Genomic DNA, 71,721 nt, shown 5'->3' with positions numbered 1-71,721 from the left:
GTTGAGGAGTTTCCACGTCCTGTCAGCCGCTGCTTTCAGTCTGCAGCTTCAGATAAAAAGGAGAAACTCCAGGTCCCGACCAGGTTAGGTTCACGGAGTGTGTTGCCATAGTAACTGACTCTGAGCTTCAGTTACCTCTCTTTGTTAAACAGGCTGGAGTTACTCCTCTTTACCTGGTTTGAGTTACCTCCCTTTCTGAAACAGAAAACCACTATACTATCCACTATACCTGCTTTGTGAAACGGACCCCAGGTAAACGGGTTTGGAGGTGCATCTTCCCATTCTGTTCAGCGTGTAGAGAGTAATTTGTGGCCGGGAGAAGTGTGGAAAGAGAAAAGTTTGAACATGCAAAGATGCTACTACCATAATACTGTCAAGAACTGGTTGAACTTCCACCACCCAGAACAACACGTTCTCACCCCCAGTGCATCAACAGCCTGACGAACGGTCACTGTCCCTCATCGTCACATGCCTGACTCATTAGGTGCCCGTTTTTCGTCAGGTTTTGACGCGCTCGGCTTTCAGTTGATTCCAATGCAGTTCCCTTCGCGGCGATATGTGACGCTCAGAGCAAGTGATCCAGCCGACCCGGCGTGCGGCACTGAAAGACGCTGTGAGCAATTAGTTTTGTTCAACAGTCTGGCATGGGCATTGGGTTTCTCCAGATGTTTATACAAAGTGTTAAGAATAAAAATCTTAGCATCCTCAACGCCCTTTCCAGCTTGATAAGTGAATTGTAAGGGGTCAAGTTTGCCCTTAATAGCGACAGGAATCTCATCCTTAATTATTTTCTCCAGGATTTTCATTATCAGTGGAGTGACGGCAATTGGTCTAAAATCATTGGGGGTAACACTTTACAATAAGGTACACAAAATTAGAGTAGTTAATGAGGAACTAATGAAGAGTTAGTGAGGAACTAATGAGTAGTTAGTGAGGAATTGAGGTACACAAAATTACAGTAGTTACTGAGGAACTAAGGTACACAACATTACAGTAGTTACTGAGGAACTACTGATTAATTAACTATTAGTTAGTGGTCAGTTCTTCAGGAACCCCTGATCAAATTTCAGAGGAGTAGTTAATGAGGAACTAATGATTAACTATTAATGATCAGTTCTTCATTAACTCATGATCAAATTTCATAGAAAGTTAATCACAACTTCATGATTAGTGAACTAGTTACTTCATCAGTACAGAATCATTGCTCAATAACATGTCCAGCAGTCCTAAAGTGATACATAATGAGTGGTTTTTCATTTCTTCATCTTTACAATTAGTTCCTTAAAAAAAATCACAGACAGCAGGATTCTTGAGAAGATTTTATTCATTAATTTCAGACCACATACACATTAATATGACCATCCATGTTGCCTTCGAAATAAATATGATAGTTTGTCACATGTTTGCAGTGTTGTGCTAGTTACTGAAAAATAGTAACTAGTTACAGTTACTCCATTAAAAAAGTAACTCAGTTAGTAACTCAGTTACTTAAACCAAAAAGTAATGCGTTACTAAGAAAGCAACTTTTTTCGTTACTTTAAAACATTTTTTTCCAATGCTCCCATTAAATAAAGGTTGATTGAATTCCCCTCTAACCTCATTTCAGTTCTGTACTGATGCTGATGAAAAAACATCTGTTTTTATCTGTAAAATGTTACCATCATCATCATGCTGCATGATGAGCAAATAGAGCAGCTTTGACCTAACAGAAGTGCAAAAAAATCTTGAGGATACGTCTTGACCGAGTTACATTCAAGAGCCTGTTTTCTGTAACGGAAAGTAAATTCACTCGAGCGGTATTTTTTTCCGATCGATCAGCTGTGTTTACCGTTTCAGATGTCATAATTGGAGTCCGTCTGTCGGACTCTAACCGCTGCTGCTCGGTGGAGTGGCTGCTGGTGTGTCTCGCTGTGACTCTGGAGCTGTGCCCCAGTTCAGGGGCTGCAGCCTGAACTGGGACACAGCTCCGGTCTCGGATGCTGCGTTAGCAAAGTTACCTTCGCTCGCCGTCATGCCGTGCCTAGAGAATCACTCTGACCTGTCCAGTCCTCTTCATGTAGCGGGTTTGATTACGTGTGGGACGCTAGAGGGCACCGAGTGCTTTGTTTTTGCTCTGTCTTTCAATTCAATGAAACTTTATTGATCGCTAAAATGTTATGGGAAGTGTGTGCCGCTGTAAAACCTCGCCAAAAGGAACGGAAAGGAACGGAGTAACAGTGGCGTCCCTAGGCTAAAACATTCGGGGCTAAAGCCCCGGATGTTTTTTAATTAGCCCCGAATATTAATTTTCAAAAAAAAAAAAAAATTTTTTTTTTTTTTTTTTTTTTTTTTTTTTTTAAGTTCACATCCTCAAACTACGGTTTTTGGACAGGTTTGAGTAACAATTAATTATATTTTTAAAAAGCCACTACTTTGGCTTTGGCACACAAGTGGTTAACACCTCCAGGTCGCACTTGACGTCATTCACCCAAAACAGCGGCGCATTTAACTTGACAACAAATACCTGACAGCAGGCAGGTTTGACAACAGCAAGCTGCAGCTGTCTTTTGGTAGCTAGTAGCAGCTAAAGCATACATGGGCATTTTACGGCCCGCGGGCCAGACCCGGCCCGCATGCCGTCTCAATCCGGCCCGCGAGCCGAAGTGCGAGCCGAACTGCTATTATGACCCGATTGCTTTTATTACGTTGATGCACACTAATCAGCTGTTTGAAACAGTGACAGCCCTGTCAGATCAGGAGCCTGCACATCGCAGACAGACAGAAACCTCCTCCAGGTAGAAGACAGACGGCTGCTCAGTCTCTTTCTCTGTCTGACACCGGAGGTCCGACGGAGGAGGGAGAGCAGCCGCTCTGCTGCAGCTTTTCTCCACAGCGGAGTTTCTGACCGCAGCCTAGACCGCGGGACCCGGCCGGTGTTTCACAACCCTCCGTCAGCCGAACCATGTCATAACTTCTGATGGTTATAAAGCCACATCGCGGCACCTAATTATTATTTCCCAAACGCTGAAGTTTAGCAAACTGTGATTAAAAGAGCATTTTATGAGATCGCTGGGTTTTCTGACGTGATCGACCATATGACTGATTGTAGCCACGTGCGTCTGAAGCCTCCATCCACCAATGGCTACGCTTGTAATCAAATCACTATTTTTTTTCATGTTGGTGCTGTTAGGCAGCAGCAAAGGAGTATTGTGTTTCTTCATAAATAAAAGGTTATCTACATACAAATAGAACAGTCTCACTGAATCAGAACTGAAAAGGATCTGAGTGCTTAATTGTAGCCTAATATTCAGTTGTCTGTAAACATTATTAATTGGTGCAGTCATTTATGGTCAGTAAGTTTTGATAAAACAATCTGCCTTGAGTCCATATTTATATCATAATACAGCATGTTTCTTCAGTGATCTGTGATGGATATAAATTGAAAATGTGATTACATGGATTGTGGGCTGTCAGCCTATTTATTGTAATGCAATAATTTCCACCAAATATATGTAGGCTAGTTATATAATATATAATTATATATAATTCAGCAATAAATATTTGATGTTTCAATTTGATTTCGAATCGTGTGGCCCTTCACTCACTTTATCGGAGTCAGTGTGGCCCTCTGGAAAAAATAATTGCCCACCCCTGAGCTAAAGTGTATCAAGATGCCACAAAAAAGATTTCCATGTTTTCCCCCAAAGGTGGTCAGCAATCAAAAAGGTAATGGGAATAGAAATTATGTAAAAATGTATAATTTCGAAAAGAGTGTTGCAGCTGGAACTACAAGAGGGTAGTAGCTAACGTTAGCTAGCTAGCAGCTAGTTGATATTGCTCTGGTTGATATTACATGATAAAAAAAGCAATCTGTAATTATTGGCATCTGTAAATGCAATTGTAGGGTGTGAGAATTGTGTACCTAGAAATAACTAAGTTTGGGCTTCTTCTAGAGGGGAAAGTTGCTGAAGTTAATGTGCTATAACATCGAACCATCTTGTTTATTTTCTTTTTCATGCATGATAGCAGCTAGTTAGCAGACAGGGATCCCGCACAGCCTGCCTCTTTTACTGTAGCTGCTAATGTGTTAAATGGAAACACAATGTGTTGTTACGTAGCTAGCTAATGTCAGTACATAGAACTAAATTCAAAATGGGTCATTCATTTGATGATCTGTGGATTGCATCGTTTTCACCTTTTTCACCAATGATGGAGAATGTCTCTATGCCTAAAAATTTCGGCGCGCGCTCTGCGCGCGCATATATTGCATGTGTCACTCTTCCGGGCTAAGCCCCGGATGTGTCAAAATCCTAGAGACGCCCCTGCGGAGTAACGCAGCGTTTGGTAACGGTAACGGAGTTACTGATTTTAAAAAAACAACGCGTTACGTTATTAGTTACTGAAAAAAGTAACGGCGTTACTAATAACGCGTTACTACCCAACACTGCATGTTTGGTAGGCTAAATGAATGTATCATGGGGCTGTGTGTAAAGTACTGTATACTGATCACACCGTGGTTCACAGTAAAGTTGTTTGAGGTGCACAACATTTAGAGTAGTTATTTACTATGAAACAAATTTGGAGTGAATGAGGAACCCACTATTAGTTAATGGTGAGTTCTTCAGTAACTCTTAATCAAATAACTGAGGAACTAACTGTTACTTAATCATTAGTTACCCTTTTTGTGTACCTTAAGGTAAAGTGAGACATCAAAATGAGTAGGTAATGAGTACTGAATCATTACTTTATCATTAGTTACCCTTTTTGTGTACCTTAAGGTAAAGTGAGACATCAAAATGAGTAAGTAATGAGTACTGAATCATTACTTAATCATTAGTTACCCCTTTTGTGTACCTTAAAGTAAAGTGAGACATCAAAATGAGTAGGTAATAAGTACTGAATCATTACTTAATCATTAGTTACCCTTTTTGTGTAACTTAAGCCGGGCATACACTGTGCGATATTTTAAATCGTTTGATTCAGCCCCATCTCAAACTGCACGACTAGATCGCTGAGTTCAAAAGTTCACGGCCCACGAGTAATGATCTCACACTGTACGACCCGATGCTCTGATGCGACCTGACTGCTCACACTATACGTTCATAATACTCACGTCGGACTTCTGTATACCGGAACTGCAACGTCAAAAAGAAGTAGAAGAAGAGGATGAACCCATCACACACACAGCAGTCAGTCACACGCAGTCACACACACACACACACACGAAATGACAGCAGCAGGGGCTAAAAACAATAGCTCCTTAATTAGCTAGCATTAGCTAATGTTAAGGTCCAGATGAGTCTATAAAAAAAAAAGAGTCTCTGCGCCGCCATGTGCCTCAGTGTTTTGACGTGACATCAGGGATTGTGCATCCTCTCTGCGAGAGGATGAGGCAAATCGGGTCATGGCACTGCTTCTACTGTGCGATACCTTCACGAGGAGCGACCAGGATTTCAAACAAGTTTGATTTTCTTGCGAGCACACGATTTGTGATCGGGAGTTCGTCGTGAGTAGGGATGCACCGATACCGATACTGGCATCGGGTATCGGGTCGATACTGTTGTAATATACTTGTACTCGTACTCGCTAAAGTTTATCGATACCAAGAACCGATACCAGTGCATGCAATTGCTCTGCATGAAGACCGCGATCAGAGGGTGGCTTTGCATCTTTGTTGTATTTTTTTAGATTGGCGGCTAGGGGGAGACGTCGAGCTAATCAGAAACAGCGTGGTTAGGCGAGGAGTGAGACTGGCGGTTGAAAAAAAAAAAAACAGAAAAAAAAAACTGGCGGCTGCGGTTAATTAGCACCATGTCAGCAGTCTGGGCTCATTTCAAAATATGCGAAGATGACAGAAGCAAGGCGGAATGCAAACTGTGTGCTGGTAAGGTCTCCAGGGGAGGAAAGGAGAGTACGTCGTTCAATACGAGCAATTTGATAAAACATCTGAGGACACATCATCACCCTGAGTATACCGAGTTTGCTAAGGCTAATGCGAAACCGCAACAACCAACTTTAACTCAGGTTTTGGAAAAGCGAGAAAAAATGTCAAGAGAAAACCCACGGGCAGTTAAAATTACAGAGGCTCTGACTCATTTTATTGCTCTGGATGACCAGCCACTGTCGGTTGTGGACAATGTAGGATTTCGCCGTCTTCTCAGCACACTCGAGCCACGATATGAGATTCCCAGTCGCCCCTACATCACGGATGTTATGGTGCCAAAACTTTTTGAGGATGTGAAAAAAAAAGTTTGCAACCAGGTGAATAAGGCTTCAGCCTTAAGTTTCACCACTGACATTTGGACAAGCAGTGTGTGCCCGATGTCACTGCTCAGCTTAACGGTGCAGTGGCTAGATGAGGAGTTCATTCGTCATCACGTACATGCAAAGTCATTCCGGGGCTCGCACACCAGCCAGAGCATCGCAGGTGCTTTCGATAGCATGCTCCAGACCTGGAACATTCCGAAGACGTCCGTCCACGCAGTGCTCCGAGACAACGCAAGGAATATGATAAAAGCCATGAGTGATGCTGAGCTGCCCAGCCTACCTTGTACAGCTCACACTCTCCAGCTGGTCGTTCACGAGGGCCTTCTGTCACAGAGAAGTGTTACTGATGCGGTGGCTGTCGGCCGCAAAATTGTTGGCCATTTTAAACATTCTGCTCTGGCCAACTCCCGGCTCGAGGATATTCAATTAGAGATCAACCAGCCTGCTAAGCGGCTCCAGCAGGACGTACAGACCCGCTGGAACAGCACGTTTTACATGATACAGTCCTTGATTGAGCAGAAACGGGCTCTGGGAATATACGTGTCTGAATACGGACTCCCTGATACTCTGACTGCTCACCAGTGGATTCTGCTGGAGAAGGTGCTCTCTGTCCTGGGTCCATTCGAGGAGTTAACTCGGAAAGTTAGCTCTTCAGATGCCATGGCCGCAGACGTCATTCCAGCAGTCACTGTGCTGCACAGATTTCTAACAAGGGAGACTGATGAAGACCATGGGGTCAAAGCGATGAAGGGAACCTTGGCTGCAGCTGTCAGGAAGCGATTCACTGATGTGGAGGCAAACCCACTCTACAGCATCGCAACGCTACTCCATCCCAGGTGAGTGTGACAGTAACTGTGATGTGTGTGACTCTGTGTGTGTAACTGTAACTGTGTGTGACTATGTGTGATTGTAACTGTGACTGTGTATGTAACTGATGTGTGTAACTGTGTGTGACTATGTGTGATTGTAACTGCGACTGTGTGTGTGTTTGTGTGTATGCAACTGGGTGACTGTAACTGTGCTAAAATAGCAAGCATGCTATTTTCAACTTCTTTTTTTTCTTTCTCTGTTTTAGGTACAAAAATCGTTTTTTCTCCAATGCTACCACTGCTGCACATGCCAAAGAGGTGCTGAAACTTGAGCTGCTGAGGTTGCCTGGAGAACTGGACGAGCAGGAGGACCATGACCTGAATGAACCACCTTCAAGAAAACCCCGCACGGACCAGACCACCAGCAGTCTAGACAGCATATTTGATGAAATTGCAGATGAGCAGGCATCAGCATCAGTGGGCACAGCTGCAGTAGGTTCAAGTGTACAAGTAGAGACATATAACCCTAACCCTTGGGCGGCACGGTGGCACAGTGGTTAGCACTGTTGCCTCACAGCAAGAAGGTCCTTTCCAGGCCCAGGTCCTTTCTGTGTGGAGTTTGCATGTTCTCCCCGTGTCTGCGTGGGTTTCCTCCGGGTGCTCCAGTTTCCCCCACCACTAAAAACATGTCGGCTAGGTTAATCCTCCAGTCAGTGCCCCTGACCAAAGGCACTGAATGGTCTATGAAAGAGGGAGACACGGGATGTGTGTGAGAATGAGTGTGTGAGTGTACAACGTGTACAGTGTATCTTAGTAAGCAGCGGCTGTCTGACAGCTGGTTAAAGTTGCTACCTGTATGTTGCTACTCAGCTGATGGTTACACCCCGCCTTTCCGAAGCCCCGCCTTTCCGACTTCCATTCATCGTAATAGCGGGGTTTTCTATTTTTTCTAAAGACCCCGCTATTCCGAAAAGGCTATTGGGGGAAACCCCCAGTGTGCAGTGCGCATTGATCCTTTTTTCCTTCTTGGGGTCAAACGGATCATGTGCATAATTAACTGCAAAACAAGCAAATACTTCATATTAATGACATATAATGTTCATTCTGCTTCTAGCCTGTCTAGCCTCTACCTGGTCTTTTTTACTAAACTTAACCAACTCCTTCCTTCATTGCCTAAGCCCAACCAAAGCATCTCCCTCAGTCAGCTGTCAGCACGAGCGGCGGCTGCAGCCTCGCGCCCCTGTGAGCTCAAGCCGGGTTCAGCCGCGCTCGAGCGGAGCAGGGGGGAGAAAACAAGTGTATTTCTATTACTGTGTGGAGATCTCCAACAACGGAGTCGGGGAGAAAGCAAGTGGGACAGATCTGCCCAGTCCCTGAGCAGCGCACGTTTCACAGACAAGCCACAAAGCAGAATGTAAACAACGTCACACGGTTCAGCACCTTGGACAGCTGCGGGGGGGGGGGGGGGGTTGGAACAGCAGTGTTTCGAAGTGGGGGTATTTCGGAACAGCGGGGTGTCGAAGTGGGGGTGTGTCGGAATGGAGAGCTGTCCCCTCAGCTGATGTGAGAGTCAGTCTGTCTGTGTGCCGCTGTATCCAGTGTTAGTGTCTGTGCTTGCCACAGATTGTTTATAAAAAGGTCCGTGTGCGTATCTGTGCGAGTGCCGGCTGGAGAACTGGTGGTGGTGTCTCCTGTGGCATCAGTGATTGTGTCTGTGAAGCAATAAGGACAGTCTAAGTTACTTATGGTAAAATATTAATATTGCTGTTTGAGCTCTATTTACCTTTGTTATTTTTCTAGTGACACTGAGATTTGGCTTTGCAGTCGCAACATGTTTCCTACCAAATCTTGGTTTGTTGAACTGAATGACAATAAAGCAAAGGACCACATCATCAGGGTGTCATATATATTGTCAAACTAAAAGTAAACAAAATGTCAGTTTGTGAGTGTGAATAACTATCCAAATACCATTGACAGTTTCAGTGGCGACGCCCTCCTTATGTCGCTGCCAACAACTGCTGAAGCTGGCTGCTTCTTTAAGATAGAGTAGACATGACACAAATTAGTTTGTGAAACTTTGATCAACATACGTCATACACTAACAGTTAATACCATTGACAGATTCAGCGACTGAGTGGACCCATGGCACCTGGAGGACCAGTTGCTGCAGTTTGTTGCAGTGGGGGTCCCTGGAGTTTCGCTGCACACACACACACACACACACACACACACATACAGGTACTTGAGTCTCTAATTGACCAACCTTCTCGGTGTGGAATCCACAGCTGCATTTAGTGATGTCCCCAAACAATGATCTTTGTCCTTGAGACATCCTCGGACACTTCTCAATCTGACAATCACAGTACTAATGCATTTGATTGGATTCCAAACATCATAAATGATTGCTTTTCATTTGAGTAATTAGATTTACATTACATCACATGTATTCGTCCTATAAATGAATAATGGGATCCTTGCCTTTAACTGTACTCAGTAAGTCATAATGTAGAGTATAATTTTTATGAATATGACAATACACTTTATTAAGCTATTTATAAATACATACCTTCTGGTACAGGTCAGACCACTTCTTTTGTCGGGGGGCTGGCCTGTTGCCCTCACTTGCAGGCCAGACCCCAGTGCTGGCAAACCTCCGGAGGCGGGACATCCAGTCTGTGTCTGCCATAGCCTTGTGGGTTCTTTTTTTGCTGCTGCCTTTGATGACATAAATACATGGACATTACTGAAATGCATGAAAACAAAATAAGTGCATGAACAGAAGGTAAGGGCCATGCCCTCCTTCATTCATTACTCAGTGTGCACGTGCTTCACCATTTCAAGCTCACATCAGCAGCAGATGAGCAAGAGAGGAGAAGAAGGAGGACCTGAACTATGCTTTTGATTTTTTCTAAACTTCACCCAGTATGTTATGTTAATATGTTAATACATAGCTTGTGGAGGTCAGTGGAGGGGAGGCCTGTTGCAATAGTCCAGTCTGGAGGTTATATAGGCAAGGATGAGTGTTTCAGCAGCAAACGCAAGGCAAGGCAATTTTATTTGTATAGGCCGTTTTTACCAACAGTTTGTCTCAAAGGGCTTTACATCGTAACAACATCCTCTGTCCTTAGACCCTCACATCCACTGAGGAAAAACTCCATGGAAAACCCTTTTAACAGGGAAAACCAGGAGAAACCTCAGGGTGAGCAACAGAGGAGGGATCCCTCACCCAGGACGGACAGACGTGACAGAGATGTTGTTACAGACAAGAAAACAATTTATAACAGAGAATGTGGGAAACATGGAAAGAGGACAGGCTGGGACTAAGACGTGCACTGTTGCAGAGGTGGAAAAAAGATGTTTTGCTGATGTTTTTGGTGTGTGATTTGAAGGAGAGAGCTGGATCCATGATGGCGCCAAGGTTTCTGCACCTGTTTGTGTAAAGTCAGTTAAGAACTTCCTCTGACCTTTCAGAGACAGAGGTCTTTCACTTTCACATTGCAAACTGGGTTTCTGGGAAATGGTCTCATTTCTTGTAAAGACATTCTCCTGATTGGACTCAACATTTTATTTCTCATCTGTATTTGAACAACTTTACAGAGCAGAAACACACAGTGTCATATTCCACTGAGGAAATGTGATGGGTAACTTTTTGTTTTTAATTCTTTTTACAAAGCTACATACAGTAATTTGTCTGTGACTTTTCTCTCATCTTTCAGTCCTGTATATTATAAGGAGCTACAGAGCTTATAATATAATATAATATATAAAATATATATAAGTGAGCAGAACTCTATCTGATCAGATGAAAGTTCCCAAACAGATTGATTCAGTGTTGATGTAATGTGGAAGAATATAGTTGATTCTAAGACGTTATCTTGAAGCCAAGTTTCATTTAGTTTTTGGTTACACAGCCACACCCAGGACCAACTGTTTCCTGTGTGGTCTGATCACAGCAGAGAATGAAGCAGAACTCTTCCTCCCTCCCCATGCTCACTCTCTCTCTCACACACACACACACACACACACACACACACACACACACACACACACACACACACACACACACACACAGGTAACCTAATGTGGTTACAGCTCCTCCATATCAGTGCTTCTAGAAAGATTTCATTTCATTTATTAGTTTATTTCATAGGGACAGTGCACCACTAATCAACAGAGTTAAAAGAAAAACTGTAAGTGGGCCAGAGTTAGCCAACAAGGCTAGTTTCCGTCCGTTGTCCCTGGCCAGATGTGTCATGTGTCTGTCTGATCAGCTCTGTCTTGACATTACAGTAAGATCGTGGGTTTGATTCCCATGTTGACAGAGATGGCAAAACCGGCTGTAGCTCCCGTGGCCCTTTCAAAATTTCCCCAGAGGAAATTTTCTAGTTAGTCTCTATTGTCTCCCAGACACAATTTAGGGCGCACTCACACTAGGCAATTGTACCATGCATGTTTGCCCCCTAAAGTCCGGTTTCTATTGCTAGTGTGAGTGCAAGTGTTCCTTGAGTGCCGGTCCACTTCCCTGGCCCGGCACGGTTGGAAGAGGTGTGCTTGAGCACGGTACGCTTGGCCAGGAATGCGCACAAGCACGTAATGCGCTTCAGGTTCGTTCTCCAACACGTTTCTGCAACCGGATGTAAACAACAGTCACTTAACGATTACGTCGCGCCATGTATGTCAACATCGCTAGCTAACATCCCTTTGAATAAACTTCAAGATAACCATGGCAACCGGTCAAACAGTTAAAAAGCACCGTTCTTTCTGCAGTCAGAGCGCATCCACCGTGTTGGTATATCAACGTGATGATGTGTGTCGGAGGAAACCGTGCTTGAGCACGCTTGGGTTCGAGGTAGTGTGAGTGTGGGCCAGCGGGGGACAGAGGAGGGGGGGCATGTGTGCTTCAGCACGGTACAGAACAACTGGCCCTAGTGTGAGTGCGCCCTTACACTCTATAGGGTACACATGATTTTTTCCAAATTTGTAGACAAACTTGTTCTGTCTCTCACCATGTGCTCAATATATCTGAGTGATTTACAGAATTTGAATTGTCAGCCTCTGAGTGTGGCCACGTCTCTGCTCCTCATTGACTCCAATACAAAGATTTTCAGAGAGAAGCAGAACAGGACGATGTTTTAAAATTGCACGTTTCTGCAAAATACAATGTGATTTGAAGGAGAGAGCTGGATCCATGATGGTGCCAAGGTTTCTGACCGGAGGGGAGGGGGTGACCATGTGACCAACAATAGTGAGTGAGAAGTTCTTGGAAGAGGGGAGGAGGGATTTAAGGCCAATGACGATAATTTCTGATTCATTGCAACTGACTCTGAGGAAGTTGTTGCTCTTTTACGAGAGTAGAATTGTGCGGTTTTATCTGTTCTGTCTTCTCAGGTACCGCATTTCCTGCACCAACTGATGGGGCGCACCTGTTTGTGTAAAGTCAGTTAAGAACTTCCTCTGACCTTTCAGAGACAGAGGTCTTTCACTTTCACATTGCAAACTGGGTTTCTGGGAAATGGTCTCATTTCTTGTAAAGACATTCTCCTGATTGGACTCAACATTTTATTTCTCATCTGTATTTGAACAACTTTACAGAGCAGAAACACACAGTGTCATATTCCACTGAGGAAATGTGATGGGTAACTTTTTGTTTTTAATTCTTTTTACAAAGCTACATACAGTAATTTGTCTGTGACTTTTCTCTCATCTTTCAGTCCTGTATATTATAAGGAGCTACACAGCTTATAATATAATATAATATATAAAATATATATAAGTGAGCAGAACTCTATCTGATCAGATGAAAGTTCCCAAACAGATTGATTCAGTGTTGATGTAATGTGGAAGAATATAGTTGATTCTAAGACGTTATCTTGAAGCCAAGTTTCATTTAGTTTTTGGTTACACAGCCACACCCAGGACCAACTGTTTCCTGTGTGGTCTGATCACAGCAGAGAATGAAGCAGAACTCTTCCTCCCTCCCCATGCTCACTCTCTCTCTCACACACACACACACACACACACACACACACACACACACACACACACACACACACACACACACACACACTCCTCTGTGATGATCATTACAGTAATTACAGCTCCACATCAGTCCTGACCATGTTTGTCCGCACCCTGGTGGTTGCCCTGACAACAGGAGCTGTGTGTGTGTGTGTGTGTGTGTGTGTGTGTGTGTGTGTGTGTGTGGCCTTCCTGCACACACCGCTGCTCCAGGGAGGTCAGTGTGTGTCTGTCTGTGTGTGTGCTCCCCCTGGTGGTGACACTGGGTGTGTGTTGATGTCACTGTACAGTCATCAGGCATCAAGTCCATCATCATGACTCCCTCCGCTTTTGTGGAATTTAACAGGTTATGTTGCCACCTAGAGGTGGAGACCAAAAAGAAGGGAAGCCTTCTGGATTTTTACCTTACAGCCATTGTCACCAAAGGGACTTAATGATGAATTGTTGCTGAACATAATGTTGTAAATGTTGGTTATGGTCTGTCCTGACTGTAGTCTCCACTGCCTGCAGGAAGAGCATCTGTAGGGAGCGTCTTTTTTGCAGTCTTTCCTCCTGCCTCTGTTGGTGCATCCAGGGGCTGCTGGAGATACTTTTTTTTTTTTTTTTTTAAATACGCTCTTTTGCTTCAGCTCTGGATTTCCCTCCCTCCTTTTTTAGTATATAGAATGCTGGCTATTTACTCATGATATCGTAGCCCCTAGAACTGTTGTTGATAGATGAAAAAACTAATAAATAACATGTTTTACTGTAATAATTGGCATAGTTGCCCCTATTTATTTACTTATAATCTTTGTTGTTTGAGATTAAAGTTCTCCTTAAAAAATGTCTTTATAAAAATATATTTTTACATTTTTTTTCTCATATCATGTAAGACTTTATGAAGTGTTTATGTATAATTGAGTGTTGTTGCCCCCCGACAGGTGATGCTCATCAAAAGTTGAGCCCCCCAGTCTCCTGATTGGCCAGTTGTTCATACTGGGAATATACAGTACAGTATATGTATCATTGTTGAGATTTCTCTTTATGCCTTTTAAATTTATGCAATTAAAAGGCATAAAGAGCAGCATTAGAACAAACAAGACATCACACAACATAAAAACATTCACAAAGTGCTTCCGTTAAAAAAAAAAATTCTAGCAGCTGTCAATTTCAAAAGTGCTCTGTACATCATGTTAAAGTGCTATGTGCATTCATGCATTCATGTGCATTCATGTTTCGATATGCCTGATCAAGGTCACATGATTGACCGAAACATTGCTTTAATAAAACTATAACTGAGAGTGAGACAGTGTGCAGGAGCTTCTTCTGATTTTCTCATTTTGGGTTATGCCCTCCTCCTTGCATTTACACTTTGGGCTTTTACAGTGAAGGGAGCTTCTATTCTGATGCCATCATCCAAGACAAAGTTCAAACATATGACCAGAGCTCTGTGAGCACCCAAATTATTGTGTCACCTCAGGTCTGAATCTTCTCCAAGACACACTGGACACATTTTAGAGATGCAACTCAATCATTTCTGAAAATCGTCTGCATATGAACTGAACAAATGATTAACTCTAATGTAGGTTCAACTTCTGCTTCAACCATGACCAAACTACAGCTCATCACAGACAGTGGTGAGACAATTATGATGTGCAGCTACAGTTCCTGAGTCAAATATACATGTCAAAGTTTAATCCAATGATAGTACAGTTTTACTTGGAAATTTAGAAAGAAAAGCAAAACCATACAAATGATCTTTGATTTTTATTTATGGTCAACACATCATCCATGCAAATTGGTAAGATTAAATTGTTTTTGATATTGTGTCATACTTGTGTGAATATACTGTATGGTTGGTTTAAGGTTGTTAGGACTAAAGTCTTACATACATTTATAACTGTCACTTTATCATTTACTATGGCAATATTTAAGTAAAGTTATTCTGCTGCTACCACTATCACATCAGCTCTTGTTAACATTTCCACGTTTCTCACATTCTCTGTTATAAACTGTTTTCTTTTCTGTAACAACATTTCTGTCCCGTCTGTCCGTCCTGGGTGAGGGATCCCTCCTCTGTTGCTCACCCTGAGCTTTCTCCAATTTTTCCCTGTTAAAGGGTTTTCCATGGAGTTTTTCCTCAGTGGATGTGAAGGTCTAAGGGCAGAGGATGTTGTTATGATGCCACATAAGACAAACTGTTGGTAACAATGGGCTATACAAATAAAATGCCTTGCCTTGCCTTGCCTGTAATATAAAGCTGTAAGAACTCATGCACATGCTCATTGATTATCTGATGGGGTTTTGTTGGCAGATAATTACTAACTCTCATCAAACGTTTTATCAATGTAGTCGTCTCCAAAGTCAATAATCAGCCTCAGAACTCTCAGGATCAGAGAGCCAATGTCATCATCAATGGAGGTTTCTTCACTGTAGTTCTTCACAGGAAGGATGCAGTTCATTGGCATACCCAGTGCTGAGCCGAATTCTTGCATCTAAGATTGAAAGAAATGATAGTTGAGTTTGATCACAAGTTGTACTCATACTCTGAAACAGATTGTAATGCTCAACATATCTGAGCTGAAATTATTAAACATTCATGTAACAGACTTGTGAGCTGACTGACGGGGATTCACCTTTTGCTTGATGTGTTGGCTCTTGTAGACGTTCTTCAGATCCTTTTCAGTTTCACCACAGGCCTCATCAACTTTGGTGACAACAGCCAGTTGGGGAATTCCTGCACATGCACAGATTCACTCCATATTTTCCACATTTGTTAGGCAGCTTGATTTAGTCTTTAGATCCTAACAAACATAAAACATTAACACATCAAGGTGTTCCAGAAAAGGGGCTTCTTTAAAGCAATACAGAACTTTAATTTTTGGTTGAGTTTGGTGGTGCCAGTGGACCACAGCGGTAGTGTTTTGTCTGAAGGAAGACCCCATTTCCCATGAGCACCGGTGCATAGCATCGTAAACATCCTGATCTCATGGTCGCGTTCAACAACTCGGTGCTGACTTGTTGATCTGCCTGTTTAGTGATTTTACAATCAGTATCTCCTCGTTCATGGTGTCAACCTAGTGAAATAGTGTCTGAAAACCTCTGACCTGTTGACTTCAAGCCTCGGCCCATTACAACGTTTTCAAGGTGCAGTGCGGGAAATATGATCCACTGTAAACACTTAAATTAACCGGTATTTTGTACATGATTTCCTGTCACGCACGAGCTGCTCTGTGCTGAATTTATGCGCCGTTCTCCAGCGTCCGGCAGAAGTAGAAGGTCTGCGTGTTGCGGAGGGCTGCCGGATGCTGTAGCCATGACGCAGCGGAGCAGCAGCCGGTGGAAGCTCTGACTAGAATAGATACGCATTGGCTCCGCCGCCATGCTGGAGCAGAGCATGGATGCATTATATCATAGTATATAGTAGTTTCTGTGACTTTCTGTCACCATTCGTTTGAAGGCAATAACCACCAGTGTATTCACAGTGAAGTCCAAAGGCATAATCATATTCATGATCCTTAAGTCTGGAGAGTCTAGAGATCTTTTGCTAATGATGCACAACCATCAAATCAATTACAACTCCTATGATTTGGATACTGAAGCTTGACATATTGTAATTTCAGTTATAACTTGATTATCTGTAGAGTGTACTCTGATCACTGAAACACCCCTGATCTCTGCTCTTACCTAAATCGCTGGCTCCCGCTCTGATCTCCTTCATCTTCTGCAGAGTTGACGTCTCAATTTCTGCTGACTTTGCAGAATGGACACAAACCAGAACATGGGCTTTATCATTTGGAGAGGGTGAAGGGTTGTAGTACGGATGGGGTCATCCCTATGTTCCCACAGCCCTATGTTCCCTCAGCCCTATGTTCCCTCATTTCTAACTTTTGTCGTCACTGAAAATTAGGCACTATGTTCCCTCAGCCCTATGTTCCCTCATTTCTAACTTTTGTTGTCACTGAAAATTAGGCCCTATTCCCACAGCCCTTTGGTCCCAACCATTGGTTGGGTTTAGGCAATGAAGAAAGGAGTTGGTTAAGTTTAGTAAAAAGACCAGGTAGAGGCTAGACAGGCCAGATAGACAGAGTCCAGATAGGTAGAGAGAGTCCAGAGGGAACATAGGGCTGAGGGAACATAGGGCTGAGGGAACATAGGCACGCTCCCGTACGGATCATCACTGGACAATGGTGAGTCCGATTTGAACTGAAAAATATTGTGAAAATCCAGATAATTAATGACACATGAACTTTATACTTTATATAGTCTGTACTGTGAGGAGAGAGAGTTAGAGGGAGTAGGCCTGTTTAAAAAGGTGAGTTTTCAGGTGGGATTTGAAGGTGGAGAATGAGTCAATGTTCCTGATGCTGGGGGGGGGGGGGGTTCCAGAGACGGGGGCAGAGCGGCTGAAGGCTCTGGCCCCCATGGTGGTGAGACGGGCAGGAGGCACGATGAGGCTGATGGATGAGGCAGATCTGAGTGTCCGGAAAGGGGTGTTGATGTGGAGGAGATCGGAGAGGTATGGGCCTTGAAGGTGTGGAGCAGAATTTTGAAGTCGATGCGGAATTTGACCGGAAGCCAGTGAAGCTGTTGCAGAACAGGTGTGATGTGATTGATGGATGGGATCCTGGTGGTGATGCGGGCGGCAGAGTTCTGAACCAGTTGGAGTTTGTGGGTGAACTTGTGGGGGAGACCAAAGAGAAGGGAGTTGCAATAGTCCAGGCGGGATGTGACCAGGGTGTGGACCAGGATGGCAGTGGAGTTGGGAGTAAGGGATGGACGGAGACGGTTGATGTTGCGTAGATGGTAATAGGCTGGGTAATGTTACTGATGTGCAGAGATGGCAAAAGTACCCAGATTCTTTACTTGAGTAGAAGTAAAAGTACCTGTGTAAAAAACGACTTAAGTAAAAGTGAAAGTACTGATCCAAATATCTACTCAAGTAAAAGTAAAAAGTACAGGCTCTGAAATTTACTCAAAAGTATTATTAAAAGTAAAAAGTATTTCCATTGCACAATTCACTGCAAAGCAAATAACCACACGATAATTCATCTTGAATCCATTTCATCAATGTTATTGTTTAAACAAACATTGTTCACATGGCCTAAGTTTACCTGCCGGACACAAGATGTACCCTAATGTACTTCACTATGGTCAATCGTAGGCATTTGTAATGTACACTTCAGGTTTACACATCACACTTATGAACATTAAATTTTGGACCAGGATTATACATTCAAACCCTGACATTATAGCTATGTTGTTATACTTTTTTTGTTTGGCTTTTGATGCCTTTATTATAAAAGGACAGAATGAGAATCAGGGAGTAAGGGTGAAGAGACAGGGATGACCTGCAGGGCTGCAAGTCAGATTCAAACCCCGGCCGCTGCAGTAAGAACTCTACATGGGCTGAGCTCCAGTGGGTGAAGTAACCATAGTTTGGTTTGTAAATCTTAAAAATCTTAGAATATTACAACCTTATAAAAACAGTCTAGAACTACCTTTATATGATAAGATGGCCGCGCCCAAAAAATCTAAATTAAACTTCAGTACGTTTCATATGTTAGTTTGACCATTTTTAAGTCCACTGGAAATCAATTTAATGAACTATGTTAAGTTGTCTGAGTGCTTCATTGCCTCTTTAAACTTTGATTTTCCAGTCAGGACAGATACATGTAGAAGAAATGGACACCAATAACCACAGCACACAACACTGTTCCACACAGTAAAATGTAAGCAGTGTCGCCATGGTAACTTCTGAGGGCAGGCTGCCACGCTGGTGTAATCAATCAGATCATTAGGGAGAGAGGAGTTCTGTGGCGCTTATCAACAGTTTTACTTTCTGCACATGTACACGCAGACAGAGAGACTGTCAGACTCACACACCCAGACACACACACAGGTTTTCAGCTCACATTCATCAGCCTCTCAATGATTTTATACTTTTGATGTAAACATCTGTTTATTTGTTAGCCATTGAAATTTGTCTTGTTGTAATTTGTTATAGGGGTGGAACCTACCTGTATCTATCTATCTATCTATCTATCTATCTATCTATCTATCTATCTATCTATCTATCTATCTATCTATCTATCTATCTATCTATCTATCTATCTATCTATCTATCTATCTATATCCTCTTCTCTCTGTCTTCATCACTCTCTGTTCTATCTATCTATCTATCTATCTATCTATCTATCTATCTATCTATCTATCTATCTATCTATCTATCTATCTATCTATCTATCTATCTATCTATCTATCTATCTATCTATCTTCCATTCTTGGAAATGTTTTTTCTAGTTAGGGTTAGAATGGAAATGGTGTGAATGCTGAAAGCAATGCTGAATGAGCTGAAGAAATTGTTGAAACAATGCTGAATGAGCTGAAGAAATTGTTGAAACAATGCTGAATGAGCTGAAGAAATTGTTGAAACAATGCTGAATGAGCTGAAGAAAGAAAGAAAGAAAGAAAGAAAGAAAGAAAGAAAGAAAGAAAGAAAGAAAGAAAGAAAGAAAGAAAGAAGAAAAGGACAGAAGGAAAGAAAGAAAATGGGAAGGGTAGATGGAGAAAGAAAGAAAGAACAAAAGGACAGAAAGAAAGAAGACACAGAGAGAAGGGTAGATAGAGAAAGAAAAAGGTAAGAAAAACAGAATAATAGAAGATAAAGAGAATAGAGAATGAATGAAAGAGACAGAGGGGTAGTAAGAAAGAAGGAAAGAAATTGGGGTGGATAAATGAAAGAGAGAGATATACAGAGAGCGGTAGAAAGAAAGAAAGAAAGAAAGAAAGAAAGAAAGGGGGTAGAAACAAAGAAAGAGAAAAGGAGTAGAAAGAAAGAGAACAAAAAAAGAAACAAAGAAGTAAAAAGAAATGGGGTAAAAGAAAGAAAGAAAGAAGAAAAAGAGAGAGGGATGATAGATAGAAAGAGGTAGATGGATGGATGGATAGAGAGGGAAAGATAGAAAGAAGTTATGTAAAATACAAATGAAGGAGTAAAAGAAAGAAAGAAAAAGAGAGAAAAAAGAGACAAAGGGTTTGAAAATAGATAGATAGATAGATAGATAGATAGATAGATAGATAGATAGATAGATAGATAGATAGATAGATAGATAGATAGATAGATAGATAGATAGATAGATAGATAGATAGATACAGGTACATAGGTTCCACCCCTATAACAAATTACAACAAGACAAATTTCAATGGCTAACAAATAAACAGATGTTTACATCAAAAGTATAAAATCATTGAGAGGCTGATGAATGTGAGCTGAAAACCTGTGTGTGTGTCTGGGTGTGTGAGTCTGACGGTCTCTCTGTCTGCGTGTACATGTGCAGAAAGTAAAACTGTTGATAAGCGCCACAGAACTCCTCTCTCCCTAATGATCTGATTGATTACACCTGCGTGGCAGCCTGCCCTCAGAAGTTACCATGGCGACACTGCTTACATTTTACTGTGTGGAACAGTGTTGTGGCTGAACAGAAGAACAATAGTGTGAATGCTGGAAGAAAAAATCCACACAATAACAGTAGTGCCCGTGGCCCTAATAAATGTGATGTGATGTGGACCAGAAAGATGCTGGTGAAAATTACGAAAAAAAAGCAAAAAAGAAAGAAGTCAAGCCAACTTTTATGCACTTTATTGTTGGATTTTAACAATATAGCACCGTTTTTTAATTCAATGTTGAAAACAAAAAAGATGTCAAGACCTTTTAGTTGATAAGAAAATAATATAAGCTCAATTTGTTTTATTTTTTCATTTGCTGGTAACAGCAAGCTCAACCAATCAGACACGTCGCTGATAAATATGAGGATTATGAATAATGTAGTGCTTCTCCGTGATATGACATTGGAAACAAAGCGTGTTTTCTTAAAATAAAGTTGGGTAGCACTACATAATACGGCCCGCGACTTACAGCGTACCTACCGCTCTCTTGCCGCGTAGGTTGCCGCTTATTTCACACAAGTACTGAGTAACTGCAGCTCACTTTCCCCCTTGTTTCCCCCGTGCATTTACAGTGTAACTAGGCTGCGTCTTAGCGCGTAATTTACATCCTGCTTCACACCAACTTCCACATAAGTACAGAGTAACTCTCGCTGTTTTACAGTTTAACTAGGCTGCGTCTTGGCACGTAACTCCTGTCATACTTTACACCAAATTACACAGTAACTCTCGCTCACTCCGCCACTAATTACCCCGCATTTTACAGTATAACTAGGTTGTGTCTGAGAGCGTAACTCCCGTACAATTACGTCCTACTTTGCCCGGACTTACAGTGTAACTCCTGCCAGGTACATTAGAAATTAAATAGTCGACTGTACAATATGAGCACAGTTGCAATCCATGTTTTCCAAAAGTGTCAGCAGCGACATTTCACCTCTATTTCAGAGATTTATTATTCATTATTTAATTGTATGGTTTGGAATAGGTGAGAAATGGGTATGGACATTTTCCAATACAGTAACAGGCTGGCTGGTAGTAAACTTACCTCTCTAAAATGCACATCTATGAAAGTCTATTTCTGTCATCCAAGGGCAAAACACAAACTATACAGTAATACATCCACAATAATAAGTCATTCGGAGAGTTAGAAAATGTTTTTATTATTTATTAACCAGAAAACACATGACACATCCACATCCATGATCATTCATAAACTTTAAGTACAGTAAGTACTGTAAGTGAGCACTGTTACCCCTCCTCAGTCTGCACCTACACTGTACTTGTCTTAGAGTTACCCAGTAAGTAGAGGGTAACGGGCTGTATTATAAAGTAATGGCTGTTACTCTCTCCTTAGGCTGCACCTACACAGTAGCTGTCATGCACCTACACTGTACTTGTCTTAGAGTTACCCAGTAACTAGAGGGTAACGGGCTGTATTATAAAGTAATGGCTGTTACTCTCTCCTTAGGCTGCACCTACACAGTAGCTGTCATGCACCTACACTGTACTTGTCTTAGAGTTACCCAGTAACTAGAGGGTAACGGGCTGTATTATAAAGTAATGGCTGTTACTCCCTCCTTAGTCTGCACCTACACTGTACTTGTCTTAGAGTTACCCAGTAAGTAGAGGGTAACAGGCTGTATTATAAAGTAATGGCTGTTACTCCCTCCTTAGTCTGCACCTACACAGTAGCTGTCATGCACCTACACTGTCCTTGTCTTAGAGTTACCCAGTAACTAGAGGGTAACAGGCTGTATTATAAAGTAATGGCTGTTACTCCCTCCTTAGTCTGCACCTACACAGTAGCTGTCATGCACCTACACTGTACTTGTCTTAGAGTTACCCAGTAACTAGAGGGTAACGGGCTGTATTATAAAGTAATGGCTGTAACTCCCTCCTTAGTCTGCACCTACACAGTAGCTGTCATGCACCTACACTGTACTTGTCTTAGAGTTACCCAGTAACTAGAGGGTAACGGGCTGTATTATAAAGTATTCTTTGTTATTCCCTCCTTAGAGTGCAAATACACTGTAATTGTCCTGCAACTACAATGTAGTTGTCCTGGAGTTACCCAGTACCTACAAGGTAGCGGGCTGTATTATAAAGTATTCTTTGTTATTCCCTCCTTAGAGTGCAAATACACTGTAATTGTCCTGCAACTACACTGTAGTTGTCCTGGAGTTACCCAGTACCTTCTACTACAGCTGTAACTACTGTCTAAGTAGAACCAGTAAGTTAGAACACAGTTTGTTTCACGAGATAATATCATCTGAAAGTACAGTAATACAAAGACAAAACTAACTGAAGTGTCCCTGACATCATAAAATAACAGATTTCTACTGGCTTTTGTTATTTACATTAAAGTTCAGTTTTGTTCCTTCTGTTATAAACTGTTTCATTTAGTTTTGATCCATCTGTCTGGTCCTTCTAAGTCTAAAATAGTCAGTCAAGTCAGTTTCATTTGACAAAATGTACTTTCTAAGTTAGAAGAGTCAAGTTGAAAAGATCGTTGTGATACTACTATCACACTGGAGTGTGACACTCAGTAATGGAGAATGGATGGGCTCCTCCATAAAAGGTGATCTTGATCTTGATCCAGCTCCTTGGGTCAAGGCAGAGATCAGGGTCATGGGTGGCGTGCCATCTCCCTCGTCAGGCACCATTTTCATGGCATCTCAAAGACCTCACCTGTGTAGAAACATAATTATATATTGTATCATCAACTTCATCACATAAATGCATCACTGTAAAACAAAGTAAGAAAATTAATAACTTTGAACGGTACAGTTTTTCTCATCATGGAATACTTAATCCCGGTTTTACCTTTCACATCATAAATCATTAGCCTTTTAAACCATAACTTGTGATTTTTAAGCATATTAATCAATTACAAATTATACATATTTTTTTCTTTAACTATTGAGTAAATATTTTAACCATTTAAAAATCTTCAATTTTACAAAATCAATGCTATTACCATACTGTTTCACAACTGTAGGCTGCACCAGTACATTAATGTTACTCTTGACTGTATTCATCATAACATTTATGACCAACAGTAACGTTAGCTAATGGAGCTAATGTGTACAGTACTAACACAAATACAGTTCCCGGTTAGCGTGGTGCAGGGGAAAACACACACTATTATCTTTAGCACAAGCTAACATTGCTAGCTGCGTTAGCATAGCTACTTAACTCACCAAGAGGTTGATAACGCGGTCAAACTGCCGTCGCACAGGTCCTGGGTTCATCCCTCTCGTCTCCCGGGGTGTTTGCTCTGTGTTTATATCAACATATCACATCGTAGACATTGCATCATTTCCCTCATTTCTCCACTTCGTCTCCTCCTGTCGTCCCTGTGGCGGTGTCAACAAGCTCCGTCCTCGCTGTGAGGTGGGACTTTCTACCTTCTCAACAGGCAACCAATGGCAAGTGAGCAGCTTCTGGTCTGACCAATGACAGATGGTCAAATCTGAGAGACTGTGATAGTCAAATAGGATGAAATAAGTTGTCAATCACAGTCACTCACCTTTGACAATCTGTCATTGGTCAGACCAGAAGCAGCTCACTTGTCATTGGTTGCCTGTTGAGAAGGTAGAAAGTCCCACCTCACAGCGAGGATGGAGCTTGTTGACACCATAGACCAGGGGTACTCAAATACATATGTCGAAGGGCCAGAATTTTTCTTAACAGACTCCTTGGGGGCCGCACATTCAAATAGGCCTAGATTGAAATTAAATTCACCTTTTTCGTCTAATAATTTAAATATGTTTATTTTACTTGTAAGCATATAATTTTTAATTTATACACTTCACGGTGTTTTGTAAATGTCTTAACATTATCATATCATCATTACATATCATGCTGGAGTTTTACACTGCTGACTTGTATCCTCAGACATGCCCTGTGATTTTCAGCTTAAATATGAAAGGAGGCTGACCATCACAGGACATGTCTGACTCTGTTCTGAGGATACAAGTCATTGGTCCTGAAATGTGTGTTTCTCTTCTATAATACACATTCTACATCTCAGAGGCGACGTCTTTCCACACACGGGCTTCCTTCACCTTTCAAACGAGGCAGAGCTCAGTGGGAAACAGTAGGAGAGACACAGGCCGAGGGCACCGGGACACAACACCGGGGGAGAAGCAGGTCGTGCAGCTGTGTGCAACTGTGCGCCGCAGATGTGCACGGAAAAACAATCGCGTCTCATCAAATGCGCGCGGCTACGGCTTTTGAGTTGTGAGCGTGCATGACGCGCGGCTACATTGAATGGGTTTGAGCTTGCGCAAAAGACGCTTCATCTGAACCCCCATGCATGATGCACACACAGTTGAACCAAGACGGCGGTGAAAATCACCCACGGTCTCTGCAGACAGGCAGGGAAAACCCTGCAGTCCAGCCCGCTCCCCGAACACTCGCGCATGGTGATTTGGGTTCGTCAGCGTTTCTGTATCCCAGTGCAGGGCCTCACAGGCACACACAAACGCTCCGCACGTGTTTCCATGTCCCAGCGCATTGACTTACAGGCGCACGGAGCCCGAGAAATACAGTATACAGTAATATGTAAACTAGTAGAACTCAGTCGCGAGCCTGATTGGAAGGTTCGGCGGGCCGGATGCGGCCCGCGGGCCGCCTATTGAGTACCGCTGCCATAGACTGTAAAAGGTTGACACCGCCGCAGGGATGACAGGAGGAGACGAAGTGGAGAAATGAGGGAAATTATGCAATGTCTACGATGTGATATGTTGATTTAAACACAGAGCAAACACCCCGGGAGACGTGAGGGATGAACCCAGGACCTGTGCGACGGCAGTTTGACCGCGTTATCAACCTCTTGGTGAGTTAAGTAGCTATGCTAACGCAGCTAGCAATGTTAGCTTGTGCTAAAGATAATAGTGTGTGTTTTCCCCTGCACCACGCTAACCGGGAACTGTATTTGTGTTAGTACTGTACACATTAGCTCCATTAGCTAACGTTACTGTTGGTCATGAATGTTATTTTGAACACAGTCAAGAGTAACATTAATGTACTGGTGCAGCCTACAGTTGTGAAACAGTATGGTAATAGCATTGATTTTGTAAAATTGAAGATTTTTAAATGGTTAAAATATTTACTCAATAGTTAAAGAAAAAAATATGTAATTTGTAATTGATTAATATGCTTAAAAATCACAAGTTATGGTTTAAAAGGCTAATGATTTATGATGTGAAAGGTAAAACTGGGGTTAAGTATTCCATGATGAGAAAAACTGTACCGTTCAAAGTTATTAATTTTCTTACTTTGTTTTACAGTGATGCATTTATGTGATGAAGTTGATGATACAATATATAATTATGTTTCTACACAGGTGAGGTCTTTGAGATGCCATGAAAATGGTGCCTGACGAGGGAGATGGCACGCCACCCATGACCCTGATCTCTGCCTTGACCCAAGGAGCTGGATCAAGATCAAGATCACCTTTTATGGAGGAGCCCATCCATTCTCCATTACTGAGTGTCACACTCCAGTGTGATAGTAGTATCACAACGATCTTTTCAACTTGACTCTTCTAACTTAGAAAGTACATTTTGTCAAATGAAACTGACTTGACTGACTATTTTAGACCTAGAAGGACCAGACAGATGGATCAAAACTAAATGAAACAGTTTATAACAGAAGGAACAAAACTGAACTTTAATGTAAATAACAAAAGCCAGTAGAAATCTGTTATTTTATGATGTCAGGGACACTTCAGTTAGTTTTGTCTTTGTATTACTGTACTTTCAGATGATATTATCTCGTGAAACAAACTGTGTTCTAACTTACTGGTTCTACTTAGACAGTAGTTACAGCTGTAGTAGAAGGTACTGGGTAACTCCAGGACAACTACAGTGTAGTTGCAGGACAATTACAGTGTATTTGCACACTAAGGAGGGAATAACAAAGAATACTTTATAATACAGCCTGCTACCTTTTAGGTACTGGGTAACTCCGGGACAACTACATTGTAGTTGCAGGACAATTACAGTGTATTTGCACTCTAAGGAAGGAATAACAAAGAATACTTTATAATACAGCCCGCTACCTTGTAGGTACTGGGAAACTCCAGGATAACTACATTGTAGTTGCAGGACAATTACAGTGTATTTGCACTCTAAGGAGGGAATAACAAAGAATACTTTATAATACAGCCCGTTACCCTCTAGTTACTGGGTAACTCTAAGACAAGTACAGTGTAGGTGCATGACAGCTACTGTGTAGGTGCAGACTAAGGAGGGAGTAACAGCCATTACTTTATAATACAGCCCGTTACCCTCTACTTACTGGGTAACTCTAAGACAAGTACAGTGTAGGTGCAGACTAAGGAGGGAGTAACAGCCATTACTTTATAATACAGCCTGTTACCCTCTACTTACTGGGTAACTCTAAGACAAGTACAGTGCAGGTGCAGACTAAGGAGGGAGTAACAGCCATTACTTTATAATACAGCCCGTTACCCTCTAGTTACTGGGTAACTCTAAGACAAGTACAGTGTAGGTGCATGACAGCTACTGTGTAGGTGCAGCCTAAGGAGAGAGTAACAGCCATTACTTTATAATACAGCCCGTTACCCTCTACTTACTGGGTAACTCTAAGACAAGTACAGTGTAGGTGCAGACTGAGGAGGGGTAACAGTGCTCACTTACAGTACTTACTGTACTTAAAGTTTATGAATGATCATGGATGTGGATGTGTCATGTGTTTTCTGGTTAATAAATAATAAAAACATTTTCTAACTCTCCGAATGACTTATTATTGTGGATGTATTACTGTATAGTTTGTGTTTTGCCCTTGGATGACAAAAATAGACTTTCATAGATGTGCATTTTAGAGAGGTAAGTTTACTACCAGCCAGCCTGTTACTGTATTGGAAAATGTCCATACCCATTTCTCACCTATTCCAAACCATACAATTAAATAACGAATAATAAATCTCTGAAATAGAGGTGAAATGTCGCTGCTGACACTTTTGGAAAACATGGATTGCAACTGTGCTCATATTGTACAGTAGACTATTTAATTTCTAATGTACCTGGCAGGAGTTACACCGTAAGTCCTGGCAAAGTAGGACGTAATTGTACGGGAGTTACGCTCTCAGACACAACCTAGTTATACTGTAAAATGCGGGGTAATTAGTGGCGGAGTGAGCGAGAGTTACTGTGTAATTTGGTGTAAAGTATGACAGGAGTTACGTGCCAAGACGCAGCCTAGTTAAACTGTAAAACAGCGAGAGTTACCCTGTACTTCTGTGGAAGTTGGTGTGAAGCAGGATGTAAATTACGCGCTAAGACGCAGCCTAGTTACACTGTAAATGCACGGGGGAAACAGGGGGGAAAGTGAGCTGCAGTTACTCAGTACTTGTGTGAAATAAGCGGCAACCTACGCGGCAAGAGAGCGGTAGGTACGCTGTAAGTCGCGGGCCGTATTATGTAGTGCTACCTAAAGTTGATATTACACAGGGCCTTTTGGACTCAGCAGAAGCACATAATATTGTTACACAGTCTTCCTTGGATGGTTACAGCGTTATGGCTAATAATCAGATCTTTCTTCAGAATATTGATTAAACAGAGCAGCTTTTTGAACGCGGAAGTGGTCTTCACCTGTAGAATCCACAACCCCCCCCCCGGTCTGACGTAGCTTCCGACAGGGACGTAATTTATTTATTTATTGATTGATTATTCTGTACCAACACCATGATCACTAAATAAATAAATAACCGAAAGGACGTCCTTGCCGAAAGCTACGTCAGACACAGCAGCATCAGAGTCAGGCATGTGACGATGAGGGACAGTGACTGTTCGTCAGGCTGTTGACGCACTGGGAGTGAGAACGTGTTGTGTGAACAGCATCCTGCAGGACAACACCCATCCATCACATCACCTCTTCACCCTGCTTCCATTAAGTTTTCAACACGGACTTGGTTGTATCTTTTATTTTTTATGTCTCATAATTATTTTGACACCCTCTTTGAAACCCACCATTCACGCTATCTTGAAAAATTACAATTAATTAATCTACTGGTATGCTCATTTACAGATGTAGCCACCTAGAAGTTCCCCCTGGTCCCTGTCGGGACCTCTGCGGGACCGTGATGGGTCCGTGGCGGGTCCGTGACGGGCTCCCGCTTGGCCCGTGGCGATAATTTAATCCCCCGCGATGACGTAGCGAACGCAGCCACGACTGTTAACGCCCCTCTGCAGCCCGTGTGAAAATCAGCTGCAGTGTCTCATTAGTCCACGGGGAGGAGCAGTGATTTTGACCCGAGTTAATCTGTCAATCACTTTTCCTCCTCCTTTCTTTTTTCCCTCAGATGAATTGCTATAATTGCCTCCAAAACAGGCGATCTATAAGTAGCTTCAAAGATAAATAAACACCGACAGAGCACAAATAAAAATGTATATCACTCGCAGTTTACCGGTCTACAGAATTTGCATTCTAGTAAATGTTTGCCTTGTGGTGGTTTTAATGTTAACACTGAAGCATACGGTGCGCAAATAAACCCTAACGAATAAATAAACAACATGCCAACGTGTCCGTGAATATACACGCATGAGACTATATGTGTAAAATGAAAGTGTGGAAGTGACCGCCCTTATATTCAAACAAGAGGAAAGAGAAATAATTATGAGGTTCATAAATTAAAACCACATGTGCCTCGTGCGCCCTCGCCATGGCACAGCTGAGACTTAACATAGGCTACTGGATGTTTTTTGTTTGTTTGTGTGAAACCTGTAATATAAACAGTTATTTACAAGCCCCTCTTTCAGTTTTTACAAGCCCCCTCTTTCAGTTTTTGGCGGCAACCATGAAATCTGCTGTGCATCTCTGGCTTGCTCATTCACTCCCGATCCGCAAATAAATAAATACATTTCTAGTGACCACAGCGCGTCACGTCTCAGAACCACGGGCTACATTTGTGTATTTATTAGGGCTGTGCAAGTTGCGTTATGGCAACTCATTAAACTATTAACGCCGACATGTAGCCTATTTTACTGCGCATTAATGCATGTTGCTCACATGCTTTTATTTTGTAAAAGTCTGTTGCTGGCTGCTGCTGCTGCTGCTGCTGCTGTGTAGGGGTCAGAGTCACCGTAAACATGCGCTGTGCACCTCTGTAAAATTCTCAATAAAATTTCATGAATGAGTCTATTTTTCACCACAGAATACTAATATCCCTCCCCCTGCGCTATGCTGACCCGACGCGTCTAGTGGTTGACAGCTCTCTCTCTCTTTTTTTTTTTTTTTTACTTTTAATGATAAAGTCACATCAAACCAGCCATTCCCATTAGGAGAGCCAAATGCCTGACGCGCGATTCCGCGATGATCTACTGGCACTGACGCACCTGTCTTAATATGGAACTCAACATGAGAGCGAAGGTGCGCTCTGCTCTTATTTCCATCTCATCTCAAAAGAGAGAGAGAGAGAGAGCATACAGTACGCTATACAGCGCGCACTGCACATCAGCTGATCCGCCGGTCCACTTATGCAAGTTAGTCAGATAATCAGGGCCGTTGCTAGGAATTCTGGGGCCCCTGAAAGAATACTAAAGTGGGCCCCTGACTTTTCCACTTTTTTTTCTTAGACTACATATGTATGATCATTTTTTATTTAGCCTACTTTGTTTTGATGCTAATGCAGCATTACTACGAGTATTAGTCAGGGTCTTATGCAGAATAATTCAGTCATACAAAGATTAGACTAGGTGCAGCAGGTGTCTTCAACTTTGTGAAGTTGTGATATCAAATCGGAATGGGGTTTATAGGGGGATTGACAGTATAGGCTAGTGCTATAACTAGTAAATTATAGTGAAAAATCAATACATTTAATTAATAAATTTAATCCAGAGGAAGTACAGAGTTAAATGAAATTCCAGCACTGACTCCATATGTTCAGACCATCTGCAATCCTGTTTGACACACTGTGTGTGTGTGTGTGTGTGTGTGTGTGTGTGTGTGTGTGTGTGTGTGTGTGTGTGTGTGTGTGTGTGTGTGTGTGTGTGTGTGTGTGTGTGTGTGTGTGTGTGTGTGTGACAGTTGAGGGTCCTGTCACTATGCCTCCTGTTGATCATGCGCCCTGGCTACTTGGCCAAGGGGATGTGCCTTTGGCCGAATGGTTAGCGCACATGACTGTTACCCGAGAGTCTGGGGTTCAAAGCCCGCCCTGGACCCTCTTCACCTTGCCACATGTGCCTTTCCTAACCTCTGCCATGAAGCACTGTTGCAAAATTACAACATTTTTTTGTAAGATAGATAATAATGTAAGATAATCATGAAAATAAAAATGTTTAAAGCAGGACCTTATAAGGAAATACCTGCTCATTTTCTAATCAATTCATAGTCAAAGCGGTGGGGGATGCTTGGAGATGGTAATGCTCTGGAGCAGGTGCGAATGTTCAGGGGTTTGGGGTGTGTTGTTGCTCAGGAGAGAGTCTGGTCCAGCTAGCCTTCCAACATAACCTCCCCTCCCCCGGTCCTCCTTCAAAGTTGAACAGCCAGCTCCATTGCAAGCTCTGTGCGATTTGTGTGACAATGGGTGACCGATAGGTGGCCCATTAGGGCAAACAAAAGATTGAGCAATGATAATGCTAATTCCCTGGTCGAAGGCATGCACTGAATACCTGCAACTGCAAACATCTTAAAAAGGCTTTCATCACTCCCTTAGTTTTTTCCTATTTAAATGTAGATTCACAGTAAATAAATTGTGATAAAAAAAATTGACAGTAGGTATTATTAGCTACAACAATTTATTTCCAGATAAAACAGTGGCCAGCGCATCTCCAGTAGCTAGGTCTGTTATAATTTCACTTCTTAAATCAAACATGTACTCGTGGTTCTATGAATTATGTGAATTTCCACTCACCACCAGCGGCGACACTTTAAATGCCGCCTCTGGCGATATGTACTGTTCTGTGAGAGAAGCGCCATCTCCTGGTCATGTCATGTATTTCATTGAATGGGTGGAGTTCCAGTAAAAACTAGTCACACCCAGGAAAAGGAGGGGGTCACTCCAGCTGCTGGGACTTTGCTGGAGCTCAGCTGGAACTCTCATGGGAACTGCATGGCAGCTGCATGGCAGCTGCATGGCAGGGGAACTTTGATGTGGCTCCCACTGTAGCCTCCCACAATGATCAATGACTCCACACAGTGGCCAGAAATGTCTGACCCAGACATCTACACGTATTTGGTGGAATCACCGGGGAGGTTTTGGCTAAGTGTTGTTTGTAAATAGCCTGTTAATAGCCAACTTTTTGTTAGTTAGTTTGTCAAGCCAGTTAGGCTGAACTTTTCAATGGAGGGATGCCGGGCGCTGCCCCTAAATTACCCAGGATGCCTCAGTCACTCTCATTTGCATAAAGATGCCGCTCTGGTCTATAGTTTAATAATCATTCTGACACAGTAGCACTCCTTTCTGCATGTTCTACGCTGGTTCCAAATGTGCGTACATCTGGTCAGAGCTGGTATGAGATTTGTGCATACCGTACGCTCACGTTCAGATTGATAAATCCTGTGGTGAATTTGGTGTACACCCATTTTTTTGGTGTACGCATGTTTGATAAATGAGGACCATTGTATAAAAGTAGTAATTGTATAACTTAAACAGCTGCTACCAGAGCTGCATTACAGGTACAGATACAACCAGTAGTGGCTAACAGGATAACAGGAGCTTTGACTTTGTTTCTCAGCAGCTGTGATGAGATTTGGAAGAAAACATTGGGTTAGAAACTTTAAGACTAAATAGTTCCCTGTGTTGGTTCTGGTTCTGGTTCTAGTGCTGCTCGAGAACCTTCTAAGATCTGAGCTGCTTTTCCACAGGTGAGAAAACCTCAGTAGTCAGAGCAGAGTCACAGTAGAGGCAATGTAGAAAAGTACAATAACCAACATCCTGGGTTATGAAACACCTAAAGAGTGTGGTGTTATGTACCTTGGGAACTTGAATCAATATGTCCTGGTCAAAGACAGATATTTAATAAAAATATTACTGGTCACATGTAAAAAACAAAAACAAAAAAAAACAATAATAGTAATAATAATAATAATAGAAATCATGAGAGAAGTCCATAACATGGAGAGAATGACATATAGACTTAGAATGAAGGAAAATGTCTGTGACTACATGGGAGAAGTGGACCCGATGGGACACAGTTGGGAATACCTGAAATCTGTCTTATTCATATTTTTTCTCTTGGATCTGTATACAGTGTAATTTAACAATGGACACATGTAGCCAAGACTGTTGTTGTGTTCTTTTTTTCAGTTGTATCTGATTTTTCCAGCTGCTCCACACGCAGAATGTAATTCATGGATCTATATGTATACCTAACATGTGGAGATGAAAAATTTCAATAAAAAAGAAAAAAAAGAAAAGTACAATAGCCACAGAGGAATGTTCGAATCAACTTTATTGATCAGACATATTTCAAACAAAGCATCTCTCAGTTTAACAATCAGCTCCAACCAGACAGAACCAGGACAGAGTATCGAAGACAAGCAAACGTGATGACATCAAAGCTGCTGAGTCGATTGTACCTTCTTGTGTCATTAAAGGGCAACTTCGGTTTTTTTCAACCTAGGCCCTTATTTCATATGTTTTCCTGTATATGTGAGTGATGGATAATACTTTTATTGAGGTGGCTCCAGTATTGAGCCGGGCAGGCAGCCTGCAGCCCAGCTAACGCTCTTCAACCGGGCAAGTGGCTCCCGTCAAAGTTCACCCTATAAACAGGCATTTTTTTCAAGCTGACAGGCTCAGATAGTTACAATGAGTGTTTGACAACATACTAGAAAGGAGAAATGAACGTAATAGTCTCTACCTTTAGCTGGAGGTCGCTGTTTGCTGTGATCTGTGTCCAAATCTCGTTCTGAAATCTCGCGATAACTCGTGGCAAAACACCAGTGGGGAATTGACTGAGGTGAAGAGAGACGACTGGAGAATTTACAAATTGTAACAACAAAATGTTGGGCTGCTCTTCACGCAGCTTTCACAAGTTAGGGCTAACAGTTAGCTGTGCTACAAATGGATGCTAACACTCCTGTCGATGCACTGCGCCGTCGCCGTGCCGACCACAGGGTCTGCAGCCACTTTGACCGGGATGACTACTGCCAGTCAGAAAAAGAAGAGACTTGCTAAAGGTAGAGACATACGTTCATTTCTCCTTTCTAGTATGTTGTCGGACACTTGTAACTATCTGAGCCTGTCAGTTTGAAAAAAATGTCCGTTTATAGGGCGAACTTTAACGGGAGCCACTTGCCCCGTGGAAGAGCGTTAGCTGGGCTGCAGGCTGCCTGCCCGGCTCAATACTGCAGCCACCTCAATAAAAGTATTATCCATCACTCACATATACAGAAAAAAAACATATGAAAACAGGGCCCAGGTTGAAAAAACCTAAGTTGCCCTTTAACAGACTCTCTACACTTCACTGTGACCTCTGAGTCTGTGATGTTATGTTACAGATGACACACCCACTGACAACTGGCTGCTTTGGCATTGATTCTGTTCCTTTAACTGTTGATTAATCACACTGCACCTGCTGCACTAATTCTCATCGATCCATTCTGTCACTTCTGATCCATATGGTGGGAAAATGGTTGTCATTTTGGTTCTCACATAAACTTTAAATAAACTAAACCTATCACTACACTTACTGCTGCACCTACCATTACACCGTTCACTCCACCCATCTCTCCACCTATCATTCCAGCTACTGCTGCAAACATCAACAATGCCAGCAGTCTTTGTTTTTGTAGTAGTCTGTAGTTTCTCTTGAACATCTCAGAGGTGACATGTTCTCCTCCGTTCTGTGAGACCATCTCATCTACTTTACCCAGGAACTCTCTGACCTGCTGCCTGTTTCCTCTCTGGTTGTTGTCAAATACACAGTATCTCCCTCCACACATGGAGACCAGCTCAGAGACATCCTGGTTTGACTGGATCATCTGATCAATGGACTGATCTCTGACCCAGTCCCCATGAGTGAACAGGACCATGGAATATTTAGAAGCTTCAGAACCAAACAGCTCTGAAAGCATCTTATACATTTTCTTGTCTGCTTCAGAGACCTTGTCCAGTTTGACCACAATAACAAAGGCATGTGGACCTGGACTGGCCTCTACTAATGTCTTCATGATCTCCTTATACAGCTGTTTAGGAGTCAGGACTTTTTCAGTGAGACCAGGAGTGTCCACCACTGTGACCTAACGACCTTCGACCTCTGCTGACTTAGACTCACACTCTGTAGTGACTAATCCAAAGCTACGACCTGATCTAAACCTGTCAGATCCTAAGATGGTGTTTCCTGCTGAACTCTTCCCTCCTCCAGGTTGACCCAGAAGAATGATCCTCCTCATTTTTCTTGTGACTGAATTGACTGAGAAGAGAAGCACAAAGACCTCAAAATAATTAAAGCAGTAGAAAACAATGATGTCTTTAAACTGTAGTACCACCATCTGCACACTAGATGTATGAAATTGAGACTGACTTTGAATTGAGACTTTGAATGATAATGAAAGAGCAAAAGAACAACATTTGGGAATATGTAGTCAAACTCAAATTTTGGCGAGTGGGTTGTAAAAGAAGTAGTTTGACAGTTTGTTTTATACAACAGCCAGCACAGTGGAGTGGAGTAAGCAGATTGTAATATTTCATTTCCACTGTCCATATGGATAGGAGTTTTATTTTGAAGCTGAAATTGTGAAAGACAGCTTTTTTTTTTAGCCTACAGGCAAATACACCCCACTAAGATAAAATACCTGGGACTCTCACACCAGTTTTTAGAACTGCAGAAGTCTTTTGGGTGAAAGGTGAAAGATCTTCAAGAAAACAGGAAGAAGTCCAGTTGACTTTGAATCAAAATGTTTTTTCCATTTTGACACTGGTTCTCATCGGCAATTGTTACATTGAAATGAGTAGGCCACTAGGCATCCTGGAAACCTGCCTGATTTTGGAGATATGCAGTGTTTGTTTGCTATTACGTGCATTATTTCCGCTACGACCCCCCATCCCCGTCGGAAAGAACGGGCACCCCCCCCCCCCGGCTGTCGAAGCTTCGATTTTGATCGATTTTATGTCTGCGAAGCTTTGATTATCAAAATATGATATTTGGGTCAGCCTTAGAGAACCTACTAAACAGTGTTGCCTCACAGCAACATGATTCTGGGTTCAAACTGCATGAAACTGTGACAAAATGTTTTAACAGTGGGAGGTGGGATGAGGTTTGTGCCTGTCAGTATGGAAATATGAACCTGCATCTAAAGCCCCGTTTCCACTATGCGGTACGGTACGGGTCGGTACGGGTCGGTACGGAACGGTACGCTTATTTCAGTGTTTCCACTACCATGGAACTGTACTGGTCCCATGGTAACCGTTACCATCTCTGTAACCCTTCTGGTTGGTAGGGGTGTGCATTGGCACTGCCCTCACGATTCGATTCGATTACGATTCAGCAGGTAACGATTCGATTCGATTCGATTCTCCGATGCATTGCGATGCATTGCAATGCATCAAAATTCTACTGCACACAACATGGCAAATTTTTCATCAGTCATGAAATATTGAACAACAGATTTTATCGGCTGCTATGTATTATCACTCGCCTGTATCTTTGACATAAATGTCATAAAATCAAATCAAATTGAATGGTACAGGTATTGGATATGGGATTTTCAAACCTGAAAAAGAAAACATAAATCACTTCTAGGGCTGCCCCCAAAAATTAGCCGACCAAAATTTCATTGGTTGATTGGTCGCAGGAAAAAACAAACAAACCTTTGGAGCCGTGTCTTCTCAATATTAACTCAAAATCAATATGACTTAACTATATGACAGACTACGGGGCTTTTATTTTGAAGGGCCAGATACAGGAAGTCGTGACACTTATTGTTGTTGTTTTTACACGGCACGGCAGGTCTCTCTCTCTCTGCATCAGAGACCCCCCAGCCTGAGCTCAGTCACTCCCCCTCCTCTACTGTGTTTATTGACAGTGAGGAGTTGTCGTCACGACTCAAAGCCCCGCCCCTCCCCCCGCGAGATCCTCCCCTTCTCCGCCATGTTGGAAGGATTCCGGCGGCAAAAGCCTTAGCAAAACAATACAAAGCAAGTCGTTTACTCCGTAATCTAATATTTTACAATGCCTGGAAATCACTGCTGTATCAAAAACTGCTCCAGTACTTCACACAATTCCAACGGGAAACTTAGCAACAACGGGTTACAGTTTTTTAGAATCCCCAAATGGATAAAGAATCGAGGAGAGCAAGTCTCTGATCTGACGAGGAGACGACGGATTTCTTGGTTGGCTGCAATACGAAGAAAGGACCTTACTTTCAATCGCACCCCCCAGTCGATGAGAGTCTGTAATCTACATTTTCACTCAGGTAAGTTCTCTAAAAATATCTTTATGTTGTCGTCTCTTAAACCTACGGAGCTTTTGTTGACCGTATGTTATTGCAGACCCTGAAGTGCATCAGAAGTAGCTACACAGCTATCAAACTGTTGCTTCTTCAGAAATGCTCAAACAATAATAATAACTAAAAAGTAGATGAGATTCTGCTTATGACATTATGCTACCTTGATGGTGGAATAACTGGTTGCTGTAGTGTGTTTGTCTCTGTCTATTTGTTCTCTAAAAAAAGTGGTTCCCAATATTTGTCTTGTGTACCAACTGTGCCCTTTTGTCATACCAAGAGTACCCTACCCTCTCAGGCCTTTTCTTTATTTTGCATGTGTTCTGCCAGTTTAAAGTATTGATTATTGATTTTGTCATAAGGTATTCTGTTTTAAGTGAACAATCTTATGAGATGACTAAAAAGTAGTTGAGATTCTGTTTATGACATTATGCTTACTTGTTGCCAGTTTAAAGCATTGATTACATAGATTTTCTGTCTGTTCTGTTGTAGGTAAACCATCATACGAGATGTTACAGAACCACCCTGACTGGACACCATCATTGCGGTTAGGCCACAACGATATTAAAAAAACGGATGGAGCGAGATATCAGCGGCAAGCAAAACGCAGGACAGCACCGCCAGCCCAGGACCCGCAGCCGCCGCCGCCACCAGCCACCAGCCAGGACCCGCAGCAGCCGCCACCAGCCACCAGCCAGGACCCGCAGCAGCCGCCACCAGCCCAGGACCCGGACCTGGAATGTGAATTCTGTTCATCTCGACGAGATGTTATCAACAGGCTATTAGAGGAAAACAGAGCGCTGAAGCAGGAGCTGAATGAGTATCGGATGAATGAGAGCTTTCTGAGAGGTGATGATAGCACAGTGAAGTACTACACAGGGCTTCCAAAGTTTTCTTTATTCCAGACTCTTCTACTCACCCTCACTCCATATCTGCCTCAAGGTAGGATGAAGAAGCTCTCACCCTTCCAACTTCTCCTATTGACTTTAATGCGCCTGAGACTTGACCTGCCAACACAGCACCTCAGCCATCTGTTTAGAGTGCATAGAACAACTGTTGCAGATGCCTTTCACCATACCCTTGCAGTGATGTACACGCAGCTATGTCCATTGGTGCACTGGCCAAGCAGGGAATGTTTATTGACAAGTATGCCACACCAGTTCGTCGAGTCTTTTGGGAAAAATGTGGCTGCCATTGTGGACTGCTTCGAGATCTTCATTGAGAAACCCTCAAATGTACTGGCAAGGGCACAGACTTTCTCTCAATATAAACACGCATACACCATGAAATACCTAATTGTGATCATGCCCCAGGGTGTCATTTCATTCATATCGAAAGGGTGGGGTGGGCGCACAAGCGACAAACATATAACTGAGCAAAGTGGTTTCCTGAACAAACTGTTACCAGGTGACATTGTGCTGGCAGATAGGGGCTTTAATATCAGGGAAAGTGTGGGCATGATGTGTGCTGAGGTGAAAATACCTACATTCACAAGGGGTCGTGCACAGCTGGAGGCGAAAGATGTGGAGGAGACGAGGGCCATAGCACATCTGAGAATTCATGTTGAGAGGGTGATTGGTGTTGTGCGCAACAAATTCAGATTCTTACACTTAACTGTACCTGTGCACATGCTTCTCAAATGTGAGGGTGAAAACCTAATGCCTTTAGATAAGATTGTCACTGTTTGCTGTGCCCTAACAAACATGTGCAAAAGTGTTGTTTGAGTGCAGGGGTGTCAAACCCAAATACACTGAGGGCCCGCGGGCCTTGACTTTGGCACCTGTGTTTGAGTGCCTTATTCATTTGTTTGAAATAAATTCTTGAAACAACTTGATATGGCTTAGCAATATTTATTGAGAACTATATATACATATACATATATATACATTGTTATTATTATTCATTTCTTTAGTTTTTTGTGGGGTTGTGATCTCATGGAAAAATCATAAAAGGATTTGCAATTTAAACAATTGCAATTTGGAAACAGTTAATAGTGCAAAAAAAAGTGCTAAAGAAAAAAACAGTGCAAAAGAACATGTGTGCATTCAAAGTATAAATGTTTCCAGCATGTAAACATCGACAATATGAGTAATAACAATAATAAATATAACTAAGTACAAATTGGCATTCAAAGTATACATTTTTCCAGTCCTGACTTTTTGGCAGGCTGCTTTCGCTGCCTCTTCCCACCTACTTGTTGTGGCTGTGACTGTTTTTCCAGTATGTAAACATGGACATCATAAGTAAAAAATAATAATAAAATAATACATTTATAAGTGCAAAGGGACAGAAAACAAAACAAACAAACAACATTATTCAGCACAAGAAGGGCAAAACCATGGCGTGTCAGCAGAGGGCGTGACCACTAGCCCCACACAACTGAAGTGATACCACTGGACTGGGCAGTTCTCGTTGTCACAGGCCACCATTTCACCCTCCTCTGGTCCAGCACAGAGACACCACACTTCCTTTGTCCTCTTCGCTGACTTTTTGGCAGGCTGCTTTCTCTGCCTCTTCCCACATACTTGTTGTGGCTGTGACTGTTGTAGTTCCCGTAGCACGCTGGGACCAGGCGATGATTGAGAGGTAGGTGGGATAGTGAAATATTGCACAACAAGTTCAGGGAGAACCACCTTCACAAAGAAGTCCTGTGCCTTTTGTAGTCGTGCATTCCAAAAAGCACTATCTGGAGTTATGCGCAGAATCACAGTATCCTTCAAGGTCCACACTACAAAGTCACAGTAGGACCTCTCTGTCACAAACATTTGAGTCTGGACTTGAGTGTAATACTGGTGATTCTTTTTAAGGTGCACATGACCATCGACTACATGTAAGCAGAAGTTGCGGTCATCTGATGAACAAGCTTGAAGGATTGTGCAGTCCTTGTATTTTGCTGGGCATTTCACCTCCACGCAGCCTTTCCCACAACAGGTGCAGTTTACAATGGCATCTGGTGAGGCCCCTACTTGTGGGAAGGCTGGGTTGACAAAAAACCCACAGGTTTGCACTTGTTGATCAGTGTGCTGGTGTGCTGTTTGCGCTGTGTATGCTTGCCTCGCTGTTTCCTCATGTTTGATTCCCCAACTGGTGGCAGCTGTTCCTGGTCCACGAGTTGGGTAACACACCCTCTTTACAGTGGAGATTGCTGGAGAACTGAGGTCTGTTCCATAGACATTATGCATTGAAGAGGCGGTGACTCTCCCAGCCCTTGCAGCAAACCAAAGGGATGATGTGTGCTGTCCCCTTGTCTGTCTCTCCATCTGCACTGCCTGTTCCTCGGACACATCTGCAACAGTCTTTATGGTCTGACAGTGCTGTTGCAGCGCCGGTAGGTCACTCCTGTTGAGGCCAGTTCCATGGACAAGAGACTGTAGGCTCCGGATGGGCAGAATAGGATCTTTAAACAGTTCACAATATTCAGGGAGCACACTCAAAATGGCAGATCCTGTGCCTGTCATACTGATTTGCCGGTAGAATATTGCCAGCTTTTCTGGTGTTGGTGTTGGTGGTAGTGTTGTTCTGGCTACACGTGTTCTCTGTGCTGGACAATTGTTGGTCTCACCATCAATTTGTCTGTCCAGAGATCTACGTGTGGCTGCCGCAGATATAAAATTTATCTGGTGACCAACCTCTGGTTGCACCTTGTTGATAGCACTTGGGAGCTTCCAGTACGCCGGCTCATCTGTGACTGTGGCCTTCTCCTTCAGCCGAACACAGGCATCAACCATGAAGAGCAGGGCTCCAACGTGGGTGCACGACTCTGCTACCCCGGCCATACAGGTGCAGTGGGCTGAACATACTTGGCCTGATGGTGTTAAGATCACCCACGGAGTCAGAGGAGGCTCACAGAGCCGCCGTGAATGCAGGACCTGTTAAATGAAGTAATATATAGTTAGTATAATATAAAATAGTATAGTTAGTATAAGGGAAACAGTAAAAAGCATTTAAGGCAGAATGTCCCCATTTTTATTTCAAGTTACTGTACAGTCTACACTTAAGATTACTATCTGTCTGCAGCCTCTCTGAATGTATACACCTACTGACATACAGTACTCCAGCCTTTTTTTTCCTTTCTTTTCTTTTAGTGTATGTGCGTGCCTGTGCATATACGCCACCGCTGCAGTATGACACCCGCATTGCAACGCAAAGAGATATCACGTCTTTGGCAATCTACGCTTGGTTAAATGGCTTAATCTAACCAGGACATGTCTTGCACTACTCTAGCCAACCCATAATTCCACTTTGCAGCCCCCAACAACACCCAACACAAAACACAATCCTTGTAGGCTACATTGGACAGTACGAAACAGTAGCAGTTAATTAATAACATCACACTAAAACGTAAGTGAATAAATTTACCTTTGCAAGTACAACGATGTTTTCACCACCCGGAGGCTTGTGGATGGCCAAGTCCTGCACCCATCCACAGCAGAAAGTCTCGTAACTTTCTAAGGACTTGTGACTTTTGAATTCCTGCAATGTGTAATAGCTTATTCCAAAAACAAGGTAATTAACGATGTCCATGTATGTGCATGGAGGTAGGAGATCGAGGTCTCTGTGCCATTGTGCTGCAGGGAGCTCGTATGGGTCAATGTTTTGGATTTCTGTTAGCTTCTCCAAATACCGCTGTTTAGCGCTCGGCGTGAGTTTGTCCCTGTAAGGTACTTTTTCTTTCACCTTAACTTTCTCCATGGCTTTACTTTCTCCTTGTTGTTTCTTGTAATTTGTCACTATTCCGCCGAAAGAAGAGCTAGAATTTAGCCGCGCTCTGTGATGTTCTGAGGGCGTTGCCCCTGGCAACCGATAGCGTCTCCTTCCAACATGGCCGACCGGCTCAAACCCCGCCCACACCAGACCAAATCGGCACGTGACTCCTCACTCTCAATTGGTGATAAACGGGCATACTACCTGTAGTGACGGTAAAACCCGACCGGCTTGTTGAGTCTCGGACCCAACACGGCCGGACTCACGAGCGTTAATTAATTAATTCTCAACCCGACCGCGGGTGAAAAAAAAAAAGGAAAAAGAAAGCCAGCGGCAACACTGCTACTGCCGGTGCTGCTGCTTAGCATGTAGCTACAGGCTGCGCATGTCGTTGCTCCGGAAACACCCCCGGAGGTAATTGAAACTTCACAACTTTATTTGAGGCCAGAAAATAAACTGTGACATAATCGATTATGGCACGTTGCCGCATCACATGAAATAAAAAGAGGAGTAAAGCAATATGCATAGCGGCAAAATTTAAGCATCAAAGATGTTCAATCAAACCCATTATAACTCCCTCGAGGCACGAACAACACAAGTGGCTTTCTTGGTACTGGTTTATTTGAAGCTCCCTCCAAATCCACCGTTAAAACTATAACATACAGACATACAGACACACAGTATTAATGATTACATCACCATAGTACACATAAACATGAAAACACTCGGCAAAGTAAAATACAGAAAACACATTAATTACCTCGTTGGCTGTGTGCCGTGTAAAGGGGGGAATTATCTTTGGTCTTCGGATGTTCCTTAAACACTTTAACACCTTGTAACCACTTAAATTGGTCTTTAACTTCACTAGTTAGCTTAACTACAGCACATGTGCGTCTTCACTTTCTCCTCTTTTCTTCTCACTCTCCCGAACAGCGCAGCAACACACAGAATGTCAAAATAAAAGCGGTGTTTTCAAAATAAAAGTTGACAGCCCTCTTAAGCCCCACAACACACAAAAACACCTGAAACATGTACCAAATGACAATAATATTATGAACTGTGATAAACTATGACTATCAGCTACACCCACATAGTTTGAAGCAATGTTCAAAACACACACAGCCAGTGTCACAACTAAGCATATAAAGTCCGCTAGCTTAATGTTAACGTATAGGCTAATGTAAAACCTCATAGACGGGCTAACAGAAATTAGCATCGCTATCGCGAGCCATAGCAGTACAGCTGCTAAAAACTGTTTTAATTCTGGCTTTAGCGCTGTTAACACGTCACAGTCTAACCCAGAGTCTGTGGTCAGTTTATAACACTTGCTAGGAAATTTGCTCCGATGTTTTGGGAGAAGTGCTGAGTCTGTGGAAGCCACGACCGGGGACCAGGGCAGCGACTGTCACAAGGGCAGTGGGCCGGTCTACTGACCTGATCTGCCGGGGCAGAGCTCTGTCTTCCTCCCAGGGGATCCCGCACGCTTTTAGAGGTTTACCACTGGCTGGTTAAATTCTTTTTAGGAGATTAATGTTGGTCTCATTCCATTCTGAGGATCAGAAGACCTGCTGGAGACAACAGACAATGTTTAGAGGAGTTAGGGACTGTAGTAATCTGCAACAGTTGATTGACTGGTGTATGTAATTTTTACTGGTGGTTCATGTTTGACTGTCATCTGATTGGTACCGTCCAATCATCGGGGCCCATCTGGATCAAAATTATCCAGATTTTGAAATCCCTTGTTTTTCCATATGGATCACCATGTAATTCCCACTTTACTTTTATCCCAGTTGTTCAGAGCTCAGTTGGATTGGATCAGTCTGATCCAGATACAAACTTCTCTAGATGACCAGATCCTGATCCTGAGTGTTACATGTGAGTGTGTGTAACCCCTCTTGTTCGGTATCATGGGTAGAATAATCGACACCACACAGGTACAGTCAGGTTCATGGCGTTTACTGACAAACAGAAAAAGCTGATGGTTACTTCCTTCGCCAACACACAGCTCCTGCCCCCGGTCACACGGCGGACAAACACAGAAGGGGCGAGCGAACACATTTGATCGTATAGTGGGTTTTTTCTACAATAAATATATTTAAAAACAATAATCCATTAATTATGTTCTAACAACAACAACAACAACAACCATGAACCTATTCTAAACAGAGAAAAGAAAATACACACACATACACGTTTACATGCGTTAACATGCCGAGGCCAAACAAAACGATACTTTGTAGTGTAGGCTACACAAAATGTAAACATACCTGACAAACAGAAAAAGCTGATGGTTACTTCCTTCGCCAACACACAGCTCCTGCCCCCTGAACATTACATAAAATACAATAAATAAACCTAAATAAACTGAAACCATATGAAATGAACGGTGAACAGCTGGCCGTTACAGTAGGACTGACTGTAACGGCTGAAATGATAAACATTGATATAACACACAAAATAAAAAAAAGACAACACTTAAAAACCATTACAAAATGTGACAAAATCAATCCCAAAATGTATTATGTGAAGTTTTTCCTCCAATTTTGATTAAAAAAAAGATAATTAATAAAAACACACGGAGCTGTTTACAGTACGTACCGGTCACACAGCGGACAAACACAGAAGGGGACAAGCGAACGCTTTACCGTTGCTAAGCAACCACCAGCTGTCAAAATAAATAACATAAAAAGCCTCGCATGGAAATAAAATAACAGCCAGCAGCACAATAACTTGCTTGACCAAACAAACAAACACATTTTGACGAACTTCATATAGTATTTACAACCCTGTTACATGTGTATCAGACTGAAGGCTGTAGGTCTGTAAACAACAGGTACAATAACAGCATGGAGACAGAGGGGACTGATCTGAAAATGGGCTGAATGTGTTGTTTTCTGTTCTTTGTTTCTATAGAGTCTTTTAAACCAGCCAGATCTCATCTTATCTGGTCTGGCTGATTAAATAAAAAAACTAACAAACATACAGTTCATTAGTCAAATACATTGCGGCAGCTCTACAGTGAGCTAGAAGCTGATGATGTTGTTTGTTTGACCAGTTTGAATATAATTGAATTTAAATGACATTTTGTTGCTGGACTGTGACATCAGTGTTTAGAGCTGATGGATGAGAGGAAACATCTTCAAGAACTGAAAAAGAGTTCACAGTCCAAAGAGTCTTCAACCTAAACACTGAACAGCCTGTGCAGACAACTCACTGCTACAACCTGCTAACACAGCATCCAGAATAAAAACAACACATTGATGTGTTGACCTGGTAACATCTCAACAGATCAAATCTTTCTCTCTGTAGTTGACGAATAATGAAACTGTGGACTGTGGACCTGCAGAAACTGTTCAGGACTGAAAACAGAAACGAGGAGGGAAACTCAGAGATCAGTCAGCTGTGATATGAATCAGTAAACCAGTTTCAACCTGTTGGTCCACATGAGCACACAGTTCGCCTGTGGATCAAAATGGCTGAAAAATCATCAGAAAGCGCAGATGAAATGGCGGCTCCACCTTCCCTGTTGAACAAACACCCTCTTAGTGAATCTCAGACTTTCACTTTTGTGAAATGAAATGAGCGCCACATCTACTTAACAGAGGAAACACAGACAGGAAGCCACAGAGTCATAATCAATAACCATAATAACAGATCTGAACCGAACTAAACACAGAACTCACAGCTGTGGTGAAGTCAGGTGTTTGAGGAAAATCACAGAGTAGAGCCGCAGAAATCAGGAAGTAAGAGAACGGACATAGGCTAAGTGTTTAGATTGTGACGGAAACAGACAGGTGGTGGAATTCACAATGATTAATGACACAGTTATAATAAATAACTAATAACAGGGTTCAGAATAAGACATTGTCGACACTCACCGGCCACTGTGCGTTTATGATGAGTCCTCTGGTCTAACCGACTGCGTAGTTGGTAGCTTTGAAAGGGTTTTCTGTCGCTTTACGTCCTGTGACTTAAGTCTGGAGCTTTTATTCTGTTATTCTGTTTTCAGCGTTGCTTACTTTCACTTTCGTGTGTGTGTGTGTGTGTGTGTGTGAGTGTGTGTAAATGCCACTGAATTACTGCCATCTAGTGGCCGGTGAGCAGGGTATAAAAGGGAGAAGACCATTGTCACCTTCAGCTCCTCCTGTGTGTCTATGGGCTCACCTGTGCGCATCTCCATCATCCCTTCCTTTGTTCTCCTCTGGCTGGCGCGGCGTTTGTGCTGCTGGCCTTTTGTTTGGACCATGTTCATGGCACTTTGAGTGAGTTTCTTTGGAGAATTATTTAAAATCTTTGTGTTGGTGCGGGTTCCCTCATAGTTTGGTATTGTTTTATTGTTATTAGGAGAAAGACATTACTGTAAAGACGGCACCCTCCATCCTGCATTAGCTCCCTTGGTTTGTGGAACAATGTATGTCAATTTTGGGCTATTACTTTATTTTTGATGTCTTGTTATATTTTTTGTTTTGGGTGGTTTTGTTGCCCTCTGGCAGATGCCTTAGGTCCATTTCAACAAAAACAACCCGGTTCAAAAACAGCCTGTTTCCCACTGCCATCAGGCTACTGAACTCCACTCATCTCCAAACTCCATCTGTGTTAAATGTATAGTCTGTATGTAAATGTCTGGTCTGATGTTGATGTCTGTTCATGTTGTATAACTGATGTCTGTTGCCACACACCTACTATGTGCTGCTACTATGCTGCGCCGAAAGCAAATTCTGCCGACTTGTTGTGCAGTCCTTAATAAATGAATTGAATTGAATTGATGCTGCTCACATTATATTTTAATTCCTTAATCAGGTTTTGGTAATATTGTAATGGTTCAATAAAATGTAGTTGTTGTTTTTTTTGTTTGTTTTTTGGATAGTGATAAGTTTGGCGCATTTTGAATCTGTGTTGGGGAAATTGTTTAATGTGTTTAAGCTTTTCTTCTTGTGTTTTTTTTGTATATTTCTCTATTTCATAGTTTTCACGGTGCTACATTGAGGGCAATAAACCAATGCACCCGTATGGAACTCTCCATCTCCATTCTTTGGGAACCAAGGGTCCGCTACAGAGCGCTCTGATTGGACCAGATAGATAGATAGATGATCTTATCAAGTATGTTAGTGTCGCTGGCTCTGATGCTGCTGCTCCAACACACAGCAGCAAAGAAGATGGTGCTGGCAACAACAGACTGGTAGAAGATCTCCAACATCTTGCTGCACACATTGAAGGATCTCAGCTTCCACAGGAAGTAGAGTCTGCTCATCCCCTTCTTGTACACAGCCTCGGTGTTAGATTTCCAGTCCAGTCTGTTGTCAATCACCACTCCAAGGTATTTGTCTGCTGTAGGTATCGGCACCGACCCCCGAAGGTGTGTTAAAATACACAAATGGGTAACAAACAAAAGGAGACCTGATATCTTGGGGGGAAAGCAGGGTGTGGGGACGTCTCAAGTGATTAAAACAAAGCAATATTCAAATTTAACATTACACTCTCTAGCTAAATCTGGCATATTTACATCAAATAATTGTTTTTGTATGTTCATGAATATGTGGAGTCCCATTTCAAATAAACTAATTAAAAAAAACTTTGAGTTTGATGTTGAAGAATCTCATACTTTATAATAGAGTTAATAATCAAAGTACCGAAGATGGACACCTTCTGGACCCACCTTGGATCAAATGTGTAGTATGTATTTATGATATCTTCCTCTGCTCATGAACATACTTTTGTTTATATATTCATTATGTTTTTATTCTATAAAACATTTATTACTTATTTTATTACAGTTATTTCTGATGACGATGATGGTTAGTCAGTGTCGTGTCGTCAGACTGTGTGGGAAAGGAGGTGAAATGACGACAGAGTGCTAGCAGGCAGCAGCCATTTATTAACGTTCAGGCAGGTGGACATGAACATAAACAGCACCAGTGGCGTCCCTAGGCTAAAACATTCGGGGCTAAAGCCCCGGATGTTTTTTAATTAGCCCCGAATATTAATTTTAAAAAAAAAAAAAAAAAAAAAAAAATTTTTTTTTTTTTTTTTTAAGATCACATCCTCAAACTACGGTTATCTTATGTTGATGCTTCGATAAAACAGTGTTTTTGGACAGGTTTGAGTAACAATTAATTATATTTTTAAAAAGCCACTACTTTGGCTTTGGCACACAAGTGGTTAACACCTCCAGGTCGCACTTGACGTCATTCATCCAAAACAGCGGCGCATTTAACTTGACAACAAATACCTGACAGCAGGCAGGTTTGACAACAGCAAGCTGCAGCTGTCTTTTGGTAGCTAGTAGCAGCTAAAGTGTATCAAGATGCCACAAAAAAGATTTCCATGTTTTCCCCCAAAGGTGGTCAGCAATCAAAAAGGTAATGGGAATAGAAATTATGTAAAAATGTATAATTTCGAAAAGAGTGTTGCAGCTGGAACTACAAGAGGGTAGTACAGTAGCTAACGTTAGCTAGCTAGCAGCTAGTTGATATTGCTCTGGTTGATATTACATGAGAAAAAAAGCAATCTGTAATTATTGGCATCTGTAAATGCAATTGTAGGGTGTGAGAATTGTGTACCTAGAAATAACTAAGTTTGGGCTTCTTCTAGAGGGGAAAGTTGCTGAAGTTAATGTGCTATAACATCGAACCATCTTGTTTATTTTCTTTTTCATGCATGATAGCAGCTAGTTAGCAGACAGGGATCCCGCACAGCCTGCCTCTTTTACTGTAGCTGCTAATGTGTTAAATGGAAACACAATGTGTTGTTACGTAGCTAGCTAATGTCAGTACATAGAACTAAATTCAAAATGGGTCATTCATTTGATGATCTGTGGATTGCATCGTTTTCACCTTTTTCACCAATGATGGAGAATGTCTCTATGCCTAAAAATTTCGGCGCGCGTTCTGCGCGCGCATATATTGCATGTGTCACTCTTCCGGGCTAAGCCCCGGATGTGTCAAAATCCTAGAGACGCCCCTGAACAGCACCCCTCACTGCCCTGGGGAGGAAACCCCGTAGCACTCTTTACTACAGACTTCTAGTGCCCTCTAAGGAACATAGTGTTTAACACCTGGAACCTGTCTAACCTGACACCCTTTTAACCTTACTTTAACATTTGCTGTGCTTTTCCCTTAGTCAGTAAGTCAAAGATTTACTTATGGTACCTAGCTCGTTCAAGGCCTCAAGCTCATGTTATTAACCAGGACCACAGTTTAATCAGCTGATCATGTCAGAGTGCTTTAGTTCCTAAAAATATTTTCACTAAAATTAGCACCAACTCTGTTGACATGGTCTGTAACTCAAGGGCTGCTCACTAAAATTATCAAGGCAAGTTTTTACAGGGCTTTACACAGCATCACAACAACATCCTCTGACCTCTGACCCCCTCACACTGACTGAGGAAAAACTCCCAAGAAAGACCAGGAGAAAGCTCAGGGTGAGAGACAGAGGAGGAGGATCCCTCACCCAGGATGGACAGACGGGACAGAGATGTTGTTACAGACAAGAAACAAGAAAACAGTTTATAATAGGGGTGTCACGATTGTCAAAATCCTCAATTCGATTTGATTTTCGATTTTAGGGTCACGATTCAATTCGATTCTCGATTTTTTTCCTTTTTCTTACAGCACAGACGCCTTTGCTATTTTCAGACTAGTCTAGTCTACGATCATTGGTTTGATTCATCAAATTTTGTACAGTAAATCTTATTTCAAAAGATGGGATACATATTGATGCAATTTCCATAATGTATCACATTAGGCACTAATGGTCACATTTAAATAATTTCTTTACAATATAAAGGTAACATGCCCCCAAAAATCATGATCCAGGGGCCAAAATTGCCCCCAAGGTTTTGAAACAAATATATTTATATCTGTACATTATCATAATTTAATTTTCATTAATTTACCGTCGTGTCTCATTATTCTCCTGATGTCGGCTTAATGTAATGTAAACAGATTGCGCTGATACGGAGAGTCATGTGACAGACAGCGGGGCAGAGCTGCAGCTGCTGCGCTGCCATGGACCTGATGATCAGGTCCTGATCAGACTGGTGATCAGGACCTGATGATCAGTCAGTGGCGTAGCTGGGCTGTATTCCACATGGGTTTTGAGGTCCAAGGGGCCCGCGTGCGCAGCAGGCCACATTGCACACACAAATAGAGGACAGAAAAAAATCATATTTTAGATGAGTGTCCTTCAGAATGATGCTGCTAAAGCTCAAAACCTCTATCAAATGATTGTACAATGTATGAACATTATCTCTGCAGTGGTTGATTCTGATAAAGTGTGCTGTTACTGTTGTAACGAATGTGAGCTGGAAAGACTGAAATGTTGTTGTTGCTACAACTTTAAATAAAGTTGAAAAAAATAAATAAATAAATAAACAACAAAGGTTCGGCCGCTCCTAAAGCCCGTCCAGACCGATTTAGATGTAGCTAACACCTGTCAAAGTTCTGTTCAAACTGGAAATATTGTGGATTTACCTTACAGTCTATGGCAGGGGTGCTCACACTTTTTCAGCCTGAGAGCTACTTTTCAAGTGACCAAGTCAAAAATGATCTACCAACATTATTAATGATTCACGTTTATTTATAGCCTAGTATATGAACATACATAACACTTCATATACAATATGTCGGTGTAGCCTACCTTTCATAACTGCATGAATCCATATGGCACAATAAATGTCCATACACTTTTAGTCATCCAGTCGTTTGTCGGACTATGTGGGGGGTTAATAGCGCTGCAGTTGCATTTACCATGGCCCCTGTCTGTATGTGAACCTGTGTCTGTCTATGTGCGGGCAGAGATAAGAGATGGTGTTTTTTTAATAATCATGCTAGCGTTTCACCATCTCTCATCTCCGCCAGTCAGCCTCTCAACCTGCCGCCTCTCTCGCGTGCGTGCGCACCGCACGTAAACACAGTTGGAAACACTGATCAAGCTGTGCGTACGCACAACTCTCCGCAATATTCCATTGATAAATCACACCGGACCCAAGAATGGTGCGGACATGAACACACCTCATACTCCCCCAGAATGCCTCAGCACAACCATATAGGCTATGGTCAGCACGTGCATATTAAGTAGCCATGTGCTCTCTGTGGCGCAACAAAGTGACAACAAAGACAACGGGCGGAGAGTGTGACTCACCCGGAATGATGCTTCGGCGGACCTGCCCTGCTTTTGAGGTCGGTTGTGAGAAAAATGCTGCTGTCCAGACAACTGTGTTTTTTAAAATATACTTTTTTTTTGTTCTTCATCACGCGATCGACCCAATCGTAATGAGCACCCCTGGTCTATGGGATTTACCCATAAAACAAACTTTTCACGGCAAAACAGCAAAGGTAAGAGGAAATGTACAACCATGTTTTACATGTTGTAGACCAGCTTCTGTTGTTTAATTTGATGTAGGCTAATAGACGCATGGATCAGCTCAAATTGGGAGGGGCCGCGCCCGCTCGTATCCCCCCTTAATATGCAACATAATGCAGTGACCCAGTCTGATGTTACACTGTGCTACCTGCGCTGCGACGGAAGGCAGCCGCGGTCAACCGCGTCCCGAACCTCCCTATGACCAGCCCGCCCCTGATTTAAACCAAAAAAAAAAAAAAAAATCCTCGGCAGTGTGGGGGCCGCAGGATTTCACCACAAGAGGGCCCATGGGTTTACAAAACCCACCAACCCTACGTCATCTACGCCACTGTGATCAGTGATCAGACTGGCGGTGGCCCACAGTCAATCAGTCCCGGATCCTCCGCCGTCACAGATCCCCCAAAGCCCCCGCAAATAATACATCGACAAAAAGTGGCAAGTTGCACCTTTTCGTCGGCTTATTATTTGCGGTTTTTTTTTTTTTTTTTTTTATCTTATAGCGTCTCTGCAACATGCGGCTCTCAGTGCTTGTCGGTGTTGTGTAGTTAGAGCTGTGTCTCCCTCCTGTTTCCCAGGTAGGAGGGGGGCAGTAGCCCACCAGGGCTGGGTGATAAAACGCTATAAATTGTGAAATAACTTTTCTTCAATAGAAATATGAGACGTGGTCGATAGGTTTCATTCATCCATGTTTCAGCAAATAGCCAATGATATTGAGAGTTCCGCTGCGCCGAACCAATCATGTGGCTGGAATAGAGCCGGTCAACATGTGCATTTGTTTGGGTTGCTGCAGACGTGCACATCAGCTGACACCGCCGGTAAAAAAAAAAAAAGAAAGAGAGAGAGAGAGAGAGAATGAGTGAGTGTTGTCTCGAAATAAAAAGTAAAGGAGAACTCGGACCAGTGACTGACAAGACGCTTGGTGCGCAATGGGGACAACGGGCAGTTGTAGCTTTGCGGGGGGGGGGGGTCGTCGATCCTCTCTTTGACTTCGATGCTCGAGATCTCGATAAAAAATTATCGTATCATTGTCACTCGTACCATATCAAATACCAGATTATAGGCCCACACACACACACACGCACAGATACACACACACACACACACACACGCACACACTGATACACTCAAACTTTTATTTTATTTTATTTATTTATTTTTTCCCCTCTTTCTCTCTCCTTTCCTTTTTGCTTGTTGAGTTTGTCTTTTTTTGTCCGGTTCCTGTGTTACTTTGTTGTTGTTGTCTGTTGGTAATTTAGTCCAATTATGGTGTCACCTGTCTTATTTTGTTTTATTTCACAATAAAAAATCGAAATCGTGACACCCCTAGTTTATAACATGGAATATGGGAGAAATGGGGATTGTGGACAGACTGGTTCAGCTCATGAGCAGGGAGAGAGGCTGCAGTTACAGTGCAGTAGATGGTGAGCCAGTCATCTTCACAAAAAAAAACTATTCATAACTCTGTGAAAAATAAATCAGTATGTAGCTATTAGCCATTAGCCAGCCACCAAGTTCGTTGGACCCGAGCTGTGAGGGGACTCTCAGTCCTCCAGACGTCAGGCCCTCTTCTCAACCTTCCTTTGTGGGGGAATTTGAGGTATCCCAGAGCCTAGGCCCTTGTCGCTTGCTCTCTAAGCACCTTTGGTCCAGAATCGCAAAATCCTCTCACAGATGGAGTCTGGTTTGTGGTGGCAAACATTAGTTCTCTTTGTTCAATAAAGAATTAAAAAGACAAGTTTCACACGTCGGCTGTCTTTCTTGAGTTTTAATAAACATTCATGAATGGAGTCACACACGTACAACTGAACAGCACACGGTCAGTGGGTGAGTGAACTGAAGATGTTCTCAGGCTCACTATCTTTATAGTTCCCAAACACATACCAATAGACAAAATATGGCACCTCTGGTGGTTCTGCCGAGCTTCACCACCAGGACACAACAATCCCTTGTAAATTTCCACAGGACACTCTGTCATGGGAGCCTCTCTGGCTCCTAACTTTTAACCTGTCCTGAGTGAAACTCTCTGCTGTCTGTCTTCAAAGGGATCAGCTGAGTACCACATATCACAATCATGATTATACAACACTTGTAAAGTATAATATGGGTTAATATCAAAATGTCCCATTACATGATTAAAATGATTCATGATTTAAAGTATGCTGCATCATAACTGTATAAAAAATCAAACTGTTTGGAAATCGGAGAGAGAGTTGCCCTTCCCAAGATGGCCGCCGTGTGGCTACGCCGTGTCATTGGGCAGCAGTGGCAGGCGAGTCATCTAATCTTCTTATATATATCTATGGGTGGAGTTCTCAAGATGGAGAAATCAAGAGGTCAGTTTTAGTTTCTGGGTCTGATGGAACTCCTTGAGGATCTGTTCGATGGAGTCAGTCTCTGCAATCTGCTCCACCACGTGTCTGACTCCTCTCTCTAGGACCTGGTAGTATCTCCTCAGCTCCTTCAGCTCACGCTGCAGTCGTTTCTCCACCTGCTGTCGTTCCTCCTGAGCCTCCTCCAGTTTCTCCTCATACTTTGACTCCACAGCTTTCACCTCCTCCTGCAGTTTCTCCTGGTAGAACTTCTTCAGCTCCTCCTCCCTCTGGTTCAGCTTCTCCACCACCTCCAGGTAGGTGAGGTTGGAGTAAAACCTTCCTCCGTTGGCAGACACCATCTGCTCCACCTTCTCCAGCAGGTCTAGGACCTGCCCTCGCTCGTTCATTTTGTTGTTGTTGAAGACGTGGTAACGGTGGTCCACCTTCTGCAGGACCGACTGCAGAGGTGCACATCGCTCCAACATCTGACCAAAGTCTGACTTGACTTTGTCTCCATGGGTGAAGAGGACGATGGTGTATCTCCAGGCGTCCGGTCCAAACATCTCCTCCACCTTCATGACAGCTGCTTGTTCCTCTGCTGTGAAGGCCCCCACCTTGATGATCAGCAGGATGGCGTGGGGCCCCGGGGCCGACATGTTGATGCACTTGGAGATCTCTCTCTTCACCGTGTCGTCAGGTGATGAGGTGTCGAAGAGGCCGGGGGTGTCCACGATGGTCAACCGTCTGTCAGACACCTCCCCGCTCTGTTTACAGCACCGTCCGGTCACTACAGGGGAGACAACACAGATCATTTAAAATACAAGCTCACTGCTGTTTCTCTGCAGCAAGAGTAATATGTGATATGGATAATGTTGATCAACAACAATAACATCTGAAGCTCTGCATTTTTGTTATCATGATGTTGTCTAATGTGATGGAGCACATCATTTAACAGTATACCAGGCAGTCTGCAAATATTGCAGTCAGTGATCAGACAGGATAATTCATTTGTGATCGTCTGTAGCTCCGAGTTCATCTCTGAAAACATATAAATGTAAACTTGGAATTACTTTAATTACCTGAAGAGTGACTGATTACTGCATCAAAGACCTCTCCTCCCAGTATGGTGTTTCCACTGGAGCTCTTCCCTGATCCAGTCTTCCCTACAAGAACCAGTCTGAGTGCTGAGAGAGAGAGAGAGAGTCTGTGAAGACTGACATGTGTAGTTTAGCTTCAGGCTGTTGGGGAGAGTTGGTCTGACCCTCAGGAGGATGACAACTCACTTCAAGTCTAGTTTATGCTCGACGCAGTCGCGAGTGTGCGAGGTTTGCGTGCCACGAATGACGTAAATGTGCACCTCGCGAGGGCGTCGTGCGCTGGCGGGTTGCACACCTCCAGGATTTTGAAACTTGTCACGTGCCGCGTGAGTGTCACTCGGTTCAAAATGGATGAATTTGAGGGAAGACTGACTGAGCTGGTACACTCTAGCATTTGTACAACTCGTCATTAAGGAGTTATAAAGACCATCAAATGGCCCAGAACTCAAGGAACTATGCAAATCCGGTCCCTTCTCTCCTCCATGTGCATTTGTTTACAACGAAGCTGGCGAAAAATCAATACATGGAGCAGTGGATAATGTTATATAACGTCTACTACACTGATGTTGCAAGGTTGGTTTTCAGCCATGAGGCGGAAAAAAAAATCTCTTGTAAACAACTCACAAATCATGTAGTTAACTATCACAATTTTGAAACACAAAACTGAATAAACACAAAACTGAAAGAACTAAACAAAGAAAACAGACGTTTTTCAGTTTAGGAATTAAAATTAGGAAAATGAAAATTTCAAATATTTAAAATTTGGTTTCTGCAAATTCCTTTTTTTGTTTGGCAGACAGACTGGATCAAGTGCGTCAGTTTACTTTGAAAAGTGGTGGACTGGCATAGGCGACCGTTCTCAAATAAAAGTCTCAACCAGACTCTGGTCTGCTAGTGGACCGGGTCCCCCCCAAAGTTTGAGCAAATAAATGAGCGAAGACCCGAGCAGGTCTGACCAGTGTTGAAGCCTGGACCCTGGACCCGATGCAGTCGGACTGACGGGGCTAATTAGGCTAATTCTTTATTAATTCTCCGCCGGACCACGGCAAAAAAAAAAGAAAAAGCCCGTAGTTGTTTAGTCTCCAGGAGGGTTGTAGCCGATATCCGAGTACTCGATCGACTTGGTACCATTTCACTACTCGGACACTTTATGTACCGGTTCATCTTTGTTTTTTAATAAAACAAATAAATTCACACACTTTCACAATGTTTTTTAGGACTCAAACTCTTGGACAGCTAATTCAGAAAAAAATACCTTCAAAATTTAAGACTTTATAAAGTCGTGAAAAGACTTTTTAATACTTTTTAAGGGTCTTAATTTTCCCAAAATTGATTTATCACCTATTAATACTTTTCAAGACTCCGCGGATACCCTGTCATAGAGACGTGACAGGTGGTGATCAGCTGTGGTCACTGAATTGTTAAGTTAGACTACACTACAGTAGGTCATTTTAATTTGCGCGTCTGTGTTTTTTCCTTTTTATTTTTTGTATAACATGCGGATCGAGAGTGAGTGAGCAAGCACGAGAGAAACAGCGGGTGCGCACCAGATGCAGGTTGACCGGCAAAACCTGAAACGAGACGGTTAGAGAGAGGAAAAACACAGAATATAGGCTACAATATATGTCCAACAGATGTTGTCCCATTGTCACGACGTGAGCGAGGAAGGATCAGATGGTGGCCCAAGTTTAGTGATGAGGAAACCGTCAATGTCAGCTGCACATCTGTCAGCAGCTGCTCCAAACAGACACATCACAAACCCCCTCCCAATCGATCCCCAGTCTGTGGTCAGTTTATCCAAACGGGGGTTGCAAAGCACCGAATTTCCCCCTGTTGTATTCTTTAATTATTAAATTAAATGTAGACCGATCGGTTCACTGTAAATCATTTATTTAGGCTACTGATGTAAATGTGGCGAATCATCCAGAGCCCCGATCGGCAGCGCTGCTCCTCTGTCAAATTCCTCTCCTCTGTCAAGTTGTTAGATTTCATCACCGAGTTACAACACCAACATTTATCTACAAAAAAGAATTAAACCAGCCGGCGGCAAATGTGGATAAGTTAATCAGCTCGCTTTGTTCCCGGGATTACGACGCAGGTTGACCGCGGCATCCCGGGGAGACTGCGGTCAGCATGGGTCGTCATCCTGGAGAAGAAAGTGAGCTGATTAACTTTTTGAAAATGAGAAAAAGTAATTCGCAGAAACCAAATTTTAAATATTTTTAATTTTTCCATTTTCCAATTTTTAATTCCTAAACCGAAAAACGTCTGTTTTTCTGTTTTTTTTTCTTCTTTTTTTTCTGTTTTTGTTTCAAAACAAATAAACAGAAAAACAGACCCAGTTCTCCGTTTTTCTGATTTTGTTTTGAAACAGAAAAAGGAAAGAACGAAGGGTACATGGATTGTACACGGACCTTTCAAGTATCCCCCCCCAAAAAAAAATAAAATCTGGGTGTTCGGAAGATGCAGTGTAACAAATTTGGTATCAACTGAACAAAAATTGTGGGAGATGAAAGGTTTAATAAGTTTTTGGGAAAAAAAGTGATGATGAGTGATGAAGAATCTTTTTTTTAATGTATTTTTTGGCTTTTAATTCCTTTATTAGATAGTTCAGTTGAGAGAGACAGGGGGAAAGACATGCAGGACCACTTCTCACAGTAGGACAGGAGGATCATAGGCTACATGTCTGTTACTATTGTGCAACTGATGCAACATGGGGCCTCCTACTGTAGCTAATTAGCACCCACACATGTTCTTTGATAAAGTTTTATGTCTCTTCAAGCAGCTGCCTTTAAAGATGTGGAACAGGGCGTGCGTGTGTGTGTGTGTGTGTGTGTGTGTGTGTGTGTGTCAGCTACAGCTCTTCATGACTTGAAACTGACACTTATCACACAGTGAATGATGGAATGATGAAAGTTTCCAGACCTGGAGGAGGATCCATACTGTCTCTTCTCTGTCTTGGTCCTGTTCAAAGAGAGAAATACAAATAAAGGCATGAGAGAGATTAATAACAGTGATGATCTGACTTTGATCAGTGTGTGCTCTGAGCAGATAGAGGAGCACCGACCAAAACCTACAAAGACCTTTAAAACCATACCAACACGTCACCAGCAACATGACACATTAAAATCTGAAAGGCCTCAGTGAACTCACTCTCCTTATCATCCTTCAGCAGAAGCCACTGGTTTTTATCACTTCTACTCTTGGTGTGTTTGTTTCTGCCAAAATAAAACTAGTTTTGCACATTCACCAATGGTGAATCAACTGATGATAAAGATGTTGGAGAGAAAAACATTCAAAAGTGTGACAAGGTCTCTTTCATGTGAGAAAATAAATGAGGCAGGATAATCTGTTTTTTGTTTTTTTTTCCCTCTTGCATTGGTCTATACTAGCTGGATAAAAGTGATGCTGGTTCTATAAAGTCAGGAGAGACCACGCCCTGTTGGTAGATATATCTTTATCTTATACAGTGTAAAGCTGTAGAAACTACAAAGTCACAAAGCTCTTTGTTTTGAAATGTATTCCTGTTGTATTCTTTTTTTCCAAAAAGTTCAATATCATAAATTTTACCAGTTACTTTAAAACACTGATTAAAAATAATCAGCATTATGATTTTTGCCATAACTGAGCTTCTACCTATACATCCACTGGTTTCATATTTATTTATATAATCTCATTCAAACATCAAACATAACAATTTCTCAACCAAGACCCCCTGAATTTCCCAGGGACCTTCAAATCACCATCTATGGTCCCCACTCCCAGGACTCACTCAGATGGACAACCAGTTTCAGACTGAAACAGTTAAATGTCAATGGAGCTCGGATAGGCCTATTACAGAGGCAGCAGCAGTGGCGCCACCTGCTGCCTGTTGCACACACAAACATGTCACAAAACACTGGTTTGAAAGTGAAAGTAGCCTACCGAGCAGGAAATAAAGTAACAAAAGGGACCTGAACGCGTCAATAACTCTTAACACAATAACTGAAACCCAAACCAGGAACTGGTCGCACCTTACTCTGGGCCTAAAAGTCAGACTTTTAAAAGTTTAACATTAAATCTAACTTCGACCTCACGCAGTCGTCGTGACACAGGAGGATGTTCATTTAAACTCACCGTGGTCTGATGTGCCCGCCATCTCCGTCCTGCAACGTCTTTCTCCAGCTTCCTCCTTCAAATACAACCAAACGAGACGGATAGGGTTGGCCGACTCCTGGTGTGAACCTTCAAAATAAATGTAGACCGTGCTGATTCTGAGGATTTGTCCGAGGATCCCGAGGCACTCACAGATGTCAGTGACATCTGGCCCACAGGATTAGATGGAAATAATTCAGTCAGACAGAGAGATTGTCTCATTTTGTCCATCAGTGTTACAGTGGTCCCGTCACTGGACAGTTTTACACAGGACAATGCTGCAGCGTTTTGGCTCCCCCCAACTGGATATTAAATATTAGATAGGATGGGGAAACAAGTTTGATAAACATCATCACCAACACTTCTCTTTTCTCTCCATGTGTGATCAGTCTTTCTGTCTCACATAGACTACAGTCAAGTGACACACCAGGGCTTTTGTTTTGAAAGTCTCCGTCTTCCTGTGTCTCTAACTGAGGAAACAACATCTCAGAGGAGACGACCATGCAGAGTCCGACCGTCGTTGCTCGGTCTTCAGGTGAGTTCAGCTGTGTTTTAAAGGGTGACCGCCTCACCTCACCTGTACAGGTGACACCGCTACCTTAGAGAGTAGACTAGGGTTGCCACATTTGAGTTGTGAAAATAAGGGACACTCGACTAAATTCTTGTATTGTATTGTTCTTGTAACACAATTGAAAAACTTCTGTTTTCTCCTTGGAATATTGAGGTTATTAATGACGTAGCTATAGGCCAGGAAGGGCTACTTGTTTGATTAAAAACATGAAGTTGCAATGTCCCACTTAAATATAAAAGTAATAGCCTAAATATCCATGCCTATAGTCTATGTGAAGGCTGTCACATGTTACACATAGCCTAATGATTCCTCACAAGAGCCTAAGTGAGTAAGTGATTTACCATGGTTTGAAGCACATGCAAATCAAATAAAAATGCTGCACATAATGATCAGAAATAATTTAACACTGTGCTAATGTTCAGACCAGTTCATTGAGAGACCAGCTGCAAATAGGCTACCAGCAACAGCATGTCAGATGAGTTAAGCAGCCACTGAGTCAGTTTGCTTTTGTGAATTAATTGACAAGTTTGTTTATCTAATAATAATATAAAAGCCTAAGGCCCCCCCCCCCCCATATTACCCGTTCATTCACCATCCCATTACACTCTGAATCAAACAGGTTCCTTCCTTTTACTAAGACCTCCCCTCCTAACCTCTCCTTACTCCTCCCACCTGTCACCCATTCTGAGGTAGAAATACCAAATTAGAACGGCAGCGAGAAATGCATGCATGACCTCCATTGTGAACTTTTTATTAGTGAGAGAAACAAAATATATACACAGAACTTCAAAAATGGACTGGCGGAATTTAACCCACAAAATGAAAGATTAACATTACCACTATACTACTTTCACTTGCAGGTCTTCTGACACTTAGACATGGATCCAGATCCAGAGCTCACCATTGTCATCCTTGGTAAAGCAGGAGTAGGTAAAAGTGCTACTGGCAACACTATCTTAGGACAAGCAGCTTTTGAGTCTGAACTGTCCTTTGAACCAGTGACGACAAAAATCAGTGAGGCAAGAGGACGAGTGTTTGAGAAACAGATCAGAGTGATCGACACTCCAGGATTATTAAACTCAGAGGACAATGAGAAGAAGGTTAAAAGATTCTGTGAGAACCTCATGAATTCCTCCACACCCTGTCTGTTCCTGGTGGTTCTCAGAGTCGGACGCTTCACTGAAGAGGACCAGAAGGCCGTGACACGGGCCGGGGAAATCCTTGGACCAGAAGGTTTAAAGAGGAGCTACCTGCTGTTCACAGGTGGAGATACCTTGAAGAACCAGACACTGGATGATTATATCTTTCCAAAGGGTAAAGACGAGACTAAAGGGAAACTTCCAGATGTTGTTGAGGTTTTTGAGAGGAAATATCACCTCTTCAATAATGAGGAGAAAAACCAGGAACAAGTCAGAGTGCTGCTGCTGAAGTCAGGATACTTTAAAGGAGGTGAGTAATGAATGTAGTAATGAACTTTTCCTACAGTCAGAAGATATAGCCTAAGAATGTTGTTGTGGCCGTTCTGAGTGAAACCAACACTTCCTCTGGGTGAGAGCAAAAATAAAAGTTATATTGAAATTTATGTCCTGTTCACAATGAAAATTTAAAAACGCTTCCCTGAAATGATCCACAACTGGATTTAGTACACAAGTGGTTTAGGAATGTTAGCATAGAGCTGCCCTCTGTATCTACTTTCATTAAGGGGGCAAGGCAAGGCAATTTTATTTGTATAGCCCGTTTTTACAAACAGTTTGTCTCAAAGGGCTTTACATGGCATCGTAACAACATCCTCTGTCCTTAGACCCTCACATCCACTGAGGAAAAACTCCATGGAAAACCCTTTTAAAGGGATAGTTCACCCTAGAATGATATTTCCCTCATTATCTACTCACCCTCATGTTGACTAAGGGCTGGGAGAATTCTCAGAGTCCACCGTCCCTTCTCTGAGTTACAGGGGGTCTCAGCGTAGCAGTGCATGTCCATATAACGGTTGCAAAGGGACACCAGAGCTCTTCGTAAAAAAACACACACAAAAAAACATCCAAATACCTCCATGATGCTTGTATGTAATGTCCGTCTTGTGCTGAAGCCACAAATTGCGTAATTGTCCCGAAAAAAATTAAATAAGTCTATATTTTAAGCTTGTTTGTAGCGGAAGCTTCTCGAAGCTCCTCTTCCTGGTCTGTCCAAATCTCGCGTGATTTGCGCCGGCGTCAGTGCGGTTACTGCGAATCACGCGAGATTTGGACGGACAAAACCAGGAGAAAGCTCAGGGTGAGCAACAGAGGAGGGATCCCTCACCCAGGACGGACAGACGTGCAATAGATGTTGTTACAGACAAGAAAACAGTTTACAGTTTATGTGACAGAATGTGCGAAATATGGAAATGTTAGCAGGAGTTGATGAAGGCAGCCTCTGGGGGGGGGGGGCAGGGAGAGCCGGCCAGCTCGATGGGAGGACTGGGTGGCAGACTCGAACATGGGAAGGGAGGGCAGGCCGGTACACACTACAGGAGAATTGGGCTGATTTTTGTCCCGATGACCCCCTTATGATCAAAGCCAGCAAAGGCCCGATTATCTGATGTTTGCAAACGACATGGTGTCTTAGGCCCAATCCCAATGTTCACCCTACTCACAACCACTAGCCCTCACTCACTACCACTTCACCCTCGAAATGAAGCCACAAGGGATAGAGCTTTGTAATCTTCCCTAGGAATTGGGACACCACTTGCTATGTCACTGCATACTTACGTTTGCGTCGCACCATAACAACAAACCCAGCAGCAACATGGAGTTAACGGTTGCGATTGTTGTTTTTTTTGTCACTCATCATGACAAATTAAAAATGCTGCCATGTTATATAACTTAATAAAATGTAATGCAGACTGATCGGTTCATTGTAAAACATTAATTTATTGATGTAAATGTGGTGATTTCTGTACATACAGAGCCCCAGGCAGCGCTGCTCCTCTGTCACACATGAAGCTTCACTTTTCATTCAAACAAACTAATGCGACTATCACAATTGTTACATTTCATCAATGAGACCAGCATTTATCTCCTAAAAAGAATGTAACCAGACGGCGGTAAACCTCTAAAAACCTGCGGGTTAACGATTGTTTTCTTCCCTGGGATTGACAACGGAGGGTGTCCGGCCGAGCACGTCAGCAGACCGGCTGCTGCCTCTGTGATGTCCCGGTCGTTGCTCCACAGGTGGAGCTTCACTCCTGTGAAAAACGTTGGAGCAAACTGGATAAACTGGCCGCACATTGGGGATCTAAACAGGATCTTACTGTCTCGCATGAAAAAAATATTAAAACCAAAAAAATAGTCACCTCGCCGCTCCAGAAATGTGCTGTTGTTGTCGGCGCCATTGTGTTAGTAACATAACGTAGATTCATACCCCCTACCCCTCTTTATGTCCACTACCCCTACATGCAAAGAGTAATTGGGACACCACTACCCTCACAGGAACGCGCAAAATTTAGGGATGTGTATTGGGACTGGCCCTTTAGCCAGGGACACACCGGCCCGACCGTCGGGCATCGGACGGCGTCGGGTCCTCGTCTGTCTGGTGTGTTCCTCTCCGTCGGGGAGCGTCGGGTCTTGTCGGGTCTCATCGGGGCCGATTGAACATGCTCAGTCGGGACTCGTCGGCCGTCGGGAGAGTAGACTCGTCGGGTACTCTGATTGGCTGTGTGCTAGCTATGGCGATTCTGATTGGCGGTGCCCGAAGCGAATCAGCGCGGTGTGTGGGAGGGACGGAACAACGTTCAAAACACACACAACTCACAACTAAGCATATAAAGCCCGCTAGCTTAATGCTAACGTGTAATGTAAAACACCATAGACGGGCTAACAGAAATTAGCATCGGCTATCGCCAATTCGCGGCAACCGAGCCACAGCAGTAAGCTGCTAAAACTGTTTTAATTTCGGCTTTAGCGCTGTTAACACGTGGCTGGTTAAATTGTTTTTGGGAGATTAATGTTGGTCTCATTGATGAAATTAACTGTGGCAGTGGCATTAGTTTGTTTGAATGAAAAGTGAGGAGGAGCTGGGCTACGTACTGAAATCACCACATTTATGTAAATAAATAAATGTTTTACAATGAACCGATTAGTCTAATACATTTTATTTTGTTAAGTCAACATGGTTACTGTACATGGCAAAGATTATTACTATCACTTTATGACTTAGAATTGGTCTGTATTTCTATGGGGGAGTCCTCGCCAGTCAATCACTCTGGTCGGCAGTCGGGGCAGTGTGTTTCACTTTTTCCTTTCTCCTGACGAGAGGCGACAGACTCGTCGGCCAAAGCCGTCGGTCTCGGGACTAGGGATGGGTATTGATAAGAATTTAGCGATTCCGATTCCATTATCGATATTGCTTATCGATTTGATTCCTTATCGATTCTCTTATCGATTCTCATTGGGTGAGGGAATAAAAGAGAAATGGGTTTGTTTGCATTAATGCAGTGGTTCCCAACCTTTTTTGGCTCATGACCCCTTTTGACATCACAAATTTCTGGTGACCCTCATTCAAGATGAGCAAGCTCAGATATTTGTATATGCTGCATTTTATTTGATCTTGATTTATATTCAAGAAAGTGAATGTATAAAGAATATAGTTGTTTAAGATTGTGAAAAATAATTAGTTAAAAAAAAAAATTAATCAATTACTAGACATTTAAGGCGATCCCATTTGAATTCCAGGCGACCCCACATGGGGTCCCAACCCCAAGGTTGAAAACACTGCATTAATGGCTCTGACATTAAAAAAGTTGACAGGACCGACCTGCCTGGACAGGTTAACACTAGACCACTGTGGCTGTGGGCCAGCTGTGCTCACAGGAGGAATTTAACAATGTTTCCATTACATAGTTTTTATGCATCTGTATCTTCTCACTAGTTATTGTTTTCATAACGTTCGTTTTTATGCGGAGCGAGTGAGCGAGCGAAAGAGAGAGAGCGCGCAAGAGAAAAGACACACGGCGCACCGTTTCACGTGGCTACTAGCAAAACCTGAAACGAGGTGGTTGGAAATGAAGAGAGAAAAACACAAAGAATAGACATGTAGCCTGTTCAGGAGATGTTGACCTGTCCTCACGACGTGAGGGAGGGAGGACCGGAGGGTGGCTCTGGCTCACAGGTTAGTGATGAGGAAACGTCACTGTCAGCTGCATCTGTCAGCAGCTCCGCTCCACACAGACACCTCACTAACTTTATTTTGGGAGAACAAACGGTGACACGTGGATATAAACACTAAGCACCCTCATTTATAATGAAGATTGATTTTAACGTAACGTCACGTAACGTCATTAATCAATTAATGCGCGGGTTTCTGAACCAAACGGAATCGATAAGGGAATCGTTAAAGCAGACACGCACACGATTCCAAGAATTGATCCAAGTTGGAACCGGTTCCGAAGAGGAACCGGTTTTCGATACCCATCCCTACTCGGGACGCGTCGGGAAGCGTCGTGGCGGTGTGTTCCTGGCTTTATAGTGTGTGGTGTGCTCCGTAGTGAACACCACACACTATAAGATCAGAAGAGAGAGAGATCTTGTGCGATCTGTCTTTTGTTATCATCAAGTGTGTGGTCTCCTAATCTGTGAAGGTTTGAAGAATCCTGTAGTGTGTACCCCCCATTACACAAGGTTATTGTTTCTGTGTGATCTAGTTCTGTGACACATGCTTGCTAACAATGAAGTAGGGCTTCTCTAATCCATGTTTACTATCCATTGGTAACATCTTGTACTCTGGGAACAGAATCTGTGATGGATCTGACATCACTCCCTGAGCCAGTCTTAGTACTTTCTTCTCAAAGATAGTCTGGAGTGTTTGTATTCTGTATTCACAATTTGTACAATCCTAGTTTTGAGCTGGACAGAGAGAGACCCAAACCATGCTGCCATGCAATATCTGATGAGGCTTTCTAGCACTGTGTCATGGAATGTTGACATGATTTTCCTGCTCACCCCGAATAGGGCTGCAACGATTCGTCAACATTGTCGACAAAAATCGATAATAGAAATAGTCGACAATGAATTCCAGTGTCGACATTGTCGCCAGACGTGTTTTTCCAACGGAGTGAGGCTTCTCCTCTCCTCGCCTCTCCTCTCCTCTCCTCTCCCCCCCCTTTTTTCCCCTCCTCTCCTCTCCTCTCCGGCTGCCTGAAGCTGGGTCACCTCCTAAGGACCTCCATCCCTCACTTGGCAGAGCAACTCAGCATCAGGTCCAGCAGAGTGATGCACAGGCTGGTGGCAGAGGTCTGTGGGTCCCTGCCGGAGGTTCTTAGGGGGTTTGTGAAGGACCGGACTGTTCTGGACCAGTGGGATGAGCAGCATGAATATGTGTTTCCTGCCCTGATGGTTTCTCCTGCGGTTGGCCAGTGGCGTGAGGAGGAGGACCTCCTGCTGTCTCTAAAGACCCCACAGCTGGGAGACCTGGAGTCTCTGGGGAGAAAGGAGGCGTACAACATCGTCCTGAAGGTGGCAGGCCTGCGCTCTCTGGCCGAGCTGAAGGTGTCGAGGTGGACTGAGTTTTTTGGCAGGGGCTCTTCTCCAGGAGGTTGTTGGCGGTCCCTGTACAAACCCCCCGTTGAAAAACGGACGGGCGACCTCCAGTGGAGGATTGTACATGGGGCCATAGCTACAAACAGGTATCTGGCACACCTTGATCCTAGCACGGGGGTCAGCTGCTCCTTCTGCTCAGAGACTGAGACATTACAACATCTGTTTGTCCAGTGTCCCAGACTGGAGCCTCTGTTCAGGCTGCTGCAGGGCTGGGTTCAGGGGTTAGGGGAGCACTTCACTTGGGTGAGGGGTCAGGGGTCACAGGAGGTGGTGGCTATGGTAACGGGGATGCTGGCAGCTCGGCTGAGGGGGGAGTTCAGCTTCTACAGGCTGACTGACCAGATAGAGGGTTTTGTGAAGACCTGGGGCCTCATTTATCATTGTGGATACACATTTTTTTACACCCTTTTTCCTCCGTTTTGTGCGTACGCACTTTTCTCCGCCTAATTTGGGATCTATCAAACCAAAACCTGTTGGGAGAAAGTGCAGAAATTTACGACCAGTCTGACCCTGGCGTACCGTGATTTACACACTTTTTGAGGAACAGGGGGAATTGGCGACGCCGCTGCAGAGTCAGAGAACTGCAGTGTGAGAGGGAGAGAGGAGCGCGGAGTAGCCTACACAGTGTTTGAAGTAATGATGATGACCATCACCACCACTACCCACCCCCCCCCCCCGCACACATGCTGACTAAAAGCACAGCGACTCTGTTTTTTCCCCTGTGCATTTACACTAGTTTGCTCCTCAATACTGGCTTTATAAAACAAATTTAGTTTTCTTTGGATATCATATTGATATTTTCTTTTTGTTTCCTTGTCTGTAACAACATCTATTGCACGTCTGTCCGTCCTGGGTGATGATCCCTCCTCTGTTGCTCACCCTGAGCTTTCTCCTGGTTTTCCCTGTTAAAAGGGTTTTCCATGGAGTTTTTCCTCAGTGGATGTGAGGGTCTAAGGACAGAGGATGTTGTTATGATGGGATGTAAAGCCCTATGAGACAAACTGGTGGTAAAAACGGGCTATACAAATAAAATTGCCTTGCCTTGCCTTGCCCCTGCATGTAGGCTACGCCTCTTCCACAACCCAGTCTGTCCAGTCTGGAAAATAATTTCTGCGACGTGCGTGTGTGAAGTAGCCAGACTGGACACACAGAGCGCAGCAAGCCCAATAATGTCGGCGCAAATCGGTGAATTCTCTGTTCGTCCAATGAACGAAGGTGGTGGTTACAATTAACAAAAGGGGGTGCTGCCCAACATCATTTCAGGAAAAGTCACAGACTGGTGGACTTCAATGTTTTAGAATGTTTCAGAGTAATAGTAACTGGTAGAGCCCCTGACCAAAGGCACTGGCTCATAATCTGGAGTTGGTCCCCGGGCGCTGCACCGCGGCTGCCCACTGCTCCTCAGGGATGGGTTAAATGCAGAGAAAGAATTTTGTACTAGCTGTATATGTGACAAATAAAGTACCTTTACCTTTACCTTTAGTGGAAAACCTGCTTTAAATTATTTGTGACATAATCTAAAATTATTCTTCTTTCTGCTCTGTTTCATTTAGATTTGGGAGTTTTTTGTTTTTATTGTAGCCTTTCAATGCAAGATGATGTTTCTGACTGATATTGCCGTCACGTTACCATGTATCTCGCTTTCAGAGAAATTCCGCTTCTTTCTCCGCTCTCCGTCCATCTGTTGTCTTCACCGTCTTCCACTGACGTCATTCCACACGTTTCCAGAGTGCACATGGCTACTTAATATGCACGTGCTGATTTTCATTGACCATATGGTTGTGTGGGGCCGTTTAGGGGGCTGGGTATGAGGCGTGTTCTCATCCACGCTTTTCTCAGGTCCGGTGTGATTTATCAAGGGAAATTGCGGGCAGTTGTGCGTACGCACAGTTTGATAGATCTGAAAAGGGTGTAAATATTTTGGGTGTACGCCATTTTTGGCTTTTCGTCATTCGTCATACGTCATACGTCGTATGGAGTTTTGTGTTCGGTCCAGGAGGACTCACTGGTCCTGAAGTTTAGAGTCTTTTCTGTTGCCATCATTTGCTCTGTTGATCATGTCCTAGTTTTCTCTGTCGGAATTTTGTGATTGAATTTGATAGAGTTGTGTGACAAAGTATGGACTGATAATAAAAGTTTGGTTTTAAAAATCAAAAAAATCTCCTCTCCTCTCCTCTCCTCACTCCTGAGTGACACCAAATAACTCTGATCTTGTTTTCTTTTCAGCCTTTAGAGATCATTGGAGGAAAGTATCCTGGGGGTGAGTAAATGTAAATTGTCCACATGGTGACACCGTAGTTTTGTTGTGTTTCTCTGCTCATCAACACTGAACCAAATATCTCATGTATTTGTTGGATTGTGATGAAATGTGGTTGAGACATTCATGTTCCCCTCAGGATGATCTGTAGTAACTGCAGTGACCTCTGATGTTTCCTCTAGCGCCATCATCAGGTCATTGTCATGTCAGTGCTTCAGCCTCTGATCAGAAACCTGTACAACTAATGACTATTTCCCATCAGCCCCAGCTGTACTCTGTGTTTCTGAACATTGCATCACAATAAAACTGTTTGTTCTCTATTTTTTTAACAGAAACAACCAAGAGAATCTGGATTATGCTAAGGTTTATCAAACAAAAGGCGATGGGATCAAACATCTCAGAGTTTTGCTCTATGGACCAGTTGGTGGTGGAAAGTCCAGCTTCATCAACTCTATCAGCAACACCTTAAGGAGGAGAATGACCCATTCAGCTGAAGCCAATGCTCTGGTCTCAATGGAGAGTTTTACTAAAAAGGTACTTGTTTCCTTCATTTTGTTCTTTTTTCACCACACACGAGGAGAAGTATCATAGACATTCAGACAGTACCTGGATCAGTTTGCATTAACACCTCCTCAAGTTACTGCATCGCTCAGTTTAATAACAAGTAAAACCAAAACTAAACAACATCACTCTCAAAATAATATGTAAGGCTACTTCTACATACTTAAAAATATCACAAACTTCTTAACATCACATGTTTGTGTCAGGCCTGAACAGAAAGAAAAACTCCAGTGGCAGAGCGGTCATTCAGCTTTTATTAGCAGGATCACCCTTTTAAAACCTGTGTATATCCACTAATTTCAGTAGAAAAGATCAATTGTTTTTGAGGAAGCAACAGGACCATGATAAAAACTTAAAATAAGACCATTATCACTAATCTTTCACATTTTATTCATGTGTCTTTCAGTATAAAACTCATAAAATCAAGAAAGAAGGCAGAACATTCTACCCTATTGTTTTCAATGATGTCATGGGTCTGGAGGAGAACACTGGAAGAGGAGTCAGGCCAGAAGACATCAAACTGGCCATGGAGGGACACGTGAAGGAGGGTTACAAGGTACAACTGTCACACTACTACCTATGTTCAGTAAAACAACAACATTTTAGTCAATATTTCATTGTAATCTAAGACTTTATTTATCTAAGTATTAAGACTTCTCTAATTAATGGGGCCGTAGCCATGACTGAAGTTTAACTGAGGTCCAGAAGTTACTCCCACAGTAAAGAACAGAGAATATGAAGTGAATTCCAAAATAAAGCAAAAATTATACAGTATATACCGGTAAATATATACAAAAATTACGAAGGAGTATTAGGGCCAGCCCCCCAAAAAAAATCCAGTGCAAGGGAAAAAAGTAAGCAAAAAAAAAAAATCCAGCACAAGAAAAAAAAAAAAGTCAGGTAAAAAAAAAAAAAAAAAGGTCAGGCAAAAAAAAAAAGTCAGGTAAAAAAAAAAAAAAAATCCGGCACAAGGAAAAAAAAGAAAAAAGGTCAGGCAAAAAAAAACTGCAGAAGCTTGACCACAACAAAGCGACAAGCGACTGTGGGCTCCATGACAGCAGCAGAGTGACAGACAGGCTGCCACACTCTGCAGCGCCATAAAAGTGCCAATTCACTTTGACTCAATGCCGGAGTATGACAATGAAAACAAGAAAACTTAAGCGGTAGGCCGACTTCAGAATCGATATAATACATCCATGATCGGCACACGAATCACTTCCGCGTCCAACCCCTGCTGCTAACGTACAGCAATCAGCAATGCATGTTCTTCATTGCTGCCCCCCATATCTATGGCTGCCCCCCCCCCAAAACAAACACACACACAAACAATCATTTATAAGTTACACAGAGACGTTATATGAGCTAACGTTTAGCGTGACTAAACGTGACTGGAGACCCCTCCGTGACTAGACCACCACGATCCAGGTCTCTGCCTCCTCCTGTAGTACTTACAAATACAAATACTATACAGGATAGGCCTATCTCCTCTCCTGTAGTATTTGTAGTATTTACAAATACTACTACAAGAGCCTGTCTGTCACTCTGCTGCTGTCATGGAGCAGTCAGTCGCTTGTCGCTTTGTTGTGGTACCTGGTCAAGCCAGCAGTTGTTGTTTTTTTTTTGCCAGGCTTTTTTTTCTTCTTGTGTCGGATTATTATTTTTTTTCACCTTACTTTTTTTTTTCTCTTGTGCCAGATTTTTTTTTTTTGCTTGCTTTTTTCCTATGCATCGGATTTTTTTTTTTTTTTTTTGGCTGGCCCTAATACTCCTTCGTACAAAAATAAAGAAAAATCATAAAGTTTAATATTTCATCTTACTTATGTGAGGAAATGACTGATGAAAAATTATTGATTAAAAAATGATAATTCAATTCTGGTAATTGCTCTCTGTAGATTTTTTATTATTATTATTAATTAATTGTTGCATTAATATGAAATGATTTGATTCCATTATTTTATTTTAAATATGTCCAGAAATATTTCAGGTCCTTTCACTCCTGTCCTGTGTCTCAGCCTGATCATGTTGCAGTTCCTCTTTTATCCTGCTGCATGAACAGTGAGAATTACAGTGTGACAGTGAAGATATTAATACACAGACTCAATGAGTTCAGATGATAATGATCATTATCAAAGGTAGCTGTTTCGCCCTCTAGGGGAACAGGGACATAACATAAATGATACAGAGAACGAGGGTTCAGTATCAGAAAAGCTGTAATTTATTGTCCACAGCTTCAGTGTATTGTGCAACGTTGTGGACACAGCCAAAACACAGTCAAAATGAAATAAAACAGAACACAAACTGAAGCGTCTCTTCGGGGTGAACCAAGGCCAAAACAAGAAACAAAAGAAACAATCTTCTCAACCAGCCACTAACTTGCCCTGAGAGGAAAAAAATAAAAAATAAAATTACAATACTTATGCCTGACTTCCTAACCTAACAGAAAACAGGAGAAAAGGGGGATCAACATGAATGGCGGTTGCACCCCTACTGCTTCCTAACAACTAACAAAAAAGATAACAAAGGGTACTAGAAGTAGCTCACAATATCACAGGTTTAGTTTCAATAGGTAACACACACAGAATCACAAGAGCCACTACTCTAAGTACACAGAACACAGCTCAAATCACAGCACAGAACAACAGCTCAACAGCAAACAGGGAGGACAACCACACTGCACAGTGACAGCCCTTCCCAATGCAGGCTGAAGAGCACGGCTATTTCATACGAGCCGCTCCTTGCTAGCTCGTCAGAATTAGAGCACTGGAATAAGAGAGTAACGACATGCATTGGTCTAATGGAAGCGCCTGTTGCTCACCCTGAGCTTTCTCCTGGTTTTCCCTGTTAAAAGGGTTTTCCATGGAGTTTTTCCTCAGTGGATGTGAGGGTCTAAGGACAGAGGATGTTGTTATGATGCCATGTAAAGCCCTTTGAGACAAACTGTTTGTAAAAGCGGGCTATACAAATAAAATTGCCTTGCCTTGCCTCCTGGTGGAGGAATATGGGTTTTGCAAAAGCGTCCAAGAACTGACATCTCTGCATTGTTGGTGAATGAGCAAGTGGTATTTTCAATAATTTAAGGACATTTATAGATCACCCACGTTAAAGGGATAGTTCGGGTCTTTTGATATGAATCTATATGGCATCCCCATCACCAGTTACGTGCTGTGACAGCGACTTTCCCCGTACTGCGTCCCGTGAGCGGAGTTCCGGTCTGGTTTCGGTGCTGACGA

General features: G+C 42.7%; 5 protein-coding genes across 5 annotated transcripts in view; 3 read left to right on the top strand and 2 right to left on the bottom strand.

Moving 5' to 3' along the window:
• Nucleotides 1–6,300: 6,300 nt before the first annotated feature.
• Nucleotides 6,301–12,500, top strand: LOC146960049 (zinc finger BED domain-containing protein 4-like). Its single transcript, XM_085772647.1, has 3 exons — nucleotides 6,301–7,082; nucleotides 7,322–7,547; nucleotides 12,444–12,500. Exons 1-3 carry the CDS (start codon nucleotides 6,301–6,303, stop codon nucleotides 12,498–12,500), a joined length of 1,065 nt encoding a protein of 354 aa, XP_085628773.1.
• Nucleotides 12,501–15,350: 2,850 nt separating this feature from the next.
• On the bottom strand, nucleotides 15,351–16,831 carry LOC146960048 (interferon-induced protein 44-like). The gene is made up of 3 exons (XM_085772673.1): nucleotides 16,740–16,831; nucleotides 15,689–15,789; nucleotides 15,351–15,547 (listed from the first exon to the last, which is right to left on the bottom strand). Exons 1-3 carry the CDS (start codon nucleotides 16,771–16,773, stop codon nucleotides 15,374–15,376), a joined length of 309 nt encoding a protein of 102 aa, XP_085628799.1. The 5' UTR covers nucleotides 16,774–16,831; the 3' UTR covers nucleotides 15,351–15,373.
• A 20,595-nt stretch (nucleotides 16,832–37,426) lies between these two features.
• LOC146960047 (uncharacterized) lies at nucleotides 37,427–38,641 on the top strand. Its single transcript, XM_085772645.1, has one exon. The coding sequence runs from the start codon at nucleotides 37,427–37,429 to the stop codon at nucleotides 38,639–38,641; it is 1,215 nt and encodes a 404-aa protein (XP_085628771.1).
• A 14,029-nt stretch (nucleotides 38,642–52,670) lies between these two features.
• On the bottom strand, nucleotides 52,671–58,531 carry LOC146960046 (GTPase IMAP family member 7-like). The gene is made up of 4 exons (XM_085772644.1): nucleotides 58,510–58,531; nucleotides 57,319–57,357; nucleotides 54,376–54,480; nucleotides 52,671–54,083 (listed from the first exon to the last, which is right to left on the bottom strand). Exons 1-4 carry the CDS (start codon nucleotides 58,529–58,531, stop codon nucleotides 53,311–53,313), a joined length of 939 nt encoding a protein of 312 aa, XP_085628770.1. The 3' UTR covers nucleotides 52,671–53,310.
• Nucleotides 58,532–65,346: 6,815 nt separating this feature from the next.
• LOC146960045 (interferon-induced protein 44-like) overlaps nucleotides 65,347–71,721 on the top strand; it is a 15,048-nt gene continuing 8,673 nt past the window's right edge. The window contains exons 1-4 of the mRNA XM_085772643.1: nucleotides 65,347–65,952; nucleotides 67,900–67,922; nucleotides 68,263–68,464; nucleotides 68,898–69,047. Of these exons, the coding sequence (XP_085628769.1) occupies nucleotides 65,347–65,952; nucleotides 67,900–67,922; nucleotides 68,263–68,464; nucleotides 68,898–69,047 (981 nt within the window). The remainder of the gene's footprint in view (nucleotides 65,953–67,899; nucleotides 67,923–68,262; nucleotides 68,465–68,897; nucleotides 69,048–71,721) is intronic.

This window comes from Trachurus japonicus, unplaced genomic scaffold, assembly GCF_045865225.1.
Source record: "Trachurus japonicus isolate A0001 unplaced genomic scaffold, Traja_1.0 AP030749.1".
NCBI lineage: Eukaryota > Metazoa > Chordata > Actinopteri > Carangiformes > Carangidae > Trachurus > Trachurus japonicus.
This window is presented reverse-complemented; position numbering and strand designations above follow the sequence as displayed.

Excerpts from the sequence above, each read along its gene's own strand:
- LOC146960049 (XM_085772647.1), top strand. The coding sequence starts at position 6,301 with ATGTCACTGCTCAGCTTAACGGTGCAGTGGCTAGATGAGGAGTTCATT. Across the intron at positions 7,083-7,321 it reads GCAACGCTACTCCATCCCAG|GTACAAAAATCGTTTTTTCT; the intron begins GTGAGTGTGACA and ends TCTCTGTTTTAG. Across the intron at positions 7,548-12,443 it reads CATCAGTGGGCACAGCTGCA|GTACCGCATTTCCTGCACCA; the intron begins GTAGGTTCAAGT and ends CTGTCTTCTCAG.
- LOC146960048 (XM_085772673.1), bottom strand. The coding sequence starts at position 16,773 with ATGAAGGAGATCAGAGCGGGAGCCAGCGATTTAG. Across the intron at positions 15,790-16,739 it reads AGCGGGAGCCAGCGATTTAG|GAATTCCCCAACTGGCTGTT; the intron begins GTAAGAGCAGAG and ends GTGCATGTGCAG. Across the intron at positions 15,548-15,688 it reads GCCAACACATCAAGCAAAAG|ATGCAAGAATTCGGCTCAGC; the intron begins GTGAATCCCCGT and ends TTTCAATCTTAG.
- LOC146960047 (XM_085772645.1), top strand. The coding sequence starts at position 37,427 with ATGTTACAGAACCACCCTGACTGGACACCATCATTGCGGTTAGGCCAC.
- LOC146960046 (XM_085772644.1), bottom strand. The coding sequence starts at position 58,531 with ATGGCGGGCACATCAGACCACG. Across the intron at positions 54,481-57,318 it reads CAGTATGGATCCTCCTCCAG|CACTCAGACTGGTTCTTGTA; the intron begins GTCTGGAAACTT and ends TCTCTCTCTCAG. Across the intron at positions 54,084-54,375 it reads AGTAATCAGTCACTCTTCAG|TGACCGGACGGTGCTGTAAA; the intron begins GTAATTAAAGTA and ends TCTCCCCTGTAG.